At 39.1% G+C, this 54323-nt stretch overlaps 1 pseudogene; it reads left to right on the forward strand.

The window, feature by feature from the left end:
- The first annotated feature begins 7954 nt into the window (after window positions 1-7954).
- On the forward strand, window positions 7955-38188 carry LOC119509927 (annotated as a pseudogene).
- The last annotated feature ends 16135 nt before the right edge of the window (window positions 38189-54323 follow it).

Below are 54323 nucleotides of genomic sequence, written 5' to 3' on the forward strand. Positions count from 1 at the left end.
GCAAACATGACCCAACTATATGTTCTTTACAAGAGACTCACCTTAAATTCAAAGAAACAACTATGTTGAAAGTGGGAGGATGGAAAAACTTATACCATGCAAATAGTAACCAAAAAAGAACTGGGGTATCCATACTGATATCAAATAAAATAGACTTTAAGTCAAACACTAATGCTGGGAGCAAAGAAAGTCACTATAGACTGATAAAGGGGTCAACTGAACAAGAAGACGTGACAATTATAAATAATTATGCACCTAATGGATGAGCCCCAAAATATATGAAGAAAATATTGGCAGATTTGAAGGAAGACAAGATGGTACTATATTAGTAGTAGAAGACATCGATATACTACTTTCAATAACAGATAAACCACCCAGACAGAAGGTCAGTAAGGAAACAGAAGATCTGAAGAACACTATAAACCAATTAGACATACCAGATATATATATATATAGAATTCTTCACCCAACGGCAGCAGAATACACATTCTTCTCTAGTGCATATTGGTCATTCTTCAGGATAGACCACATATTAAATCACAAAACAAGTATCAATAAATTTTAAAATATTGAAATCATACCATGTATCTTCTTTTACCCCAATGGAATGAAGGTAGAAATCAATGATACAGGGAGAACTGGAAAAATCACCAATATGTGGAAATTAAATAAAAATGAATGCAACATACCAAAACATATGGGATTCCACAAAGGTAGTGCTGGCAGTGTAATTTATAGCTCTAAATGCTTACATTAAAAAAGAAGAAAGATCTCAAATCAGAGACCGAACTGCACAACTGGAGGATCTAGAAAAAGAAGAGCAAAATAAACCCAAAGTGAGCAGAAGGAAGGAAATAAAGATTAAAGCAGGGATACATGAAATTGGGAATAAAGATCATTTTTAAAACCCAAAAGTTGGTTCTTTGAAAAGAACAATAAAATCAATAAACCTTTAGTTAGACAAAGAAAAAAGAGAGAAGATGCAAGTAACTAAATTCAGAAAGGAAAAAGGAAGGGTCATTATTACTGAACCCAAAGAAATGAAAAGGATAAGGGAATACCGTAAACAGCTGCATATTAAATTAGATAACTTAGATGAAATAGACAAATTCCTAGAAACACATAAATTTCTAGAAACACAAAACTACCTACACTGACTCAAGAAGAAATTGAGTTCAACAGACCAATAACTAGGAAGGAGATTGAATCAGTAATGACAAAGAGAAGCCCAGGACCAGATGGCTTCACTGATAAATTTTACCAAACATTCCAAGAAGAATTAACACCAATTCTGCTCAAACTCTTCCAAAAAAATTAAAGAGAACACTTCCTAACTCATTCTATGAGGCCAGTGTAAACCTAATACCAAAATCCAGAAAAACATGATAAAGGGCATGTTTGAAAAACCCACAGCTAACATCATACTCAACAGTGAAAGACTGAAAGCCTTCCCTCTAAGATCTAGAACAAGACAAGGTTGCCCACTGTCACCACTATTATTCAACATTGTACCAGAAATTCTAATTATAAAAGACAACACAAGAAAAGAAAATTACTGACCAACATCCCTTATGATTACAGATGCATAAATCCTTATCAAAACACTAGCAAACAGAATCCAACAGCATGTAAAAAGAAGTATATAGTATGGTCAAGTGGAATTTATTCCAGGTATTTAAGGGTGGTTCAACATGAGAAAATCAATTAATGTAATACACAACATTAATAAAAGGAGGGGAAAAAACACACGATCATCTCAATTGACACAGAAAAGGCTCTTGATAAAATCCAGTACTCCTTCTTGATAAAAACACTTAGAATACCAGGAATGGAAAGAAACTTCCTCAATCTGATTAAAGGCATATGTGAAAAACCTCCAGGCCAATAGTAAAAGACTGAAAGCTTTCCCTCTAAGATTAGGAAAAAGGCAAAGATGTCCACTGTCACCACTGTTATCCAACATGTACTGGGAGTTCTAGCCAGAGTAATTAGGCAAAACAAAGAAAGAAATGGCATTCAAATTGGAAAGGAAGAAGTAAAACTTTCACTATTTGCAGATGACATGGTCCTATATAGAGAAAATACTGAAAAAATCCACCATATAGCTACTAGAGTTAATAAATGAATTCAGCAAAGTGGTAGGGTACAAGATAAAATCTCCAAAATCAGTAATGTTTTCATATACTAGTAATCAACAATCTGAAGAAGAAATCAAGAAAAAAATTCCATTTACAATAACAACTAAAAGAATCAAATATCTAGGAATAAATTTAACCAACGATATAAAGAACTTGTACACAGAAAACTATAAAACATTGCTAAAAGAAATCAAAGAAGACCTAAATAAATGGAAAGACAATCTGTGTTCATTGTTTGGAAGACCTAAATATTGTTAAGATGCCCTTTCTACCCAAAATGATTTACAGTTTCAATGCAAACCAATCAAAATCCCAATAGTTTTCTCTGCAGAAAGGGAAATGCCAATATTCAAATTTATATGGAAGGGTAAGTGGCTCCAAATAGCCAAAGAATTTTGTAAAAGAAAAATAAAGTTGGAGGACCCACACTTCCCAATTTTATAACTTATTGCAAAGCTACAGTAATCAAAAACAGCATAGTACTAGCACAAGAACAGACTATAGACAAATGGAATTAAACTGCCAGTTCAGAAATAAAGCTTCAGATCTATGGCCAACTGATTTTTGACAAGGGTGCCAAGTCCAATCAATTGGGAAAGAATAATCTCTTCAACAAACAGGTGCTGGGAAAATTGGATCTCCAAATGCAAAAGAATGAAGGTGGACCCCTACCTCACACCATATACAAAAATAAACTCAAATGGATTAAAGACCTAAATTTAAGAACCAGAAATACAAAAATCCTAGAGGAAAACATAGGGAAGCATCTTCAGCACCTTATGTTAGGCAATGGTTTCTTAATGCTTAATTGATACACCCAAAGCACAAGAAACAAAAGAAAACATACATACATGGGACTTCATCAAAATTTAAAACTTTTGTGCAAAGGACTTCATTATGAATGTAAAATGACAACCTACAATATGGGATAAAATATTTGGAAACCACATATCCAGAACATATAATGAAATCCTACAACTCAACAACAGAAAGACAAACATCCCAATTTAAAAATGGGGAAATGGCTTGACATTTACCCAAAGATACATAAATGACCCAAAAGCTCAGGAAAAGGTGCTCAACATCATTAGCCATTAGGAAAATGCAAATCAAAACCACGAGATACCATTTCACACCCACTTGAATGGCTACAATTTTTTAAAAAATGATAAATAACAAGTGTGGGACAGGATATGGAGAAATCGGAACACTCATTTACTGTTGGTGAGAATATAAAAATGCAGCCAGTGTGGAAGACAGTTTGGTGATCCCTCAGAAAATTAAGCATAAAATTACCATATGTCCCAGTAATCCCATTTCTAGGTATATACCCAATACTATTGAAGAAGGGACTTCAATAGATAATTGCACACTGACGTTTATTGCAGCATTATTCACAATTGTCAAAATATAGATGCAACCCAAAAGTCCATCAACAGAAAAATGGATAAACAAAATGTGGTATGTATATATACACAATGGAATATTATTTAGCCATAAAAAGGAATGAAGTTCTGATCATACAACATGAGTGAACCTTGATGACCTCATGTTGAATGAAATAAGGACAAATATTTAAGATCTCACTGATATGAAATAAATTTGTAGAGTCAGAAACTAGAATACAGTTTACCAGGAGCCAGGGTGGGGATAGGGAATGGGAGTTAATGTTTAATTCATAAAGAATTTCTATTTGGGACAATGGAAAAGCTTTGGTATCAGATGGTAGTGATGGTGGCACAACATTGTGAATGTATTTAACACCACTGAATTATATACTTGAATATGGTTGATATATGTTATCAGAATACAAACAAAAAAAAAAAGCATAGGACTGTTCAACACAGTGAACCCTAACGTAAACTATGGACTACAGTTAATACTATAATTATAATAATACTCTTTCATCAATTGTAACATGGTTACCACATTTATGCAAAAAGTTAATAGGAAAATTGAATGTGTGAGGGGGGTATATGGGAGCTCCATTATTTTCTGCATGATTTTTCTGTAAACCTACAACTTCTGTAATTTAAAAAATTTAACAATTTAGATATCTACAGACTTTTTGGAAGACACAAATTTCCAAGGTCACTCAAGAAGAATTAAATAACTTGAATTACTCACTAAAGAAATTAAATTTACAGTTAAAAAAACATTCCACAGAAAACCATATACCCAGATGGCTTCACTAGTAAATCCTAACAAACATTTAAAGAATAGATGGTATCTACTTTGCACAAACTCTTCCTGAAAATTGCAGAGGAGGGACCACTACCCAACTCATTCTATAAGGACAGTATTGCTCTGATACCAAATTCTGGCAAAGGCATTATCAGAAAGAAAACTATAGACCAATATCCCTCATGAATATAGAAGTAAAAATTCTTAATTTTTAGGAAACCAAATTCAACAATATTTTTAAAAGACAATATATCATGACCAAGTGGAGTCTATTCCAGAATACAAAGTTTGTATAACATTTGAAAATCAATTAATGAAAATCACCACATTAACAGTCTAAACAAACAAAAAATAAACAGATGATCACCTCAATAGAAGTAATGCATTTGACAAAACCAACATCCATTCTTCATAAAAACTCTTAGCAAACCAGGAATAGAAGGTAACTCTCTCAATCTGATAAAGGGTATTATGAAAACCCTACAACTAACATCATACTTAATGGTGAAAGACTAAATGCCTTCCCCCTAAAATCCAGAACAAGGCAAAAGTATCCACTCACCACTTCAACATTTTACTAGAGGTTCAAGACAATACAATAAAATAAGAAAAAGCAATAAAAGGTATCAAAATTCAAAATGAATATATGAAACTCTATGCATAGATATGACTGTCTATATTTAAAAAAACCTGATAAAATCTCCAAAAACCACTTACTAAGTATACCATGTGAATTTAGCAACCTTGCAGGAAGAAAGTCAATGTACAAATATCAACTATATTTCTATGTACTAGCAACAAACAATCAGAAATTTAAATTTTAAAAATGATCATTATAATAGCAACAAAAATATGCAATACTTAAGAATAAATCTGACAAAGGATGTGCAAAACTTTATATTGAAACTAGCAAACATTGTTGAGATAAATGAAAACACCCTGAGTAAACTGAGAGCTATGCAATATTCATGGATCAGAGGACTCAATAGTGTTAAGGTGTCAATATTCCCCAAATTTATTGATAGATTCAACACAATCCAAATCAGAATCTCAGCACAGGATTTTTTTTTTTTTTTCAGAAATTACCAAATTGATTCTAGAATTCATATGAGAATGCAAAGAACCTAGAATAGCCAAAACAACTTTGAAAAAATTAAGAACAAATTTGGAAGACTAATACTACTTGATTTCAAGACGTACAATGAAACTACAAGATGGTTTGGCATTGATATAAAGACAGACTAATAAAATAGAGAATCCAGAAGTAGATCCACACATATATGGGCAACTGATTCTCAACCAAAGTATAAGGGCAATTCAGCGGAGTAAAGATAATCTTTTCAACAAATGGTCCTGGAGCAATTAGATAGCCACATGCTTAAAAATTAACTTGATTCTACTCCTAGCACAGCACAAAAATTAATTCAAAATGGACATAGACCTAAACGTAAAACCTAAAACTATAAAACTTCAAGGAGAAAACACAGGAGAAAAATTTTGTGATCTTGGGTTAATCTTAGATTTCTCATAAACAACACCAAAATTACAACTCATAAAAGAAAATATTGATAAATTGGACTTTATCAAAATTATGAACTTTTGCTCTTCACAAATTCATTATTAAAAGAATGAAAAGATAAGCCAGAGTGTGGAATAAAATATTTGCAAATCACATCTCTTAAAAAGGACTTTTATCTAAAATATATAAAGAACTCTCAGAACCCAATAATCAGAAAGCATATAGCTCTTTAAAAAGGGGTCAAAATATTTGACTAGACACTTACTCTTTAAATACATGTGGGTGACAAATAAGCACATGAAAGATGTTCAACATGATTTGTCATTACGGAAATACACATTACAACCACAATGAGATATCACTACACACCCACTGGAATGGCTAAAATTAAAAAGGTTTGCCATACCAAGTGTTGTCAAGTATGTGGAGAAACTGGAACTTTCATACACTGCAGGCAAGACTGTAAAATGATTCAACCACTTTAGAAAACAATCCAGCAGTTTCTTAAAAAGATAAATACATACCTATCATATGACTCATCCATTCTACTTCTAAGTATTTACCCAAGAGAAGTGAAAGCATATGCACATGCAATGACTTGTACATGAATGTTCATAGTACCTTTATTTATATAATAGTATAGAATTGGAAACAACCCAAATGTCCATTGACAGATGAATATATAAACAAAATGTGGTATAGCCATACACAGGAACACTACTCAGCAACAAAATAGAATGAACTATTGATACATGAAAAAGCATGGATGAATCTCAAAATAATTGCTTTGAGTGAAAGAAGCCAGAGAGAAAAATAGTACATACTGTACATTTCCATTATGTAAAACTCTAGAAAAGACAAACTAATCTATAGTGACAGAGAGCAGATCTGTGGTTGCCTGGGAATGAGGCGGGGGCAGGGATGGATCAGAAGGCAGGAATTATCAAGGGCTAGAGGAAACTTGGAGGCAATTCTTATTTTATTATCTTGACTTTGTCATGGTTTTACAGATGTAAACATTTGTAACATTTCTCAAAATTGTATACTTTAAATATGATCAGTTTGTTGTATGTCCATTATACAGTAGTAAAGCTATATTTAAAAAAAAACTAAACATCAATTCAGAATATACTGCTAACATATTGACTGTGTAGAAATTAGTCAAGTTTCATGTGATACTACCAAAAATTTAGTCAGCATGCTTGTCACAAAAAATAGAAAGTAGGGGAGCGGCGGGGGCGCGGGGGTCGCACTTGGTAGTTTGCCGAGCTGGTGGAGTTGGGTTTCGGTCTGGAAGGGGTCGGCCGCTTCCTACCGGAGCTCCTGGACCCTGCGCCCTCTCTGCGTCGCGTCGCCACCCTGCAAACTCCTGATTTCTCCGAGGCCAGGATCCTTCGGGTGGAAGCGTCATCCTTAGCGCCCTGAGTTGAACAGAAGTGCCCACATCCTAGCGGCGCATTAGCAAACTAAGACAGCAACTGTAAGAATGGTGAAGCTGTGAGACCTGCAATGAGGTGAATGGAAACTGTTGACAGCATTTTGAGTGAACTACACCAGAAACAAAGTTTACTAGAGCCCTATGTAAGCTCAGACAGAAGGAGCAAGCTTACTACAGCCAAGAGAGACACTTTGAAGAACACACAGGAGCTGAGAGGGGAGCTGCAGCTTACAGAGACATTTTGGAGATGGCCTTTTAAAGCAGACTTTTGCTCCAGAGAAGCTAAGAGAGGACAAAACTCCCCAAGAGCAACTGAGAGTGACATTTTGGAAGAGCTGCAGCTAAGAGGGGACAAAATGCCCCAAGAGCATTTTGGAGTATGCCATTTTGAAACAATCTGGGAGCAAGTGGATGCTAGCCACATGCCTTATAAGCTAACAGAGGTTTTCCAGAAGCCAATGGCCATCCTTCAGTGAAGTTCCTGTAAAGCTCTGATGTCTCAAGATGTTGGAATTTGCATCTATATGGATATGAGGAAAAGATGGGAAATGAAAACATTCCATTCTCTTTAATGATATCATTGATCAGAGTGTCATCATCAGCAATGAAGGCATAACAAGTGGTGTGCTCAGATCCCACATGCTTGGACAGGCATATCAGAGAAGAGCATCCAGAATGGTATCTGTCCTACAGTGCTGTCCAGCAAGAGCAGTCCGAGGGCTGGTGCTTGCCTGGTCTGTAGTTGAACAGAGACCTGCAAGGTAAGCAACTGGCTAACAACTTCAAGCTCATAAACAATGCATTCTAGGGCCTTCCCAATTGGTATGCTTTCTGCAATGTTTTAAGACAAAAGTCAATTGAAATTAATAATCGTTGGCAATGCAGAGTGATAGTGCATATAGATGAAGAGAAAAATAGACCAGGAACATAAAATGGATTTTGTACAAGAAAGTGCTGTGATAAAATTACATAAAGTAAATAATAAAGTTGAGAGGAAAGTATTTTTTAAATTTCTGAGATTCACAGCAACTAAATAGATAAATTTTCAGATAGAAAAATAAATGAATGTAGAAAAGAAAAGGTAACTAATTTTATGAAAAGAAGCAAATACATTTTTTCAACACTCATGGTTATTAATAAAATACATATTATTTACTAAGGCCTGGAAAAATTCTCAATGAATTCCAGTTATACAATTTGTGTTCTCTGCAAAGCTTTAAAAATTCACTTTGAAATTACTAATGGGATAATAGAATTTGTTAGGAATCATAGGGTATAAGTACACTTAGAATTTTGAATAACAAAGAAGGATTTACATTTCAAAATTTTGGATTTTCAGCTAGTGTGTGATTTAATATTGTTATTTATGGTTTTTAATATGTCATAGAAAGAAAGCTTAATGCTAAAATATCTTGCTTGATGTGATGTACTAGAAAGAGTACAGCTGAGTAGTCTAAATGCAAGTTTATAAAAAGTTAGATAAAAATGGAAAGATAACCTACTTGAAAGAAATTATACTAATTTATACCTGTAGTCCAATGTCAAATAAAAATTCCCTCAGAATGGAGAACAGTATAAGTAGTTTTTCAAAATGTGAAAATTTGATCAGAATTATACAGTTGTGTCTGACTTATATATCCATTCTTTCAAGCTCTATCTTTTATTTGAATGCTTTATTCCACTTGCATTTAATTTCATTATGAATATTTGTGTGCTGAAATATGCAATTTTTCTATTTTTTCTATTTGTACTTTCGATTCACTGGTCTATTTTTTGTTTTTACTTCCTTTGATTTATTCAATATATTGTAGAATCCCATTTTATCTTTATGTGTGGCTTAATACTTATCCATAATTTACTGTCTTTTCTTGTGGCTGCTCCAGTGTTGACAATGTGAATTTTACTCTATTACTCAATACATTCAAATAATAATATTACTAAATCTTGTAAAATATGCTTATTTCTATTTATTCTTTTGATCTTTGTGTTAATGTTGACACTCATTTAACTCCCACATATATTATAAAACCCAAAACATTATAAATAATTTTGCTTTAAAGTCAATTTTTACTTAATTTTTGAATTAGGAAGCAGATATTTTTGTCAGAAAAAATGAATTTCTCCTTTATTATGGAAAGTATTTTAACAGAATATTGATTTATATATTGATAGGTTTTGTTTTGTTTGCATTTTTTCTTCAATAATTTTTATGTATGCCCATTGCCTTCAGTCTTGCAAAGTAATGAGAAGTGGGCTGTCATTGTTATCTTTGTACTTCTTTGCATAATTTGGCTTTTACTTCTGAACACTTTATGAGTTTGATGCTTTGTTAACAACTTTCAGTGCTTTGTTTGTAATGTATTTTGCTGTGCTGTGTCTATGTGTGCATCTGTGTTTATCTTGTAACAGGATATTGCTGAGTTGATGGGTGTCATTTTATAGTTTTCTTCAAAGATAGAAAATCAAAACTTAAGTGAATAATGTGTTTTTATTATAAATTATCATTTAAACCTTGTGTTTCATCTCAAGAAATCTTGTTTCTTCTAAAGATATTTTATTTTTTCCTCATTATGTTCATGTTTTCCTTTAAATACTTGAACATAATTAAAATAGATATTTATGGACCATTAAAAAAAAAAAAAAAAAAAAAAAAAAAATAGAAAGTAAAAGCCACAAACTTATTTTACTTTTCTACACATTACTCATCTTATTTCATTTCTTTGTTCAATCTGTTTTCTTGACATTAAAATAAATCAAATAGCATCAGAGATCATTAAAATAAGGACAAAGGAAAGAAGAGGGGTTGTTTATACTGGAAAAGCAGAATCTTAGCAGTGTTTTAAGAATGTTGATATGGAGTATTATTTAGTCAGAAGGGAATGATCATTTGTTCTGTATCCTCTCTGAAGACAAGAGGCCAATCTTGTAGAAGACAAAGTTGAAGTATAAAAGAAAAACCTGCATTAAAATGATGATTTTGAGGACAAGAATGGGAGACCATGGCAGCAATTTATTTACTAAACTGAAACACGTGGTCCTCATGGAGAGACGAGGGCTGGACCTCTTACTACTTATATCTTTTATTATTATGAACTGTAAGTCTATGGCTTTACCACATCTTTTCATATCAGCCAAGAAACCCAACCTGAGTACATTGGTTTCTGATTTAGAATTTGAATTTGCAAATACAGACAACTCCATCTCTGGATAATACTCATCTGGCAAATCACTCAGGCTAAACCTCAATCCATTTGTTACTGGATCTTACCACATTTCATGACCAAAAAGAATCATCTGGGCTGGGGAATGGAATGGACAGGTAGAGCGGACTGGATGGCTATGGAGCTACATCCCCACTGGTCAGTGGGGGTGAAGAGGAGGGTATGGGGAGGTTTCAGCCACATTTTCTAAAGATTCCTGTTGCACCCTACAAAATAAGAGGACCTGTCCTTTGGCATCCAAGGTCACTTCTCTAGAATGCACCTCAAAACCCTCTACAACAGAGGCCTTCACTTTTTTCTGACGCAATCTTTCACTGCATGAAAGTTAAGTTCCGTTTTATTCCTATGACTCATCGTGCATGCCCTCATCTCCTGTGTGGTCACATTAGCCAATAATGTCCTCACTGCTATCAGTGGTTATCTCCTTTTCTATTAAGTTCTGGATCATCACAGTCCCTAATTCATTTCTACACCATCTTTGAAGCTACAGCAGACATTTTAAAGTTGGACCACAAATCTCTTCCAGCCTCTTGATTTTCTGAAAATCCACCCAATGGTATCACAGAAGACAGAGAACTGGGAATGTATAATTACTGCTGCCACTGGTTCAGCAAGACTTGGAGCCTTTTGATATGACAGAAGGGAAAGAGTTGTTATAATCACTTATCCTTTCCTATGTAAATGTAGAGAAACGAGGCAAAAGAAGACCAAAAACCCTCAACTCCATTGCTTACCACTCTTTTCCCTCCTAAACCCTACCTACTCCTGTTAGTAGGTAAAGTTACGCATTTGCCAAAAAATACCATGCATGTGAATAAGCAAGGTCAGCAATCAAGTCGCTGTACTTTACTTACCGAGAAGAGTCTGGTAGAGGAAGATTATCCAGCGTGGAGCTGACCTGACTCCCAGTTTCCACTCTGGAAAAATGCCCAGTCCTTCGGAGAACAGCTGACTGCACCAGAGAATTTTGGAAAAATAAACCAGTGGTCTTAGGAATCATCATGGGCCTTGACAAGCCTTGGACCAAGACCAACTCTGTTTCTATTTATTTGAGCAGAATTTTACAGCCTGAAACTGAAGGTTTGATAGAAGGTAATGGCCCCGCCCCTGTGAGGCCACGTGAACCTGATCAAGGCAGGGAACTTAAAAGGTTAATAATATGAGGTGCCTGAGCAGCAGCTTGGCCTGGATATGTCAGCAAGTGTTGGTGTTTCTCTGTGACTTCCCTCTTCTCACTTAGAAGGTCAGGTGAAGCAGGGAGGAATCTTCTTTCACAGATAGTGTGGTTCTGAGGAAGACAAAAGAACAGGGACTTTGGTCCTAATTGGAAAGAGGGAGATTGTGAGATGTTGTGACAGGCTTCTCCCCTTCTCCCCTAGCACAAAGCCCTTTCAAGTTTCTGTAAACCTCAGTTTTAATGCTGTCAATGGTGGGAAACTAAAAGAGAACTCACTCCCTTCTTTATTTTCCTAGGAATCCTAAGGAGGAAGCACATCTGATGACAGATGTATTTTATTAACAGGATTTATGCTTAAATGAGTTAATAATATTGGTATGTCTCAAAAGAAAACCCAGCCTCAAACTTTCTTGGGAATTTTATTGTAGGAGTTTGGGGTCTACGAAAGAAGTAGCTGGATGAGGCCTGGGGTGGGATGAGTGTAATATTTAGATATAAGTTAAGCTGGGGAAGCTGCTAAGGAGCATTCTATTGGAGTTTGCACTAAAAATGGTAGCAATAGAAGGGGAAAGAATGGTGCCCAGTCTCTTCTTCATTCTTTCCCCATTTCTGCCCAGCTGTTATGGAAATGACTGCCACTGAATCACCCACCAAACTCCTCTAAACTGGCACTGGGGTGAAGGAGTAAACAGATGCTTATGGGAGTGACAGTTGGTACGAAACAGAAGAAAGAAGAGGGATGGTCCCTTTTAAGAGATGGAGCTCAAGTCAGATACAAGCTAGTCTGAGACGGCTACAATTGGATTCTGCGTCAATAAAAAGATATTGCTTCTTGGTTCCTCAAACATTTATCTGTAAAGAACTATGATGCTAAATACTCTATGTGCCACTATTCGGTCTACTTAGGTTTACATGAAACTACCAAGAAACAACTTGGAAGCATTCTGGAGATATTTAACACTAAGCAGCCTTAGGCCCTGATAGAAATGTTAAGAAATAAAGGCCCATTTTGCCAGCTGCCTCATCTCCTGAACAAAGCCTCAACTCCCTGAGCTGGTAATCTTTAAATGTTGGTGTGCACAGAAACCACCTGAGCAATTTGTTTTCATTTGTTCCGTACATGCTCATGGAAGCATCTTTAAGATGACTGCTTAAGAGCCCCCCCTGAGGAGCTGGTGGAGAATGCAGGGGTGTTGGGCTTCCCCACCTCGATGGTTACTGATGTGCTCACAGATATAGGGGACTGGTGGTTTGATGGGCTGAGCCCTCTACCACAGGATTTACCCTTGGGAAGACTGTTACTGCAAAGGAGAAGCTAGGCCTGCCTATAATTGTGCCTAAGAGCCTCCTCCCAAATGCCTCTTTGTTGCTCAGATGTGGCCCTCTCTCTCCAGCTAAGTCAACTTGGTAGGTAAAATCAATGCCCTCCCCACTACATGGGTTCTGACACCCAGGGGTGTAAATCTCCCTGGAAACGTGGAATATGACTCCCAGGGAGGATTCTAGACCTGGCATCATGGGGTGGAAAACATCTTCTTGACCAAAAGGGGGATGTGAAATGAAATGAAATAAGTTTCAGTGGCTGAGAGATTCCGAAAGGAGCCGAGAGGTCACTCTGGTGGGCACTCTTACGCACAATATAGATAACCCTTTTTAGGTTCTAATGAATCAGAATAGCTGGCAGTAAATACCTGAAACTATCAAACTACAACCCAGAACCCCTGAATCTTGAAGACAATTATATAACAATGTAGCTTATGAGGGGTGACAATGTGATTGGGAAAGCCATATGGACCACACTCCCCTTTGTCTAGTGTATGGTTGGATGAGTAGAAAAACAGGGGCAAAAAAGAAAAAGGCACCCAGTGTTCTTTTTTACTTTAATTGTTCTTTTTCACTTTAATTTTTATTCTTATTATTTTTGTGTGTGTGGTAATGAAAATGTTCAAAAATTAATTTTAGTGATGAAGACACAACTATGAAATGGTACTGTGAACAATTGATTGTATGCTTTGTATGACTGCACAGTATGTGAATATATTTCAATAAAATTGAATTTAAAAAAAAAGATGACTGCTTAAAAATCTTTATTGGATAGTTTCAGCATCTGTGCCATCGTGATGTTGGCATCTGTTGATTTTCCTTTCTCATTCAAGTTGAAATTTTCCATGTTCTTGGTATGGCATGTGATTTTTTTTACTGTATCTAGGATTTTTGGGGTATTATGTTATGATACTCTAGATCTCATCTAAATCTTCAGCTGCTGAAACTGGGCCAGTTGTAGAAAGAGAGCACTCTACCTCTTTACTCCTGGGAGGGATTAAGTCCAGGCTCCCCCCTTGACTTCTGATACTACCACAGCAAGGAGGTGAGGAACCTCCTTTCCACCAGATAGGGTAGGAAGTTCAGGCTCCAGGTGGTCTCCACTGAACAGAGAGGGGGGACAGGGTGTGGGGAAGGGACAACTTGTCACTGCAGGGCAGAGGTGGAAGTCCATGCTCCCCAGCTGGCCTCTTCTGTCACCATGTCAGTGTGGAGTTACTCCAACAACTCAGTCTTTGCTGACAAGGTAGGGATATGACATGGTTTCTTCCCTGGTGTTTAGCTGGAGTAGGACATGTGACATCAAATTTTTCTGTCTTACTAAGCTGCACCTTTCCCAGCCTTTTGAGAAGAGAGAGTAGGCTTTTCTTCAACTTTGTTTGTCCCCATTGGTGTTCCTGGGTTGTGTGCTTCTCCAGCTCCCAAAACAAAAACCCTGGGAAGTCACTGGCATGCCATTCCTTGAATCCCAGAGTCCGTAACCAGTCTACTTTCATCTCTCCATCTCCAAGAGACACCTTGTTTGTTTTATACATAATGCCCAGGGTTTTTAGCTTTACTTAGCAGGAGGGGCAAGGAGAAATGCATCTACTCCATCTAGTCCAGAACCAGATGTCCACAAATTTGTTTTAAGATATGCAGATTCCTGCCCACCACCTTCTCCACCCAACTAGGAAGTTCTGCTTCCATTACATCAGCATAAAGCCAAGAAAACATGGAAAAAGTCAAATCCAGAAAGAGGGAATGGAACACTATTTAAGCTCCACAATTACAACAAAACTGAATCACTAAAATGATATGGTTATAAAAATGACCGTAATAATAAAATCTGTAAAGCACAGTCTGTTTTCAAATGATTAGCACATTCCATGACCTTTGACCCTTAAACCATTTGCAGAAGAACCTAAAATAAGGGAGTCATGTGGCTTGTCCCAAGTTGCATGGATAATCAATAGTCTCGAAGGAACTAAAACCCAGGTTTTCTGATTTCTGCTCAGTTTTAGCCTATGTTAGCTCCAGCATTTTTCTGTATTTACACTTAGCTCCACCTTTCTGAATTTTCTTTTAGGTCAATGGTTCTCAATCCTAGCTACACATTGAAATTCCCAGGGAAACTTTAGAAAATTCTTACACCTGGGTCCCCACTCCCAAGAGATTCTAATCTGCTATAGACTATGGTCAGGCCATCAGGATTTTATTTAGTTTTCTTCAGTGATTCTAATGCAAAGGCAAGGATGAGAACCACTGTTTTTGTTTTATTCTACCTCAAACAAGTAATTGCAATCTCTTAGCTTTGAAGAAAAATCCCAATGATTTTTGTTAATAGCAACAAGGACAAACAGCTGGAGGTAAAATATTGCCTTCTAGACCCCTTGTTTTGCTAAGCCTTTCATACCATTGTATAGATGATAATACGTCTCTGCAAGTCATGTCTCAAAAGCATTTATGCAGGTGAAAATGTTCAGAAGGTATTAAAAGAGGATGCCAAGAAAGAGGACTTATAATGAATTGGCCACCGTGTTTGCTATAAAGTGAGTTTGCAGCTTAGTGAACGCTGGTAATGAGCCAGCTCTCCCTCGCATCTTCCAATTTTGCTACTACATGAATATTTCCACTGAGATTCCCAAATTAGCATTTTAGAGTTACAAAAACAAGAACACAGCAGCGATCAGGGGCACAATACTGACCCCAAGTGGAATGAAACGTAAACGGCACTTCAATGTCCTCGCAGAGTTTAGAGCCGTGGGTTCTAGAAATACTCCATTCTGTACACAGCTGCTCAGCTCTAAACAGGCTTGGAAGCAACAAATGTGTTGATTTCTTTATCTGTAATAAGTTTTGATATATAAAATAGTATTGATTAATAAGGGAATATTTACTTACAGATAACTGTCCCACAAAGTCATTGTGCACATAAATTTCCAGTTATCAGTGGTTATGGGCAAGGTTTAGGTTAAAAACACAATCTTTTTTCCAAAACACAAATGCACACTCTGAGAAGCCCCTTTCAAAAATCTGCCCTAAAGTAATTTTTGCCAAAGTATTTAAGATTTTGGAATCAAGCTTCTCAAAATTTTAAAACTCATTTCTGGGCTCAGTGTTTATGGATAGATGCTGAAGAGCCAAAAAGGCCAAGGAGAAGAGGGGAGCAGGCACTCCAAAGACAAACACTAAAAGCTGCAAACCTGCATCAGGGTGCTTTTCTGTCTCCTTTTATCAGCCATATGAATTTGTTTAACTTGGTGTGTTAGTGGGGATGGAAACGGTGGGAGGAGACTTGGATGGTGATTATATGAGCTTGTAAAATCACTCTGAAAGGCTCTCTCCGTGTCAGATTTAGCCCGGCCTGTTACTTGGTGTCCATCTCTTGAGAAATGATTTATGGCCAATAAATTCTCCCCAAATTCTTCTGGCCAAAGGCCCTATCTCACTTGTTACCCCAGGGCTCAAAGAGCCCAGAGTATGGGAGCAGGAAGAACTTTGGCCATAACAAACACTACAAATGAAGAGGTTGCAGTCACTATCATGAGCAGAGATAGGAAGGAAACATTAGTTAGAAAAATTCTGACTCAAGGCCCTCAATGAGAAAAGGTTGTTGCTAGGAACCTGTCTTCTCACCCAGGAGTTAGATGTTCTCATCAGTCTGGATTAAAAAAAAAAAAAAGGCAATGTATGATAAAGGGCAAGATTTGCCCACAAAAGACATGAAACTAAAAGAGAAATTGTTTTGGAAAATGTTGTCTGTTCCCACACTCTGCCAAGGTCCTGCCCCAGGCCAATTAAACTAGAGTCTCAGGGGAGCTAGAGCAGGGCCAAGTTTCCTTGATGATAAGAATCACCTGGACTTTCTCAGATGTAAAGATTCCAGGCTGCATCCCAGACTCACACCACGGAAGAAGCTTGGGAGTCTGTGTGTGTAATATTGCCCCAGCTGGTCTAGAGAGGGAGACAGATATTTCCCAAATAATAACAAGAATAAATATGTAGTTATAAATTGTTATAAGGGCTATGAAAATAGAGGACAAGATGCTATGCGAATACCTCACTTATTCTGAGGAGTCTTGGGAGACTTCTTGGAAGAAGTGTCTTTTGAACATTGATCTAAAGATGAGTTAAAGTGAAATAGGCTTAGGGGGCTGGGAAGAATATATTCTAAGTGTAGAGAAAAAGATGTGTGCAAGAGCTCTAGGTAGCTTGTGGTCTAATAGTAAAAGCAAAACATGTACCCCCAAACATTGCAATACAAGGTAATAGTGGTTTAAGTGTTATGGAGGAGGGGGCATGTAAAATGCATTTAAAATTCAGTGTCAGAATAGTGATTGGGAACGTTGCTGGGTAGGGGTTGGAGGTTGAAGAACCCATAGAATTTCCATCCTCAGAAAGTTAGACTTTGATTAGAAGTGGTAGGATAAGTCAGGGAGAAACGAGGGTGCCAGGACTGTCCATGAGATGGTGGCATAGGGAGGCATGTAGAAAAGAGAGGGAAGGAAGGGTGAAGAAATTTATGGGGTAGATACCAAACAGCATTGAATGTCAAGCTAAGGAATTTTTTTCTCTCCTGAGTGTTACATCATCTTGAAACTCCATTTTCCAGTCTAGCCCTTGGAATTGTTTTGCCTATTATCAATATTCCTACCTAAAATGCTCTCATCCCTTTCAGTCTTTGGTCCTTCCAATTTAGGCAAATTTTATAATCATTTGAAAAGATTCAGTTGTGACAGATATCTCTCCAATTGTCCTTGGTTTCCTGGGAAACAAGAAATTATAGATATGATATATAGATGTGCATGCACAGAAAAAAAAGCAACAGTATAAATGGCTTTGGCTGGTTATTTTCCATTGTTTCTTGTATTTAACTCAGCTTGAATTAACTATGATTTTATTTTCATATTAATGTTCTCAGAGGAAAATGTATTAGATTGAGGCTTTTCATTTGGAAAGCCATAATATTCTCATTACCATTTCAGTGTCCATTTAGTTATTAAAAGTGATCATTCGTGCTCATGGGTAGCAGCCTTCAATCAATGTCTTTAATGAGAGAAGAGAGTGTTCCTCAGGCTTCTAGGCCTCAGCTACTAACCTCTCCTGACCTTGCCTGACCTTGCCACAGTGAGGGGATATCTTCTTATAGCGCTGGGGCCAGTAATGCCGAGGCTTTCAGAGACACTCATGGTATGGCAAGGCTTACAAAAGATTTTATGATTTAAACACATCTCTTGTTCCGGTTTAATTTGAAAGGACTGAATGATTATTGCACCGAAACCCTAAGGATTTGTCTGGCTCTTTTATTTCAAGGGGCAAATTGATTCAGGAAAAAGGAATTTGGTTTAGGCATCTATTGGGACTGGAATGGACTTGATAACAGGGATTGAGGTGGCTCTTTCGGTCAACTGCTCCCTCTGACCCTCTCCTAGGCCACCTGATATCTCTTGCAGTAGCCAGTCTCTCTCTATATAAGTGCTCCACCTCCTCTCTCTCCCATGCAGCCTCTGTCCTGCACTCAGTTTCAGCTTCCTCGATCTCTCTGTCTTGTTTAGAGCCCACTCTGGCCTCAACCCTCTTACCATCCTACTTTCAGGGAGAAAGAGGGAAGATGGCAGCATAGAGAGGAGTGGAAGCTAAGTAGTCCCCCTGGAACAACTGAAAAAAACCAGAAACAACTAATGAATGATTCAGAATAACTGCAGGGGGGAGCAAATGAGACTGTCCACTCATGATACACCAACCTGAATTGGAAGGAATGCCAGAGATCACAGCATAAAATCTGTAAGTAAAACCTGCGGATCCAAGTCATGAGACCCTCTCCCCCATAGCCCGAGCTGCAAAGCCTCATAGTGCCAGAGAGAAGCTCTCTCCCAGCAAGCGAATACAGCTCAGCTGAGCTCCAACTGGGGTTTTAAGTAGTGAGTGTGAACTGCTCACTACAGGTATGAATCCCCAAAAAACAGACAGAGGCTTTGGGTGATGACTGACCTTGGAGAGCCAGAGGGTTGCCTTGGACTAGATTTGAAGGGGACTATCTGTTTCTTTTTCAGCTCAGTGGAGAAAGCCCCAGCGATTTTCAGTTCCCAGTGCTGTGACTCAGAGAAGGGTGGACATAGCACAAGCAGAGAGAGGGACCATTGAAATGCTAATGACCTCCTCCCCCTAGGGGGTCTATCTTCTCTAAGAGGAAAGGGGTGGGGCCCTTTCCATTCAGAACCAGACCCCAGAGCCTGGGGGAACACAGCCATATCTCCTCACACCAGTCAAGAATTATAGGCTGAAAAGGAGAAAAAAATGCAGGACTTGCAGCCATCTCCTCGGTGGGCGGGGGCACTCCTGCCCGGGGCTGAAACCACAGCACAGAGCCACGCCAAGAAACCCAGCATGACAGGGAGTCTTTCCCACAGCACCGCTCACATGCCACAATATCGGCCATGGACAGTGACCTTGAATACACCCACGGCTGATTGTCCCGTAGCTGGGAGGGCGGAGCTGTGCAGAAGGGGGAAGTTAATGTGTCCCATTCAACCATCTTTGAAGTGGGCTGGTAACACCCCTGCACAGCCCGGCATCCCAGGGCTTCCCTGGAGACTGGTGCGCACTTGTGATGTGGCACGGCCCTCCCTCCCTCAGCAGAGGTCCTGGAAGAGCACAGCAGGGAAAGGGGAACCACTTGGAAATCCCAGGGAACCTATGCCAATACCAAGGACTTGTGGATCAGCAGCAGAGAACAGCCTTAAATCTCCAGGAACACCTGGGAGGTTTGATTATTAAAGCTGCCCTTCCTCCCTAACCACTCAGACGCATGCCCCTCATTTGGGGCAGACGGCACCAACAGCACACCCAAATTAAGTGCACTGAGTGGACCCCATGGGGTCAGATCCCCACACACCACAAAGACAGAATTGGGAGAGCTGACTTCAGGGGAATTGGTGACTCACAGACACCATCTGCTGGTTGGTTGGAGAGAGTGTACGCTACCAAGCTGCAATTCTGACAAATTAAAGATCAAGTAAAGCAAATGCCAAGAGGCCAAGAACAACAGCAACTCTTAAAGCTTATGATAAAACCAGATGATATGGAGAACCCAAACCTAAACACCCAAATCAAAAGATCACAAGACACACAGTACTTGGTGCAATTAATCAAAGAACTACAGACAGGCAATGAGAGCATGGCACAGGATATAAAGGACATGAAGAAGAGCATGGCACAGGATATAAAAGACATAAAGAAGACCCTAGAAGACCATAAAGAAGATATTGCAAGAGTAAATAAAAAAAATAGAAGATTTTATGGAAATTAAAGAAACTGTAGGCCAAATTAAAAAGACTCTGGATACTCATAATATAAGATTAGAGGAAACTGAACAACAACTCAGCCTCCTTGAGGACCACACAACAGAAAATGAAAGAACAAAAGAAAGAATGGGGAGAAAAATCAAAAAAATCGAAATGGATCTCAGGGATATGATAGATAAAATAAAACGTCCAAATTTAAGACTCATTGGTGTCTCAGAAGGGGAAGAGAAGGGTAAAAGTCTAAAAAGAGTATTCAAAGAAATTGTTGGGGAAAACTTCCCAAACCTTCTACACAATATAAATACACAAAGCATAAATGCCCAGCGAACTCCAAATAGAGTAAATCCAAATAAACACACTCCAAGACATATTCTGATCAGACTGTCAAATACTGAAGAGAAGGGACAAGTTCTGAAAGCAGCAAGAGAAAAGCAATTCACCACATACAAGGGAAACAACATAAGACTAAGTAGTGACTACTTAGCGGCCACCATGGAGGCAAGAAGGCAGTGGCATGACATATTTAAAATTCTGAGAGAGAAAAATTTCCAGCCAAGAATACTTTATCCAGCAAAACTCTCTTTCAAATTTGAGGGAGAGCTTAAATTTTTCACAGACAAACAAATGCTGAGAGGTTTTGCTAATAAAAGACCTGCCCTACTTCAGATACTAAACGGAGCCCTACCGACAGAGAAACAAAGAAAGGAGAGATATAGAGAATTTTAACAGACATATATAGAATATTACATCCCAGGTCAGTGGGACACACATTCTTCTCTAGTGATCACGGATCTTTCTCCAGAATGGACCGTATGCTGGGACATAAAAACAAGCCTCAATTAAAAAAAAAAAAAAAAAAAAAAAGAATTTGTTCAAAGCACATTCTCTGACCACAATGGAATACAAATAGAAGTCAATAACCATCAGGGACTTGGAGAATTCACAAACACCTGGAAGATAAAAATGAGGGAGAGATGAAAACATTCCCAGATAATCAAAAGCTGAGGGACTTCATCACCAGTGGATCAGTCCTATAAGAAATGCTAAAGGGAGTTGAGCAGGCTGAAAGGAAGGGACACTAAACAATTGACTGAAACTACACGAAGAAATAAAGATTTCCAGTAAGGATCACATGGTAAATATAAATACCAATACTACTGTATTTTTGATTTATAACTCCACTATTTACTTCCTACAGGATCTGAAATACATAAACTGTAATGATAAATCAGTGGTTTGCGACTCAATGTAAAATAGGTAATTTTTGACAAGAACTACATAAAGGTGGGGGAATGATGGAGTATAGGAGCATAGTTTATGTGTTCTATTGAAGTTAAGTTGGTATAAAAGAAAAACAAGATTGTTATAGATTAAAATGTTAAATTTTAGCCCCACAGTAAACACAAAGAAAGTATCAGAGAATATGACCATAGAGATGAAAAGTAGAGTAGGGGTTCCAAGAAGTGGGGGAAGGGGCAATGGGGAGTTAAGAAATGAGTGTAGGGTTTCTGTTTGAGGTGAAGGGAAACTTCTAGAAATGGATGGTGGGAAGATGATAGCATTGCAACATTCTAAATGTGATTAATCCCACTAACGGAATGCTAGGGAGGGGGTGGAATGGGAAGATTTAGGCTATATATATGTTTCCACAATTGAAAAAAAAAAAAAAGAGACAGTCTAAATAGATGACAATTAAATGCCAAGGATGATCCTGGATGGGATCTGAGGATGGAGGAGAGGAGGCTCAAAGAGACACAGATGGGACACAAGAAAAAAAAAAAAATAGGAAATACAGAATGTAAGCTCTATATCAATGTTGAATTTCTTGAACTTCTTAGCTGTGCTTAATGAGATTGCATAAAAGAATGTTCTTGTCTATGGGAAAGGTATATGTGAATTAGATTGTTTGTTCAAAGATATGTGCAGCTTGCTCTCATACGTTCAGAGGACAGAGCAATAGATGATGGATGATAGATAGGAAGGGAGGGAGGGAGGGAGAAAGGGAGGGAAAGAAAGAAATGGTGGTGTGACAGGATGTTAAAGGTGGTGGATCGGGGTATCAGGGGAAGGGGGTCGCGGTATGATGGAGTTCTATGTATGGGGTTTGTACTGTTTTTGCAACTGTTCCTGTAAGATTGAATTTATTTCAAAGTAAAATTTATTAAAAAAAAAAAAGGTCCTACTTTCTTTTCTTCTTGGTTCAAATTATTGAGAGAGATACTATGATTGGCACAGCTCATCCTATTGTACCAGAAGAGAGAATAACCAGTTAGGGTGATAGTCAAATTACTGGATTCAGCAGTAGCTTTGCACTTGCACTGGACAATCAGAATGAAAGCTAGCCTGCATGCTGAAGCAGGGTTCTTGAATCCCCACAGGTGGACATAGGTTACCTCTTTAATTGCTGGACTGCAGGCAGCTGGGGGAAGGGTGTGTCCCATGAGAGGGGTTCACGCAGCCAGGACAATGGGAGGAAGAGGGAGCACTCAGAGTAGCTGTGATTGCCAAAGATACAGAAGAGTGTTTCAATATTTTAACCAGTATGGTCATACAGGTGTGCTGAAAATTCGGAATTGCCTGGGGTGGGGAGGTAAGGGTATAAACAATACGGCCACCTTAGAAGGGGGTCTGGGTTTAACAGGCATTTGAGGCTCCGCCTATCCAGTACCTATGGATCTATTTGAGAGTTATGAACCCTGAAGACAGTAAGGACTTATACTTTTTGTTTTATTCAACTCCCCAAAGAACTATTCACACTCTCCTACTCAAAAGAGAAACAAGTCAATCACTCAAATGTTGTCAGCTGACTGGTAAGTGAGGCTTGCCTGGGTAGTACTTCTGTACTGCACATAACTGGCACATGGTGTTAGTTTCCTCAACTTTAAAATGATGATGGGTATTGGGTACCCCAACTGCATTGGGTAAGCTCTAATCCCTTTCCCACCTCAGAATCCTCTTGAGTTCAGGGGGCTTATTTTAAGATTTGCGAACAGATGTACAGATAGCGCCAGATTCATGAAGGGTAGGAAAGGCAGGAAACCAACCTTTTTGGAGAAATTCAGCACAGCAATTAAAAAACACAGGCCTATGCAAGCTTCACCTAGATGTGCCAAATGACCACAGAATGATAAGCGCAAGTCAACCGTAGTCCTGAAAACCCCAAAGAATGCCCGGATCCCTATTCTGAAACTCTAAAGTTTCATTCACTACGTTTATTCTTCAGAAACTTAAATCCTTCAGAGAACTCCTATGACAGCTAAGTCCCCAAACCCAGGGGCAATAGCCTCTTCAAGAACATCAACCAGATGTGTCCCCTTTTCTCATAAAGTTGACATCCCTTTTCAACATGAACAAGTTAGGAAGTTCACTGCCTAGACATCCCTGAAGATAGGGAAAGTGATTAAACTAGAGTAAGGAGCAGCAACAGAAAAGATGGAATTTAACAAAGGACTATGAATACTGAATCTTTATATAATTTTCTTTTTCTTAATTGCTAGGGTATTAGAATGGCTAGAAGGAAAGAATTGAAATGGTGGAACTGTAACACATATCATCCTTTATAGAAATTTGTTCTATAGCTACTTGTTAAATAGTAATTTGAAAATTATCACCTTTTTGTAAATATAATATATTTCACAATAAGGAAATAACTGAAACTATGGTACTGTAACTTAACATTTTTGGAAATTTCCTATATAACTACTTGTTAAATCATACTTTGAAAGATATTACCTTTTTGCATATGTGTTATATTTCACAATAAGGAAATAACTGAAACTGTGGAATTGTAATCCGTAACATTCTTTGAAATTTGCTCTCTAAATACTGGTTAAATCACATTTGGAAAGTTATCACTTATATGTATACATACTATATTCTACAATTAAAAAATAGGACTTAAAAACATGGTCTTTGGAATCAAACTCTGACTCAGCCAATTATGGTTTGTATAACTTTGGACAAGTTACACAATGTTTCTCTGCCTGTTTTCTCATCTATAAAATTGAAAAATAATAACACTTCATAGGGTTGTTACAAAGAATAAAAGAGAAAATCTATGTAAAGCACTTAAATCAGTGTCTGGCATACAGCAAGCACTCAAAAAATGTTAGCCATTATTATTACTAGAAGCTCTACTAGGAAATTTCCATTACTATATCATTTAATTATTTTAACAACTCTACAAGATAGGTGCTATTAATCTCATATTACAGATGAGATAAACTGAGGCTGAGAGAGATAATTCACCTAAATTAATGGACCAGATAGCAAACATTTTGGGCTTGGCAGCCTATGCAGTCTCTGTCACCACCAGTCAACTCTGCCCCTGTAGCCAAAAATAGTCAATAGACAATAGTAAATTAATGGATGTGGCTGTTTTAATAAAACTTTATTTACAAAACAAGCTTATTGGGCTTAATATTCAGAATATATAAAGAACTTTTACAATGTATTAACAATAGACAACCCAATTTTAAAATGGGCAAAGGACTGGAATATCCAGAGACGTATGAATGGCCAACAACCATATGAAAAGAAGCTCAACATCATTAGCCTTTAGGGACATGCAGATCAAAACCACAAAGAGATACCACTTCACACCCACAAGGATAGCTATTATTTTTAAAAAAGAGAAAGAAAGAAAAGAAAAGAACAAGTATTAGAGAGGATACTAAGAAATTGGAACTCTAGTGCATTGTTGGTAGGAATGTAAAATGGTATAGCCACTTGGGAAAGCAATATGGCAGTTCCTCAAAAAGTTAAACACAGAGTTATTATATGACTCAGCAATCCCCTTCTAGGTTTATACTCAAAGAAAGTGAAAAAGTTTCTCAAACAGATACCTGCATACCAATTTTTGTAGCAGCATTTTTCACAATAACCAAAAGGCAGAAATAATCCAAGTGTCTATCAACAAATGAATAGATAAACAAAATGTGGTACACACATACAATGGAATCTTATTTGGCCATAAGAAAGAATGACATTCTGAAACATGCTGCAACATGGAAGAATCTTGAAAATGTTATGCTCAGTGAAATAAGCAAGATACACAAGGACAAATATTGCATGATATCACTTATAACTAGAAATAGCAAATTCACAGAGATGGAAAGCAGGTTAGAGGTTACTGGAGGATAGGGGAAGAGGTGAAAGGAGAGAGTATGTTTGGTGGATATGGATTATTTATAAATAAAATTAATTTAAAAAAATAAAAAAGCAATAAGCTGTGGTTTAATGGACAAAACAAAACAAACAAATAAACAAAATAACAGGCTAACTGGCCCTTGGTAGTCATCTGCAAATTCCTAGCCTAAGGTCACGCAGAACACAACTGGCAGTAAAGATTTGAACCCAAGAGTCTTAGTTTGCCAGAGCTGCTATGACAAATACCACATACTTGTTGGTTTAAGCAATAGAAATTTATTATCTCAAGGTTTTGAATGTTAGAAGTCCAAACCAAGGTAGTGGCAGGGCTTGCTTTCTCCCAGGATCAGTGGTTGTGGTAAATTGAGTTATGTTCCTCAATGTAGACATGACTTTAATCTTAGTCTACATTCCTGTGGGTTTGAATCCATTGCCAATAGGGCCTCTTGAGGATGCTATTTTTAGTTAAGGTGTGGCCAACTGAAGTAAGGTGGGCCTTAATCCAGATTATTGGAGGCCTTATAAAGAGAAGAGACCAGAAGCAGGGTCAGAAAAGGTCAAAGGGAGGAACCAGAAGTCAGCAGGAACCTGAAAGGGAAAGGAAAGGATATCATCATGTGATAGGAAAGCCAATAAACATCAAGGATTGCTGGCAAGCCAGCACCAGCGTATTACCAACCCTGGGAGGAAGCAAGTCTTCTAGACTCCGAAACCAAGACATTAAATTCCCATTGTGTACGCCAACGCATTACCTGGTATTTGTCCTAGCAGACAGATGGCATCCCTCCATCACATGGCTAGCTCTCCCTCTCCTGTGACTACTCTTCTGGTTTCTTCTAATTTCTGGCTTCTTCCAGTTTCTGGCCTCTTTGACATTGCCTGAATTTCCTCTCTTTTATAAGGCTTCCAGTAATATTGATTAAGACCTACCCTGATTCAATTTGGCCACAACTTCACTAATAATAACATCTTCAAAAGGTCCTGTTTACAAATGGGTTCACACTCATGGTCTGTGGATTAAGATTAAGAACTTTAGTTGGGATGCATGATTCAATCTACCACATCAGGGGAATCCTTTTTCCATCCAATAGACCAGAGATTTTCTAATTCTTCTTTTAGCCATGGAAACTTTTTTTTGTAAATGAAATTTTATGCAGAACCCAAGGATGTAAAATAGTCAGAAGCCCACTCATACAGCCTCCTCTTAACCATCCCAACTGCTGTCCTTTAATAAGTGAGGACAAACCAATAAATCAAACCAATCAGATTTATTAAAAATACAGACCTTATTAAAAATACCTTGTGATTCAGAAGGCCTGGGGTAGTGCCGAGGGATCTGCACTGTCAAAAGCTACCAAGTGATTCTGACTCGTGGGATCCTCAGATTACTCTTTATTCTAATAAATGTATAATAATTTAATTCTTAAAGCTACTTTATTGAAGATAGCACAAAACAAGAGACATCAATAAGACACAGAGCTCGAATTTCACTGACTTCAGAAATTTTGCCTTGAATTTGGGACAGGGATTAATCATTTTTGTATAAATAGAGATGTTGCCTAAAAGCTTGTCAGGATCCCTGAAAGACAGTGAACCTCTCTCACTTATGCCACAGAATTTCCTTGGTACCTGATCTTATTAATGTGAACCTGACATATATAATCTTCCCTTAATCCTGCTGTGAAATCTAACAGAAATCAAGGACAGCAGAGCAAGAACTCCATTAAGACATTGGGACAGATGGGTGATAGGAAACTACTCCATAAACTGGCCCTTGAAAAGAACTTTCAAAAGCTGTGACACACCTCCAGAGAATAAATGCCTGTTGAATCATAAGATAAAGAGCAAGCAACAGTTCAGTGCAGGTGTGGCTTAAACATGGCGCCAGAGAGGCAGATGCCTGAGAAGCCTGGGCTAGTAGCTAGTTTCTTTTCTAAAAGAACACTGTTGGCTGAGCAAAGCACAGGCATTAAATTTTTAATATCATTATTCATGCTGAAATGTCCTCATAAAACTGGAAGATCTGTGCTTTCTGGACCCACTTTTCTGTGCTATAAACTTGCCTACATGGAGCACTAGAGAAGGGCCCATCTTTCCCTTGGCTGGCCGCCCTCTCCCTTAGCCAGGAGAGATTCTGGAAAGCACTGGACACCCTACACCATGACTTGTCCTAGCAGCTGGAGCTTCTAAAGACAGGCCCATTAAATAAACACTCCCCAGATAACTAAAAGCTATAAATAGCCTGGGAACCCTGCCTGTGAGGGTCTTGGCAAATTTCCATCTACTTTGGAGAACTGTCCAACCTCTCTGCCCTGCTCAGTCTTAAAGGGGCACAGCTCTGCAAACACTTTGTGAAAAGGCTCTTCTGTCTCCCGAAAAGCTGCCAGCCCAACCCCTCTACGTCCTCCTGCCCCCACGTAGGGCTGCTTTAGGCAGTAAAGGAGAAAGAACACTGGTCTGAAAGTCAGAATATAACAGTTACAATCTACTGAAAGTCTACCATGTGTCAGGCTATTCGCTAAGCACTTTACTACATTAGTTCATTTAAACCTCACCACAGCCACAGGAGGTTGTGTTGTGTACCATTTTGCTACTCAAAATGTGGTCCGTGGACCAGCAGCATCAGCTTCACCTGGCCACTTGTTAGAGATGCAGTCTTAGGCCCCACGCAGACCTACAAAACCAGATGCAGGTTTTAACAAGATCCCAGGTCATTTGTGTGCTTACTACAGTTGGAGAAGCACTGATGTGGTCCCAAATAGCTGAATCATCATCTTACTTAGCATTGATTTTCTCACCTGAAAAAAATGAGATATCACTAATAATCTCTTCCACTTACTGAGCACATCGCCATGCACACATTGCCTCTACTCCTCACAACAGCCCTGAAAGGCTGGTATTCAGATTCCCATCTTGCAAATCAGGAAACCAAGGCCCAACTGTTCGACACCTTGCCCCTTTGCACGGTAGTAAGCAAGCAGCAGAGCCAGGATGCATGACAACAAAGATAGTGCCTTTTCCTCTTCACCATGTACCTCTTTGAGATGACCTCTGAGACAATTCCGGCTCTAGGAATCTCCCCATCCTTTAGTCAGTATCTGGCTTGACCCACTTGCTGGCTCTATGGACCCATTAACTAGAGGTGTTTACTGTCCTCCTTTCAGTCAGTGCCAAACAATCCCTTGCTCTTGCTCAGCTCCTGCCTTGGTGTATCTCATCTGCACACACACACACCCCCACACCCGATCCCCATGAGGCTGCAGGCTTTTCAGACCTCAGATCAGTGGTCTGCCGATGAGCTGACCCATAGCATGATTTCTGGGGTGTTTCACAGCTGATTGCCAGTTACAACTGACTCCCAGTAACACTTATTTCTCCACAGATCAAGACTCAAACCTCACTTGAAAATGTCTGAGGAAAGGGCCTTCCCTTTCCCATCTCTTTTTTAGGGTAGTTCCTCATAAATCTAGATAGTCAGAGCCAACTCAGTACATTTTCTCACGACATTTGGCCCACTCCTGGTGAGGGGAAAATAGTAACGTATTTGAAGCATCTACCCAAACCTTTAATTTTATAGCAGAGCATTTAAAAAGGGAAAGTTCATTTTTTCTTGCATGATAGGAAGATCTTTGTGATAGTCACCCTAAGACCCTTGAAATGAAATTTTAGCCCATCCTATTACATCCTGCAATCTTTGTTATTATTTTTTGAATCACTCAACAAAAAACATGGCCTTTCTCTCTAGGAAGCATGACAGAATTATAAAGGCTTTAAAAGGAGACAGTGGAAGAGGGAGAAAGAAAGAGAAAGAGAGAGAGAGGGAAAGGGAAAAGGAGGGGAGAGGAGAGGAGAGGAGAGGAGAAAATACATCAAGAATTTTGAATCAGCTTTCACCGTCTCAGAAGGGGTGGAGCATTTTGAAATTTTTCCACTGTAATAGTAAAAATCATCGGCCATGCCTTGGGCCTACATATGCATTAGGAACTCTTTAAGTGTTCTCCATCTACGACTTTATTGAATCCTTACAACTCTACAAACCAAGCACTATTACCAGCCCCAAAAAGGGGAAACTGAAACTTGGAGGCTCAGTAACTTACCAAAGGCAACAAATGCTAGAACTGAGGTTCAAAGACTGGACCCAAAGTCTACACCCTTCACCTTGATCTACAAGAGCCAGCAGCTCTCTCTTTGCTACAAACTTCCATGAGTGCCTGAGGTCGCCAGCTTAAACACGGCCATGCTGGCCCCCAAACCCAAAATGAACAGTGAGGTTCTAAGCAGGAGAGATTTAATTTGGGAAGGTTTGACTAAAATGGCAACATATGGTCTTATCTTGGACGTATGTGTTATAGGTGCTTTGGAAACAAAGTTTGAACCCTGCCCGACTCCTGCCCTTCCCCCCTAGAAAAACAGAAGGTTCTGTCGTTCCACACTAGTTGGTTTCTCATTATGTAGACAGTCAGAGCCATCTTTATCCAATTTATTGCTACATTAGTCCTGAACCTGGTGAAGGAAATACATTAACTTTTAATAACATGCCTTTGATGTCCTGTAGAAATCAGTGCTTGCCAGCTCCCTCCTTATATTCATCCTTGTGAGTCAGGGAGTAATGGGGGAAAGTGGCAAATTAAACCTTGTGTCCTTCTGCAGCTGGGGGAAAGAAAGGAATTTGGAATAAATGGAAAAATACAAAAAATATCTGGAATTTCTTCATCTGCTGGAAGAGTTTGGTAGTAAGGACTTTTTAACAGGTTCACAGTCCTGCCTATACCTTTTCTCAAAATCCCGGTAATGGTACAAACTAGCAACAGGGAAAAGGAAGGAACTTATTTAGAAGAATTTCTTTGGGAATTACTCTTCCTAATCACAGCCCTGCTATCTGAGGGAGGGAGCAATTTAGGTTTTATTCATAGCTATAATAGACCTGAATTTAATTCAGAATCTAATCACAACCAGAGCCCTGAGAATAAAAAACAGATAGGGGTGAATCCATCCAATTTTTAGTCAACATCATTATCATCACCATCAACAACTGTTTATTGAGCACCTAGGACACTTAGATGCTGGGAATACACATAAGACTGAGACTCTCTTCCTGCTCCAAAGGGACCGCAACAGAAAGAAAAACAACACTGACTAGAACTCACCGAAGGTAAAAGGTGTTACAGGGGATAGGCTGGGACAGTGAAGAGAAACCAGGACAAGAAGGTGACATGGGCAAGGTCAGACCTCAGAATTCAGAGACCGTATGTCATCATGGTAAGAAGAATAATCTGTGAGTAGCCTGAGGTTTATACTGGGGTTTGTGAGACAGAAGCCTGTGGAGAGGAGCAGTTTGAAGAGGGAGCAGGTCAAGAAAATGGTACGTTCATCTTTTGGCACTAGGGAATCCTTGGCCATCCTGAGACTAGAGAGTATTTAGACATAGTGCATTTTAGGAAGTTGCCTGGTGACTGGAGTAGGATGCAACAAGGAGAGCTTGGCGAGAGAAAGACTCTTTAGGAAATGGTCCCAGGGTAAGGTAAGGCAGATACAGACTTTGGGAGTGGTTTGTGGAAATATAAAATAATGGACCACTGTAGATGCCTACAAAAAGAAATAAGAAAGCCACAATCCACCCCCCACCCTCGCCCCATGTGCCTGCAAATATTATCTGCAATTTCCCACTGATCTTCCTATCCATGACAATAAAATAACAGAGTGACCAGGTTAAAATACATCATTTTTCTCTCACTAATCCTATACTCTCAAATAAGTTTCCTTTGATTTTACTTTCCTCCTGTGGTTTTGTTTTGTTTTGTTTTTCTTTTACTCTATATGAAAAGAGATTTTATTTTAAGCAATCCCATTCTAACAAGACATCTTCCTCAGAGTGACTTTATGAAGGTTGTTTATTAAATTGATAATATCAATCAAGTGTTTAGTCCTCCTCTAAAGAAAGGTGATGGCTAATGTAAAAGCAACATCAGGCAATTGGGGTTGCTTTGCTGCCCGGGGCTTTATTCTTTTAATTAGCTTTGGAATAACTGCGGCCTCTTGGGGCTGATTGACTCTCCCACACAATGGCAAAGCCAAAACCATTTAAATTGGATGTCCCCAAGTTAGGAATGGGTTGTATTCTAGAAACATGTGAATTTGTCATTTTAAAGCCAAGCTTTCCCACGGGGAAAGAACAAGCAGAGTGATAGCCAGTGTTTATTCTGCGCCTGCCTGCACCAGATGTTGCTCCAAGCCCTTTATATTGATTACTCCATTCATTCCTCCTAGCAAACTCTGTAAAGTTGATGTTACTATTCCTGTTTTCCTGAGGAGGAAACTGGGATTCAGAATGAATAAACAACTTGCCTAAAATTTTACAACTAAGGGGCAGAGCCAAGGAATCCAGCCTCCCGCTCGGCCGTGCCTTCTCTGTGAAGAACGGAGATTCCCAGTTGGGCCAGGACTCACCTTGGGTGCAAAATCGAAGGGGCTGTCAAATAGCTCAATTGGCCTGCCCCAAGAAGCCTATTTAATCTGCAGTGAAGCTGGCCTAAAGTACTCTTAAGACTAGAGTCTTAAGAGTATACCCATCTTCCCTTAACAGCGGTTCTCAAACATTGGTTCTCAAACATTGGTTCACATCAGAATCACCTGAAGGTGTTTGTTAAAATTCAGATTCCTGGGCCCCACCCCAAGAAATTAGGCTGCAGTAGGCCTGGGGCAGTGTTTCTCCCCTTCTCCTCTGCAGATGACTTATCGCCCTGGAACCCTCTGCCTCAAGTACCTAAGAGCACAGGTACTTGGTGGGAAAGCAGAGAAACAGAGATGAGAAATCAAGGACAGATTGCTTCTGGGGCAGCGTAACCAGGTCCACAATGAGGGGAAGGGCTATTTGTATAGAGAAATATGCTGGAAAATCATTCAGAATTAGCCAAGCTGGAAAGGCATTGTGGATCATCATTTTTAACAGACACCACTTCCTATTACAGCAAAACACATTCTATACACTGATTAAATGTATGTTTGCTTATACATATGTACTTTATTTATTTATTTATTCATTCATTCATTTATTTATATCAGTAATTAACTCCATTCTTCTGAGTTACCACTGAGGAAATACCAAGAAAGAAGATGGAAAGGATATGTATTTAATATTTAGCAATCGGTAATACTGTATCATTATATACTGTATGTATATAAAATATACTGTACCACTAAATGGTTACTCCACTGGAACAAAACTCATCTAGGGCAGCACCACGTCTTTGTGGTTCTCCATTGTGCTGCCAGTACCTGGCTCTGCACCTGGCACACAAATTGTAGCTGCCCAATGAATAATCATGAAATATTACATACTACAGAGTGTGATTGAAAGCTAAATTCCATCATAGTGATTCAAGTGGTATATGTAAAAATACTGAAAAACAGAAACATAAATACAACCTAGATAATAAAGCAAGTTTTGGAAAGGAGGTGAGACTTCCCTTGAGTTTTGGCAGATTTCCTCCCCTCCCCATCTGTTTCCTCCTCTAACTACATCTAGTCCTATGACCTATCATGCAACAACTCCCAAATTTGTATTTCCAACCCTCAATTCTCTCCAGAAACCCAGATGCATCTCATATATCCAGCTATGCACTTGACATCCCCATGTGGAGTTCATCCAAAACTGAACTCTTCATATGCTCCATCACCTTTCACCACTGCCAACCCTGTCCCTTCCAAATCTTCCCCATTTCAATACATGCTAAATGCACTTTTCAAGTTACTTGGACTAAAAGCTTGGAGTCACCCTTGTGTCTGCTCCTTCTCTCAGTCCCACTCCCAAAAGTGGACTGACAGTTCCATCACGATAACATACCCATAATCTGGCCACATCTCACTAACCCAGTCATCGCCTGCCAGGATATAGGCTACAACCTCTGGATCCCACTCCTGTCCTTCCTCCACACAGCAGCCAGGGGAAGTCTACAAATAACCACAGGATCAAAGAAATATTCTGCTCAAAATCCCCCCTCTGGTGTCTCACCTCACTGAGAGCAGAGGAACACCCAAAGTCCTTTCCATGACCTCTCTGATCTCATGGATCTGTCTTCTCTTCTCCACTCACTGGATGAACTCAAGCCACACTGGCCTCTCTGCTAGTCCTAGGACCCTCCAAGCACACTCCTGCCTTGGGGTCTTAGAATTTGCCATTTCTTCTACTAGTGAGATTCCTCCAGATATCCCTTCACATTTTTCAGGTCTTTGCTCAAATTTTCATGGCCACACTATTTAAAATAATACATCATCACTCACCTCCACTACTCTCTACACCTTACCCCACTTTCGCCACCTAATACTTACGTATTTATTCATAGAAAACAACTCCCCGAGTGTAGGGATTTCATTATATTGACTGCTGTATCCCCAGCAACAAGAACAGGGTTTGGCATATTGTAGGTCCTCGGTAAATATTTTTTTAAGTAAATGGATAAAGAATGAATATAGGATTCAGATTGGTGGAAAAAAAAAGAGGATAAATATTTGCAAAGATTTTCCTGGCTCACCAAAAGCCACAGAATAGGACTGTGAATGATTTGGGTAGCAGTTGTGGGAAAAACATATCCAGAATAAGGTAGAAAGTTCAAGTTAATACATAGTTGGAACCAGCTGGACTTAAAACAAAGCTCTACTGAGATGTATTGAGATAAATACAGTCTAGATTATCAGGGAAGATTATTACAAAAGATACAACTTAAACAGAAATTACCAAAATGTTAATAATATTTACCTCTGGTAGGTGGAATTATGGGTGATTTCAGTTTTCTTCCTTCTACCTTTCTATATTTTTCAAATGTCAATTATAAGCATGAACTAACTTTGCAACTAGAAGAAAATAATGCTTTAAAGTTGATCTTTTAAAGTACTGAAAAATAAATTCTTCTGGAAAGTCATTATTCTCTGTACAAAATACAATTATTTAGGGAATGCCACATGTATTTATAAAAAGCAATGATGGGAGAAGAGCTGTAAGAGAGAAAAGAAAGTTTCAGCACCTCTACAAATAAGCAATATTTGAACTGAGACCTGAATGACAATATGAGCCAGCCATGGAAATATCTGGGAATTTTCCAGGCCAAGAAACTAACAAGAGTGAAGGCTCGGAGGTGGGATAACCTTGAAGAGCTTGCTGATCTTACGGAGGTCGGTGAGCACAGGGAGGGATATTGAGAGATGAGGTTGGAGAGGTGAGCAGGGGCAGATCATGTAGGGACTTATATGCTATCGTGGTATATTTGGGCATTATTCTCAGTGCAATGGGAAGTCACAGATAATTTCAGAGATATTATACAACCTGATTTACATTCTCTTTCTGCTCTGTGAGTAATGAGTGGGGGTGGGGGGCAAAAATAGAAACCAAAATGTAGTTAATAAGGCTAGTACTTTAACCTAAAAAGCTGGTTTGGCCTGGGTTAATAAGAGTGGAGATGGAGAGAAGTGGAAAGAGTTGGGGTGCATTTTAAAGGAAGAGCTAACCAGAATTGTGAATGGATTGATTGCGGGAGGTGAAGAAAAAAAGAGAAATGAAGGCAATTATTGCCAAAACATATGGAACCTATCCCAAGCAACTAACAGCTTCTGGAGGCATATGCATTAGTGTTGAACTTCGAGCATCATATACAACCCCCCATTACTTCTCCAAGGACTGCTACACTGCAAAGAGAAAAGTGTCAGTTACTGTCTGTCATCAATTGTCCACTGGATGCTAAAACACTGCTGGGCGCCATTGTTAAACATAGTGTAAAAGAAATAGAAGGGATGAGTCTTTTTCTCTTGAAGTTTGTGAACTTAAAGGTGAGGCAGGACAAGAACAATGATTTATATAAACCCAACTTCTTCATGTGCTTCAGTCTTGACATAAGCAGGCACACTGGTTAACCCAAGAGGGTGACGTGCTTACTGCAATTTCATCAGGAATTATAGTTCTGGTAAATTCCACTCAAAAATCCCACTCATGGTTTATAATTACAAGATCAGAAAATGACCATAGTTGAAAATATTAATGCATAAATGGAAGTCAGTTTCACATGCCCATCTTTAGCCTTCATATTTATATAATGGTATGTCATTCTAAATGACAGGGTCATCAGTCTATTTTATTCTAGAGCTGGATGTACCCAGCACCAAAAAGACAAGGCCATCTGAATGATGGACTAAATTTTCACTTGTCACACTTATGTTTTGAATTTTGGAATACAGACAGAGCAGAAAGAAATAGAAGAAACTTGCTTTCTATAGCAGCCACCTAAGAAAAAATTGCCATCAGAAAACAAAGATAGAAATGGAAGAAGTTCTGATAATTAGGTGTCACCTACAAGCTTGTTATAAATAAGCATGAACTCTGAGAATAAAGTAAATGAAAAAACTTAGGTGATTATGACATTGTTTCTGAATTAGGAACAATTCAGGTACTGATAATTCATTAGATCTTGGGAAATTTTACTTACATCTATGCTAAATCCAGAGAATGACAATAATTATCAAATTTAGCAGATTTTTTTTATTCTACAAAATTTACTCCCATTGAATCTCAAAAAGCTTCACCAAATGTTTAATTAGTTAGTAATTTACCTTTTTCTCCCTTGTGGCTGAAATATAATCGATAATTTTATCTTTCACATTTTCATTTACTACCAGAAAGAATAAGCATTTACCAATTTGTTCAATTGTTTAAGAGCCTAGAAGCCAGTGTGTATTAGTTAGGGTTCTCTAGGGAAACAGAACCAACAACAGATATCTGTAAATATAAGATTTTATAAAAGTGTCTTACGCAACTGTGGAGACGCATGAGTCCAAATTCCATATGGCAGGCAGCAAACTGTCAACTCCCATGGAGGTGTTGGATGAACTCCTCAGGAGACACTGGCTAGCTGAAGAAGTAGTGAAGGTCCTCTTTCTTGCTCCCTTAAAAGTCTTCAACTGACTGGATTAAACCCAGCTGACTAAATTCTCTCATTACGGAAGACACACCCTTCGTTGACGTCATCAATCACAGCTGCAGCCAATTGACTGATGATTTAACAAACTAACCTTCTGATTTATCAAGCAGCCACAAACGTCCTTGCAGTAACAGTTAGGCCAGTGCTTGCTTGACCAGACACCTGGGCACTATCACCTGGCCAAGCTGACATATGAACCTAACCATCGCACAGTGTATGAATGCTATCTAGAAAATTTCCTTCCTTCCTAAAATATGTGTCATATAGATTTCTGGGGCTGAAAGATCTATGTAGTCGATTCTTCTCTCATCTTGGAGCTATTAACAAAGGAAAATTGTTACGAACCATACAGCTTTTAATATGTGCTCATTTTCCATTCCCTCGTTACTGCCTTAATTTATCAACAATTGTTTCTTGATCAATTAATTACTCATAGCAGACGCTGGACCACGTGCTAAGGCATAGCCACAAATAAATTCTCTGCCCTTAGGATTGTATAACCTATATAATAGGATATTTGCTTTAATGTGAGAAATGTAGGTTCTAAATGAATTCTCTACCCCAGGTTAGATTATAAGCTGGATTTGAGACTAGAGGAGACATTCTTGTGGATGGTACATTCAATTGCAAATACAAAGGGACGCAGGAGTGGCGCCCGCGGCAGACAGCGGCTCCGGCGGCCTGAGGAGCTGTGGGCCGCCCTCTCCTGACTCCGCAGCCGCTCTCGGGTTCGTGGAGCCGGCGGCCCCTTTGTTCGCAGAGCGGCGAAGCCAAGAGGTGCGACCGACCGGTCCCGACGGCTGCGGACCAAGCCCCAGACCCAGCCCCGGACCCAGCCCACCGCCGAAACCGGCGCCCTCAGGGGGCGCTCCACCCCAGAGGAAGAAGGCGGGAGAGCGCCCGGGTTGCGAGGGGCAAATGGCCGCCAGGCTCGGCTTCCTGAGTCAGCAACAGCTGGCAGGGAAATGGCCCAGCTTCCTCGTGGACCCGGCGGAGGACACTGTTGGTTGCGGGTGTCCAGACCCCATCAACGTGGAGGGCTTGCTGAGATCAAAAATAAGGATTAATTTAGAAGATAATGTGCAATATGTGTCCAAGAGGAAAGTTCTAAAAGTGAAGAGACCTCATTTTGATCCATCCATGGTTTACTTAACTCGAAAATGTATGGCTCTTGTCGGATCTGCTCCTGGAGGCATTCTAGAATTAAACAAGGTTGCAACAGAACTGGGAGTAGGAAAAATGAAGAGTAAGTGGCATCATGAATGTCTTAGATGAAATTGACTTAGTTGAAAAAAAAAATCTAAGACCCATATTTGGCGGATACGATCTGATCTGAGCGATTTTGGAGCAATACCCCATCAAAAGAAGCTACAGGAGGAACTTCCTGACTTATCAGCAATGGAAGATGCTTTGGATGAGTTAATTAAGGAGTATGCTCAGCAGTTGTTTGAATTAACAAACGACAAAGAAAATGAAAGACTAGCATATGTGACTTATCAAGATATTCACAGCATTCAAGCCTTCCATGAACAGATTGTTACTGCAGTTAAAGCTCCAGCAGAAACCACATTGGGTGTTTCAGCCCCCAGAGAAGACGCTATAACAGTATCTAAAAGGAGCACCAACGGACCTATTAATGTTTGTTATGTGAGGTGAAACAGGATAACACAAGCAACAAAATACCTGAAGATGTAGGGACCTGTTCATCTGGAAACAAGTCTCCAGAACACCCCGAAGCAGACGAAAATCCTCCTCAACCAAGTGAAGAATTACTTGAAGTGAGCAACTGACTACCTGTAGCATTTGAGAATTCATGTATTAAATTTTGAGGGGGGCATCCTAAATGGATGAATTATGCATCAAATTTGATTCTCCAAGTGATAAATCATTTCTGAAGTTGTCTTGGCCCTGGTTGGTAACATCATTAAGGACAGTTAGTACTGTTAAGAGCTGTGGTATCTTGGAGCAGTCCACCACTTAAATTAATGGATAATTATGATTTATGAATTCAAGAGCAACCCTTTTTATAATTATTCACTGCTTTTTATCAGTGAAATAGATATCTTGCCTACTAAAATAACTTTATCACAAAGAATATCACTGAAACAGGTGATCAGACATGAAATGATAGTTTTTCATATACTGTACCCCTTTTCTTCAAGGATTATGTGTGGTATATAAAAAGAAACTGCCTTACACTGGTTCATGTTTGCATTTAACTGTTGTAAATTGAATAGGTATACATAATGAATCTGAATGTGATGTTTTTGTATCTATCTATATATTTAGATTACTTATGAAAAATGTCTAAGTGAAACTTCACCATTGTACAGCCAAAAACAATGTATATATGGAAAGTAACTGACAAATTCTCTGATTTCTGTGGTGACTGCAACTTATTCAAATCCTCTGAATGAGGGTTATAGGAGACTTTTGATAGCTGAATAGTTGGGAACATGCACAATATAATCCTTAAACTGGAAAATGCTTAGTATAGTGTTTGGTAATTAGAAAATGTCTAACAATTCACTCAAGCAGCCTTGATTCATTTTAAGTCTAAAAAAACCTTGTTAGAATAGCTTGCTGTTGATCAAATATCAAAAGTTTATTTTCTGTTCCTACGCACATTAACGAGACCTTCCACCTTTCCTTGCAGGGATAAGATAACCTTTGAAGGCAGGATGTCATGATGCCAGGAACACCATATGGGCTAATAAATCAATACATTCCTCCCCTTTGAAGGACAAGATCAGAAGCCTGAATGGTCAACAAAGAGAGAAGGCCTACAAGGTAACAGGATATGCTGACCAAACAAAATGAAGCAAGCGACCATTACTCAATTTTAATGAATCCTGTGACTTTTACTTAGGGGTTTTTTGTTTGTTTGTTTGTTTGTTTTTCCTGCTTTCCTCTGGGCTTTTGCCATCCCATTGTCTATTTGCCCAAATCACCCTTCTCAACTGGTCCTGGCAAGATTTTTCCTCCAGTGTCTTGTGAATGCATCTGCAGTAAACTCACCTCACCAAAGCAGGAGACTTATTTCTCCATTTGATGCAGGATCAGGTGGGCCTAACTATATAGACTCTTGTTTTCTGACAGTTACACTTTCAAACTTCTGCATGTAGACGTATCATAATATGCTATACATTTAAAGCTCATGAATATTATTCCAAATGCTAAAAAAGGGAGGGGATGCAGGAGTAATGAGGACAAAGGAAGAAAAAGAGTATTTCAGGCAGAAAAATCAATATGAGCAAAAGCTCGTGAATGACAGATACTGGTGCAGCCTTTGCAATAGTGAAAGTACAAGAAGAACAGAGATGATTATGGAGAGATACCAGAACCCAGTAATAATAACAGCTATTGCTTTATTATGCCCAGCAACCATCCATCTCCCTCTTCCCCTCCATGTCTACCCAAACGAATTCCATAGGAACTGCCATGTTTTCAGCAGACCCCACTCTCTCTCTATAGCTGATTGGTCCAGGGCAGCCACCTAACCAGGCTGGGCCAATGATCAACTTCCTTGGGATTGTTGATCATTAAGGTTAGGAGTATAGTGTTACTCTTTCTTTGGTAACTGAAGAAGTAAGATAAAAACTCAAGACCCAGCAGCAATGTTTTATACCATGTGAAGAAAGCCAGTGTAGAGCAAGAGAAAATGATGAGTACTCACAGAGAGAATCAGAAAGGAGAGAAATTGATCCTTGTTTGTCTTCAACATTTCCTTCAAACTTAACCTTTTCCAGCAGTTAACTTCCTAAGGTCCAGTGACCCCTGTCTTCCATATGGCTTGCTTTTCCCAAGAGTACCCCAGTATCCTTCCAATAAATTCCCTTTTTTGCTTAAGCTAGTTCAAACTGGGGTTTTATCACTAGCAATCAAAAGAAGACTTTAAAACAAACAATAAAAACTAAACAAGACTTCCAGGAAAATGACAGAATACGAGAGGCAGAGGAAATTTCTCCCCGATGGAGTAACTAGAGAAAAGGTAGAAAACAGCAGTTCCAGGGTACGAGCGGCCAGAGAAGGACCTCTACAATTTATCGGGGGGACGTGGATGAAGAAGCAGAGAAATTACGACTGAAAGGGCAGGGTGAGTTTAGTCAGTCGTGACTGCTGCAGCGGCTGGCAGCAACTTGCAGGCCAGATGGAAGAGGAAGCAGCTCTACACTCCCGCACTCCCATCTCAGGAACCAGCAGGGGAGATAACCCTTCTCAGTCCCACAGCTGGGAGCTCCCACGAGGGAACTTGGGAACCAGCTGACTTGTGTTGGCCACACACAGAAACCTTGGTGCAGTGTGCAGTGCCTACTCCTCAGCCCTGAGGCAGGCCACTATAGGGGCCTGGTTCTGGGGAGGACTGGTGGACCCTCCCCTCAGGAGGAGAGGGAATGCAGAACTGAGCAGAGCTGATCTGACAATTGGCAGGTGAGAAAGACAGTCTGTGTTCTGCTGCCTGTGTGCCTTCCCCATGGAGGCCCCTGGTGTGCATGGGTGGAAAGGCAGGGACAGTGGAGAGAGCCACACAGAAGCACCAGGAGCCTGTCCCCCATCCCAGAGGCCCCTGGGCACACAGCAGGAAGGGATCTTGGGGGGTGACTACAAGCACACTTCTGACTGGCTGAGGGCTGGGGAAGGTGAAACTCACAGCCCCACAGCCAGAGATTAATCCATTCGGAAGCCTGGAATCCCCAGACCTACTGTGCCCTTAAGTGGATTCTCCACTGAACTTCACAGTGCCCACCTCCCCCCCATCCCTAGGGCTGGTAGCCTCCAGTGCACACAGAGAATGCTGCACTAATTGGATTTCCACCTGGAAACAACAATGCTATTTGAGCTAATAAACAAATTCAGCAAAGTGGCGGGATAAAAGATTAATGCGCAATAATCAGTAATGTTTCTATACACTAGTAATGACCTAACTAAAGAGGCAATCAAGAAAAAAATTGCATTCACAATAGCAACTAAAAAATCAAGTACCTAGGAATAAACTTAACCAAGGATGTAAAAAGACCTCTATACAGAAAATTACAAAACTTCACTAAAAGAACTCAAAGAGGACAAAATTAGGTATAAAGATATACTGTGTTCATGGACAGGAAGGCTAAACATTGTTAAGATGTCAATTCTACCCAAATTGATCTACAGATTCAACACAATTCCAATCAAAATTCCAACAGTCGACTGTGCAGACTTGGAAATTTAGTCATCAAATTTATTTGGAAGAGAAAGGGGCCTCTAATTGCCAAAAACATCCTTAAAAAGAGAGGACTTACTCTTCCTCACTTTGAAGCCTACCATAAAGTCACAGTGGTCAAAACAGCATGGTACTGGCACAAAGGCAGACATGTTGATCAACGGAATTGAATCAAGAGTTCAGAAATAGAACCCCAGATCTAAGGTCAATTGATATTTGACAAGGCTCCCAAATCCACTGAGCCAGGACTGAAGAGTGTCTTCAACAAATGGAGCTGGGAAAACTGGATATTCATATCCAGAGGAATAAAGAGGGCCCCTACCTCACACCCTATACAAAAATTAACTCGAAGTGTATCAAAGACCTAAATATAAGAGCCAGTGCCATAAAGCTCCTAGAAGAAAATATAGGGAAACATCTTCAAGACTTAGTAATAGGAGGTAGCTTGTTAAACATTTACCCCAAAAGCATAAGCAAAGAAAGAAAAAATAGATAAATGAGAACTCCTCATTATCAAATGCTTCTGTGCCTCAAAGAACTTTATCAAAAGTGAAGAGGCAGCCAACTCAATGGGAGGAAATATTTAGAAACCATGTATCTGATAAGGGACTGATGTCCAGCATATATAAAGAAATCCTACAACTCAATGACAAAAGTACAAACAACCCAATTATAAAATGAGCAAAAGATATGAAAAGATATTTTTCTAAAGAGGAACTATAAATAGCTAAAAAGCACATGAAAAAATGTTCATCTTCATTAGCTTTTAGGAAAATGCTAATCAAAACCACAATGAGATATCATCTCACACCTATAAGAATGCCATTAAAAAAACAAGAAACTATAAATGCTGGAGAAGATGTAGAGAAATTGGAACTCCTATCCACTGCTAGTGGAGATGTATAATGTTACAGCCACTGTGGAAGACAGTTGGCAGTTCCTCAGAAAACTAAATATCAAGTTAATCTACAACCCAGCAATTTCACTTCTCAGTATATACCCAGAAGATCTGAAAGCAGTGACATGAACAGATATTTGCACACTGATGTTCATAGCAGCATTATTCACAATTGACAAAAGATAGAAACAATCCAAGTGTCTTTCAAAAGATTCACAGATAAACATAATGTGGTATATACCTACGATGGAATACCATGCAGCAGTAAGAAGGAACGAGGTCCTGAAACACGTGACAACATGGATGAACCTTGAGGACATAATGCTGAGTGAACTAAGTCAGACACAAAAGGAGCATTATTGTATGATACCACTAATGTGAACCCCCTGGTTAATGTAAAATCAGAGTCTTAAAACGTAGAATATAGGGGAACTAGATATAGACAGAAGCTAGAGAAAGGGGGTGATTAATATGTACAGACTTGTTAACAAGGTTGAACTGAAAGGTATGGGAATGGACAGGGATGATGATAATTTGATAATGGGATTATAAGTATCAGTTCTGTATTGAAGATGAACATGATTGAAAGGGGTTGTTTTAAGTCATGTACCTCACAGATTAGTACTACAAATATAAATAAGTTCTTGCATGATCTACTTCTAAGGTATGACTCTTGTACAAAGACTTAACAACAGAATGATATGTGGGAAAAACTATATATTGCGTACTATGGACTATATTTAATAGCAGTACCTTACTAGTATCACATCAATACTGGGGGTAAAAAATTCGGTGGGGGATTAAGAGTTAGGGGTGTTTGGGGTTATGATAATTGTCTAAAATTGAGAGTGATGATGATTCTACAACTAAGGGAGGATAGTGTATGACACTGATTGTTTATCTTGGACAGAATATAAGCTACTTAATAAATCAAGCCTTCAATCTTGAGGCTTGTTCTTATGAAACTTACTGCTGTAAAGGGGAGGCTAAGCCCACCTATAATTATGCCTAAGTGTCACTTCCAGAGAACCTCTTTTGTTGCTCAGATTGGCCTCTCTCTCTGTCTCTCTCGCTCTCTCTCTCTAAGCCCAACTCTGCAAATAAATTCATTACCCTCCCCACTACATGGGATATGACTCCCAGGGGTGTGACTCTTCCTGGTGGCATGGGACATGATTCCAGGAATGAGCCTGGCCCAGGCATTGAGGGATTGAGAATGCCTTCTGGACCAAAAAGGGGAAAAGAAATTTAAAAAAAATAAGGTTTTAGGGGCTAAGAGATTTCAAATAGAGTAGAGGGGCTATCCTGGAGGTTACTCTTATGCAAGCTTCAGCTGGATATTTCAAATGGCCACAGTATGCCAAGCCCCAACCAGCAGTATTCCCCAAAACCCTAAAGAATACCCAGGTCTCTATATGAGACTCTATAATAGTTTCACTTACTAAGTTTATTTTTCAGAAACTTAAAACCTCCAGATTATTCCTATGCCAGATAAGTCCCCAAACACACAGGCACCAGTCTCTGCAAGAACATCAACCAGCTGCATCCCCCTTCCCCATAATGTTGACAACCCTTTTCAATATGAACAAGTTAGGGTGGTCACTGCCCAGATATCCCTGAAGATTAAGACAGTGATCAGATGAGAGGGAGGAGCCCCAACAGACAAGATAGGATTTAACAAAGGATTATGACTACTGAATCATTATATAGTTGTTGTTGTTGTTGTTGTTGTTGCTGTTTTTAGCATTAGAACAGCTAGAAGGAAATAAATGATATTGTGGAACTGTAACCCATACCATACTTTGAAATTTTCTCTATCACTACTTGTTAGACTGTTCTTTGAAAGTTATCGCTTTTCTGTTTTTTTGTTTTATTTCACAATAAAAAAATGTTTAAGTTAAAAAACTAAAAATATTGACTTGAGCATTTCTTAAATCTGATTTTCCTCTCAGTTCTTTACTTCAAAGCAAGGTCTCATTTTGTATTAATTATGTTGATAGGTCTTGCTCAATAATGAAAGTAAGATAATAAAAGTAATTCTTCCTCCAGCCCAACATGTTAAAACAATTGTAGAGACCAGAACCAATCTCTCCTCCCCATTCCCTGAGAAAGTTTCTTAGAGCCAAGTATATCAGTTTGGGTAGGACTGGAAATTACAACTATTTCCTTAATTAGTTGTGTCTTTGGTGTAGGAATTGATTATGAGAAAAAGTGACCATTGATTGAAAGGCTCTCTAACAAATTATAGTCTTGCTAACAGTTATCATGAATTATAAACTTTGAAAAATGACTCTTATTAGGAAAAGATTGGGAAATACTTCTTGAGGGCTTTAAATTCCTGACAGGCTGTTTTTAATTAAATATCCAGAACCCTGATTAATGAATTTGCCTCACTTTTTGTTGTCTGAATTTTAAAGGTAGAGAACTGTGAAAATTAACCTCCCATATTGCCTCAAAATTCGATCCCATCTCAATTCATTTACAGTAGGAGGGGGAAATAAACATTTACTGGTAATCTGTCACGTGTAGGCACTAATACAGCCCATTTTATAGATGCAGAAACTAAAGTTCAAAGGGTGGTTTGCTTGGTGAATGCCACCTAAGTAGTCAAATGGCAGAATAGGAAGTCTTTCAGATTTCAAAGGTCACCCTTGCAATAATTAAGTCCTAATTACCCTGCAATTTCATTACACCAATTATCATTCAAAATAAATGGGTCCTGACCGGGTCTTGAAAATAAAAAATAATGATGGTATAGTGTTCATCCATAAAATTGGAAGACTAAAAATATATGTAACTTTAGGATGGCTTATTAAGAGCTGTAACTAATAAATCAGAAAAGTTAAGAGCCAAAATAAAGTGAATATTTTAAGAGACTGATGATGACTTTTTTAAAATTGAAGTATTGAAGATTGGGGGTGGGGGGAGATGATGGTGGTGATGATGGTGTTTTTGTTTTCTCTTTAAATTTTAGTTGCTTGTTTTGTTATGATATAGGCAATATTATTTATCTGCTTAGGGACAAGGACTTAACACTAACAAACCACAAGAACAAATGGGTTCATTCAACTTCTGTCTTAACAACATCTGCTCTGTCTAAAAAGATTTGTCACACTGGGAAAGGTTGAATAGATATTGTTAAGAGGGAATTGAAGCCACAGATAGATAGAGAAATTGTAAATTAAGACCTAGATGTTGTAAATGAGTTTCCAGATAGATAAAGAACAAACGCAGGCAACAGAGAGAACTGGTGTTGGGGCTGAAAACATCCAAGGTGGCTTTTACTCACATGAAATGAACACCTGCAAGGTTAAAACACTGGGACTTCTGGGCCTTTCCCCTGGTCTTAGGGTCTCTCCCTCCCCAAATAACCTGTTTATATTGTTTCTTCAGCAGAGTAGCTGGTCTTCTTACTTGGTAGTACAGAGATCCCAAAATCACAAAAGGAGAAGCTGCCAAGCCCTTTAAAGACCTAAGGACCAAACTGGCCCAGCATCACTTCTACCTCATTCCATTAACACAAATGATAGGACCATTCCAGCTTCAAACTGGGATGAGATGACACAAGGGCATGAATACTGGGAGCACAGTTCAACACAGCAGTGAACTCCAAGGAACAGGGCTCCCATGATAGCCTATGTGGACGACAGTGACTGGAGTAGTTATCTTTTAGAAATATTCCATAGAATACTTGCACCAGCAGCCTTGGACATCGTCATTACTTGGTACATCACTTGGAAGCCCAGCATGGTGTGTCTAGAGAAAAGTCCACTATATAGTGCATTAAAAACATTCTAGAAACATTAGTAAGGGCGTGATTTATAAGAGAAGCAGTGATAACTAGAGAAGATGTACCTCACTGGCCTCATTTTTTATTTCCATACTGGCAGAGAATAGAATTCTACAAACATTAGTTTGAACATTATAAAAATTGTCATTATTTGACCTTTTATGACCTAAATAAATGAAAATTTTCAATAATTCAGTCTCATATAATATATTTGAATTTGAGCAAAGCATTAAACAAAAACTTTTATGATACTCCAGTGGACAAAAGAAAGAACAAAAGCTACATGATGATAGCATTTAGATGACTTCCTGAGTAGCTCACCCACCAAATGCAAAGTGTACTAGTATATTACAATGTAAGCTCTATGTACTCCATGTAGGCTGGATCCTCAGACTTAAAACTGGTGTCTGAGCCAAGCAGGAGCTCGATAAATATTTACTGAATGAATAACTAACTAATGGCTCCATCTAAACTGAGAAAGAGGTCTTGCATCTGTTATTTTTCCTAACATTTTAATTAATAGCCTAGCTAAAACATTGATAGAATATTGATTAATCAAATTTTCATGTGGCTTGCAACTTGCAGTCTTGGATTTGCTTCAAAATAATCTAGGAAACAGGAGGAGTGGGTGGGGTTATAGATAAACAGCATTGGTAATGAATTGATAATTGTCAAAGCTGTGGGATGGTTATATGAGGATTATTACACTATTCCATATTTTTATATATTTGAAATTTTTCATAAAAAGAAACAGTCACTATCTTAATGAAATATATATAGTCCAGAGGGAAAAAAATATTAAAACAAAGACATAATCACATAACACACATTCTAAGTACTAAGAAAGGGAAAATATAGGATGCTTGAGATTCATAACAAGGATATCCAAACTAGTCTAGGGATGGTCAGGGAGCACTTCCTTCAGAAAGTGGCATATAGCTGGGAACTGAGGATGAGTGGCCTTAGCCAAGTGAAAGGGGGAGGGAGTTCGAAGGAAAAGAATGTTCCAGCCAGGGGGAACATACTTCTGAAAGTCCAGAGACAAAACATAGAACATTATGTTCAAGGAACTGAAAGAATTCCACTGTATTGGGGATGCCCAAGACTGCCCTCAGGCTCAAAGATTTGCCAGAAGGACTCCCAGAACTAAAAAAAAAAAAAAAAAAAAAAATAGCTGTTATACTCATGGTTATGGTTTATTACATCAGACAGATACTGATTAAAATCAACAACAGTCAAAGATGCATAGGGCACAGTCCAGGAGAGACTGGTTGCAAGCTTCTAGTTGTCCTCAGAGTGCACCCATAGAGACAGAGCTTAATTCTCTCAGCAACCATGTGTGACAACAAGTATAGAGTATTAACAACCCAGGAAGCTCCCTCCAGCCTAGTTTCAGGGGTTTTTACTGGGGAAGGTCACATAGACATGGAGCACCCATGTGACTGACAGTAGTTATTTAGTCTCCACCCCCCCACCCAGGTCAAACTTATACAGCATGGCCCAAACTCCCACCATAAATCACACTGTTAGCATAAGCTATCCTAGGTGCCTCCAGGTATACAAAGACACTCTTATCAGGCCCTATATCCAAGGGCTTAGAGGTTATCTCCCAGGAGCCATTCAAGGGCCAATCCTTTGGAATGTTCAGGGTTTGAACACTGCAGACCTGCTAAGTTAACCTTTTACTGCACATCCACCATCACTGAGGTCAGAAGAGTAATGAGAAGAGAAAAAGATAAGGCTGAGAAGTCCATGGAGAGCCTTAGAGCTATGATAAGGGGTGTGTATTTCATTTTAAGACATTGGGATGCCATTAATTTATTTTTAGCTAGAAAATGGCAGGATTATATTTACAGTTTTAAAATACCACCCTGCACCTAGGGTGCAGAATTGATTAGAGTGGGGCAACCAAGTATGCGGGGTGACCACGTAAGGGCTATTGCTTTAGTCTAGGCCAGAGATGATGGTAGCTTGGACAAGAGAGGTAGATCTGAGGAAGGAGAGAAGCAAGTAGATTCAAGAGATATTGAGGAGGTAGAAACAACAAACTGAGTAAAGAATTGGATGGATGGGGGTAGGGTGAGGAGGGAGAGTTGAGGGAAAGAAGAGGGTCAAGGATACATCCTGGATTTCTGGCCTAGGTATGTGAGTGGATGGCTGCTACCATTTATGGAGCTTTGAAACACTAACCAAAAAGCAGGTTCAGAAGAGAAGGTGGGGGGTAGTTAGTGAAGCTGGGGGGAGCAGATGAGAAGGCCCAGGAAATGAGTGAAGAGTTAAAATGGAAGAGGGCCTTTGGCAGGAACCACAGTGGTGAGGAATCTTAAATTAGTATCTCTTAAGAAGGAAAGACACAGAGTTGACATCAGTGAGAGCAACTTCCTCATATATATAGGGCTGCACTATAGAAGAAAGATTAGTTTTCCATGGGTGTACTTCTGAAGTCTGATCAAGGATCAACAGTTTAAAGTTAGAGAAACATTTTTAATTTTACTCCAAGGAAGAATTTTCTAACAGTGAAAACTCCCCAAACTGGAATGGGTTACTTCAGGAAATAGGGAGCTCCCCACACCTAGAAGCATGCAAGGCTCATTTAAGCATTTGTTTCCTGTGCATTTTGGGGGTTGGCTACAAAGGAAACTAAATATGGGGACTAATACAATGTACCAGGCACTGTGATAACCACTTTATATATGTTCCCTCATTTTATCTTCCCAACCTATGAGGTGGCTCTTCCTGCCTTCATTTAGCAGATGAGAAAACTGAGTGACCAAGAGAGTATGTAATTCATTCCAGAATATACAGGTAATAAGCGTTGATAGTGGAATTTGAAATTAGGCCTCTAAACCTGTATGCTTCTATTCACAGCTGTGACAGGTAGGTTGAGCTAAGTTTCTCAACTCTGAGAGTCTAGGTTCCTAAAATGAGGAGGGAAATGTGACTTTCTTCTAGATAAACTGCTGTAATCAGTCATTCAGCCCTAATATTTTATCTCTAAGTACAGAACAGATGAAGCATTTGGAGAAATCATTTTTCTACTCACATATGTATTCCTTCCTGCTATATATACACATATATATATGTACACACACACACACACATGCATACACACATACATATGTATGTATACATATATACATACATATGCATATATGCACATATAAACATACATATACAAATACATATATAAGCTTCTTGGTAAAACTATTTTGGATACTGAGAATAAAGGTTTGCCATTTTGAGATGTTACAGCTGGTGCACAAATATCCCAGCATTCTACACGGGAATGTAACTAGAAGTATGTTACAGGACCATTTGTTATTAAATATCCCTGAAAAGAAAAATTCTGTAAGAACAAATTGGGTATGAACAAAATTAACAGGGATACATTACTGTCAGGAACAAAACTAACAGGAAGACATTACTGTTAAGCTACAAGGTTTTGGATTCACTTCTCCAACAGGAGGTCCTAAGTTCCATGGGCCACTTGTGGCAGTGGGTACAAGACATTTATAATGTGTGAGATGAGATTAATTCTATTGTGTTTCTGTTTAATTCTGGAGAAGAACTGTCAACCCCATCTGAAGGGAGCATTGGCACATGGAGTCTGACTCATGCTAAGAAAGTTGAAAATTACAACCTTTCAGTTGCACGTTAGTCTTCATTTTCCAATTTATTCATAGCATTTTCAGACTGCAAGGCATTATTACAATATATATATGTATATATTACTGTAGTTACATAAAAGTCACATTGCATTCTAAAGCAAAGATGGATGATAGATGGCCTGTCATTCTCCAGTCCTCAAGAGAAAACAGATCATGGAATATGGGTTTACCAATATAATTTGAGATAGCAATGAAGTGAGATAAAGAGTTGTTTAATGTGTTTCAGAATACTAAACTGAGAATCAGGAGATGCAGCTGTATTCTTAAGATTCACAGTGCAATCTTGAATACATTAATTTTTTATTATTCATCTTCCTTTTTGATAAAATGAGAATAATATGCAAATCATGGGGTTGTTATGATGCTGTATGAGATGAGACCTGAGGCAAGGGAATCAGCAGAGATGCTCCAGGGTCTGCCCATTTCCATCCCTTAACTTGCTCATCAGAATAATGAGTTTCTCTTCTGTGCTCCTGTGGCTCTAACTCCATGCCTTGTATTGTAGCGTCTTCTCAATGATCATATGTATTGCTTTTATAATGATTTTTATTAATGAGCTTTTTTTTTTTAATTTAGAGAAGGAAACAGATCCTACCCACATTCTGTAAATGTGGATTATAGGGAAAAATAAATCCTGCAGTTAGCAGATCCCCAATGTACTGAACTCTGCTCCTAGTGAGTTTGTCAACAATGTGGTTGGTGCCTCATACCCCATAATCCCTTAATACTCACCATTTCTATGCATACCTGCCCAAATTCCCACCGCCAATATCTGCAACTCCTTATCTAAGGTTTTTCTCTGACGGCAGAAACCTGCTTTGCCCCTGCTGGGCAGACCAGCAGTGCCAGGAAATTAACGCTCCTGAGAACAGCCTTCAACCAATGACTGATGAGACTTGATAGATAACATTCCAATTCCCTCCCCTCCTTTCTAAATCAGGATCAGTTTTCAGACCCAGAGCTAATGTGCTGAGGTTGCTGAAGGCATTTTTACCTGCAACACCATAGCAAGTATATAAAGAAGCAATTTTCCTAATCCTTCCCCAAAAGGACCTACAGCCATTTACCCATGTAAATGTACGTTGAGGAAGGAGGAGTGACAAGATTGCTTGAAGATTGTTTAATGCAGGTTCTGAAAGGATTCTTACACCAGAGAACAAAATTCACCATTATGGCCCCTACAAGAGAGGAGGAAGACTAGGTGATAGATGGAGCCCTGGCCCAGGTCTGACACAGTGGGTCATTTTCCTGGTTCCTGAGGGAATAATAGAGGATAGTCTTTCTGCAGGTAAAGCTCTCACATTTGTTTCCTGGTCTGTGGAATAAGAGTCATTTGGAAGGAAAGACTAAGATGGAGCCCTTTAAATTGCCCCAACATGCACACACCCCAGCCAGGATAGTGAATTAGAAGAAATACCACATCCTAGATGGAATGAAAGAGATTAGTACCATTGTTAGAGACATAAAGGATGCAGAAAGGTACCCATTATGGTCTAATTTAATTCAGCTGTCTGGCCCCTGGTGGGGAGCAGGGAACAGATAGGTCATGGTGGATGATGAGTACCATAAACCTAATCAAGCAGTAGCCCCAGTCACAGGTGCTGTGCCAGATGTAGCATCTTTGATAGACTAATACGATATCTGGCACTTGACATTTGGCTAGTGATCTGTCGAATGTGTTTATTTCCCATCAGGAAGAAGGATCAAATGTAATACTCATTTTCAGGGGACATAGAGAAATACACATTGTCTGTCTTGCCACAGAATCTGCCCAAGGTGTCTGCTCTCTGTCACAAAGCCAAGGAATTATGTTTCCTGTAACCACCTTCAGTCAACGACTGATAGGAGTGCTTGTGCCCAAGTCAAAACCAGGATCAGTTCTCAGATCCAGAGCCAATCATTTTAAGCCTTTAAGATATTTTTTTACCTGCAATTCCAGTCACAGTATAGTCTGAAAAGACTTCATCCATCTTTACATTCCGCAGAATATCACATTGGTCCACTTGATTGGTGTCAGCATATTGGTCAGACCTAATAAGCAGGAAGTGATAATTATTCTGGGTACCCTGGTGAAACACATGCATGCCAGATGGTAATTGATGAACCCAACCAATTTTCAGAGGCCTGCCACATGGGTGAGGTCTTCAGGGAGTCAGTTTTCTGTGACATACCAGCACATGTCCTCCAAGTAAAAAGATAAGTTATTGTGCCTTGAACTTCCTGCTACTCACTAAGGAAGAGGCTCAGGACTTGGGATGCCTCTTCGGATTTTGGAGAACCATGCACCACCCTTAGAAATACTACTCCAAGCTAGTTATTGGTTGCAAATAACTGCAGGTTTTGAATGAGTAGTAGAACAAGAGTAGCTCTGTAGTAAGTCAAGGTCAGGGTTCAAGAGTCCTATAGCTGAAGCTATATAGTACAGTAATTCATATGGATTTGGAGGTATCAGTGATAGATAAGGACACCATGTGGAGTCTCTGGCAAGCCCCCAAATGCAAGTCACAGAGACGACTTCTACAATTCTGGAGTAAGGCTCTGCCATCTGCAGCATAAAATTATTCACCATTGAAAAGGCAGCTCCGGATCCAATAGACTAAAATCCTGACCTTTAAACATCAAGGGACTGTGCAACTGGAGCTATTTGACATGAATGGGTACTGTGAGACCCACCAAGTCCTAAGGATGGGTAAGACCGGCAACAATCCCTACTATGATGGGAATGGCATTTAAGATTAGGTCCAGGCAGATCCTGAAAGCTCAAATGACTTACATGAATAGATGGCCCAGCCTCTGGTCACCTCTGCTGGACTGAAGCCTCTGCCTCAGCTCGCACCTCTGGGGGATTCCCTATGACCCACTGATGAAAGATGAGCAAACCTGGGCCTGCTTCACAGGTGGGACAGGTTGATATCTTTGTGTGAGCTGAAAATGGGCTGCAGCCTCATTATACACACAGTCAGTGGCAGCTCTGAGAGACGACGGGATGAGAGGCAGTCCTTCCACTGGGCAGTTTCAAGCAGCATGTTTGATAAGGAAGGAAAATTGATCTGAGATGAGGATATACAGAAACTACTAGGCACTAGTTTGACTGGTTGGTCAAAAGCCTTAGAAGGAGCAAGGCTGGAAGATCAAAGACAAAGAAGCATGGAAATAAGTATATGGAGGGACCTGGGGTGGGGAGAATGTTTCCACCTAGGAACACAGTAAGGGTTCCACCTTATTTTGGACATGCCAGAGATCATGGTCTCTAATAATTTTATAGATAGTTTTGCTGCTATATAGTGGGGCAAGGAGGAATAGGGCTGGAACCCAGAGAATTCATTGGAGCCCCTCTTGATGCTTCCATACCCAGTGGTAACTGGAAATGAGCAAAAAATGCCAGTCCTTTTCCCTTTAGACCACTATGTTCTCCTTAAAGACCTTGATAAGGGGGTAGGGAGCAGCTTTGGAGCTCTGAAATTCTTCACTTTACAGTGGAAATAATCTGAGGTGAATGAATACAGAGAGGAAAGGTTATATGATCATGATAGGTAATATTTATTCAGCATAGCTCTATGCCACATCCTCTGCAAAGTACTTTCCATACGTTATTTTACTTTTTTCTTACTGCGCTTTGTGAAGTTGTTAGGATTGTTATCCTCATTTTACTGGTGAGAAAACAGAAGCTTAAAGGGTTCATACAACTTGGAAGATTCCAGCTTGGGCCTGGCTGTCTTTGAATTCCTTGTATGCATTTTCCCCTAGGCTACATGGACTCCCTGCAATAAAATAAAAGAACCTTTGTACATCTAAGTAGCCTGGAGCATACACCAACTAATGCAACCCTCCAAAACAGAGCCATTACAAAGCCTGAGAAAGAACATCAATTGTGAGGATAAAAAGGAAAATATCTTAATAAAGAAATGCAGTGTGTACTTACCAGGACTGCAGTTCATCACCTAAATGAATGAATTGCTGAAAGTGTGAAAATATAGGGAACTCATAACAATGCTCTACACAAAGTTTTCCTTTTAGCTGCAAATATGCATACTTCCAGAAAATAGATATTGTTAAAAATAAAATGGGACACCAAAAGCCCAAGCAAGCCATAAAAGTAAAAATTGGTAAACAACCTCATCAAAAGTAAAAATTTTGCTATATGACCAGATCTTGTGAAAAGGATGAAAAGACAAGTTACAACTTGGAGAAAATATTTGCAAATCACATATAACAAAGGACGTGTATCTAGAATACATAAGGAACTCAAAACTCAACAGTTAAAACACAAACCACAAGAAAAAAACAACTAGAAAATGGGCAAGACTTGAATAGATATTTCACTGAAGAGGACATATAGATGACAAAAAAAAAAAGTGCATGAAAAGAT

This window comes from Choloepus didactylus, chromosome 15, assembly GCF_015220235.1.
Source record: "Choloepus didactylus isolate mChoDid1 chromosome 15, mChoDid1.pri, whole genome shotgun sequence".
Lineage (NCBI taxonomy): Eukaryota > Metazoa > Chordata > Mammalia > Pilosa > Megalonychidae > Choloepus > Choloepus didactylus.